This window comes from Trachemys scripta, chromosome 4 (assembly GCF_013100865.1).
Source record: "Trachemys scripta elegans isolate TJP31775 chromosome 4, CAS_Tse_1.0, whole genome shotgun sequence".
NCBI classification, from domain to species: Eukaryota; Metazoa; Chordata; order Testudines; family Emydidae; genus Trachemys; species Trachemys scripta.
The window spans coordinates 11,069,590-11,141,678 of NC_048301.1; the positions used below are offsets into that span (position 1 = coordinate 11,069,590).

Below are 72,089 nucleotides of genomic sequence, written 5' to 3' on the forward strand. Positions count from 1 at the left end.
ATAGGCTATGGGATGCTTTGTGCTAAGACCTCGGTAGGGTTGATAAGAAGTCTCCCACATCATCCTCATGCTAAGTAGAAAAACTTTACAGACTGTTCTTAACATCCTCCATAAGCACATATTACACCAGATTTGGATACATTTCCTACTCCATATGACCCTGGCCATGAACCTTAATATGACAGGATGGCTTAGGGGAGAAGGTAGAAGAAATAATCATTGGCCTTGCAGCAAGGGACGGTGTCAAATATAATGGCTTTGACGGAGGACTCAGATTTTATTGAATTGACTTTGGAGCTCCAGGACTTTCCAAACAGGTAACAGACAAAATAGTAAGCCTGGAGAAGCTTTACAATCCAAGGCACTGAACCAGCAACTGTAGGATCAGGGTTTTAAACTCAACCAGAACACAGCACAAATATGGTGAGCAAATGTAGAGGAGGGTCTGGCAAAGACAGCAGTGAACACAAGTAGATAAACTGAAATTTAACAACGACAAATGTAAGGTGCTACACTTAGGGAAGAAAAACAAAATGCACAAATACAGAGTGGGGGGGAAACTGGCTTGGCAGCAGCACTGCTGAGAAGGATCTGGAAGCAGGGCCGGCTCCAGCATTTCTGCCGCCCCAAGCGCAAAAAAAAAAAAAAAAGCCGCGATCGGTGGTGGCAGTTCAGCGGCAGGTCCTTCGCTCCTAGAGGGAGTGAGGGACCTGCCGTCCCCGAATTGCCGCAGGTGCCGCCCCTCTCCCTTGACCGCCCCCGAATTGCCGCAGGTGCCGCCCCTCTCCCTTGGCCGCCCCAAGCAACTGCTTGTTAAGCTGGTGCCTGGAGCCGGCCCTGTCTGGAAGTTGTGGTGGATCACAACCGCAACGTGATTCAGCAATGCGATGCTGTTGCGAAACAAGCAAATGCAGTTTTGGGTTGCGTTAACAGAGGCGTAGCCTGCAAGTCACGGGAGGTGATAATACCGCTCTACTCGGCGCTGGTTAGGCCTCAGCTGGAGCGCTGTGTTCAATTTTGGTCAGAATGTCTAGAAAGGATGTGGAGAAACTGGAAAGGATCCAGAGGCAGCAACAAAAATGATCAAAGAGATGGAATGCAGCCATATGAGCAAAGGCTGAAGGAACTGGGTATGTTTAGTTTGAAAAAAAGGAGATTGAGGGGGGACATGACAGCAGTCTTCAAATACTTGAAAGGCTGCCGTAAAAAAGATGGAGAAAAGTTGTTCTCTTTTGCCATAGACAGCAGGACAAGAGGCAATGGGTTCAAACTACAGCACAGCAGATTTAGATTAAATCTCAGGAAAAACTTCCTAACTGGAAGAACAGTAGGACAATGGCACCGACGCCTCGGGAAGTTGTGGATTCTCCTTCACTGGATGTTTTCAAAAGGAGGCTGGAGCCATCTGTCTTGGATGGGTTAGACACAACAAATCCTACATTGTGACAGGGGGTTAGACTAGATGACCCTTGCGGTCCCTTCTAACCCTATGATTCTAGGGGAGAATGATTCTTGAGGGAATGTAACTGTCGTCCCTGGATGAAACTCACTCCGTGTGCGGAGTAACAGCACAAGGCTAATGTACCACTTAAATCCTACTTCACCCTATTTTGGGGGCTTAAGTGCTGATTCTTTGAACAGGAATGAATTTCACCCATAAAGCGCAGGTCAGAAGAATTGGGGATCTTTTGAAAATAATTGCATTTATCTGTCTAACATCATATTAAATTTGGTGGGCCAGATCCTCAGCTGCTGTAAACTGGCATTGCACCACTGAATCTGGTAAGAAAGAACAATGAGGAGCCCTTGTGCCTCCTTAGAGACTAACAAATTTATTTCGGCATAAGCTTTCATGGGCTAAAACCCACTTCATCAGATGCATGGAGTGGAAAATACAGTAGGCAGGTATAAATACACAGCCCATGAAAAGATGGGAGTTGCCTTACCAAGTGGGGGTCAGTGCTAATGAGCCAATTCAATTAAGGTGGAAGTGGGCTAGTCTCAACAGTTGACAAGAAGGCGTGAATACCAAAGGAGGGGAAAAAATCACTTTTGTAGTGCTAATGAGGCCAATGTAATCAAGATGGCACATTTCAAACAGCTGACAAGAAGGTGTGAGTATCAGCAGGGGGAAATTAGTTTTTGTAGTGGGTTTTAGCCCACGAAAGCTTATGCCCAAATAAATTTGTTAGTCTCTAAGGGTATGTCTACACTACCCGCCGGATCGGCGGGTAGTGATCGATCTATCAGGGATCGATTTATCGTGTGTAGTGTAGACGCGATAAATCGATCCCCAATCGCTCTCCCGTCGACTGCTGAACTCCAGCTCGGCGAGAGGCGGAAGCAAAGTCGACGGGGGAGCCTTGGCCGTCGATCCCGCGCCGCGAGGACGCAAAGTAAGTGATTCTAAGTCAATCTAAGATACGTCGACTTCAGCTATGCTATTCTTGTAGCTGAAATTGCATATCTTAGATCAATTCCCCCCCCCCCCCCCAGTGTAGATCAGGCCTAAGTTGCCACAAGGACTCCTCATTGTTTTTGCTGATACAGACTAACACGTCTACCACACTGAAACCTGGTAAGAAAGAGTGGCTGATTATACTGTGATAAATTCTTACTCATGTGAATTGTCCCACTGGCTTCAATGGAACTACTCACATGAGTAAAGCAAGCCGGGTTTGGCCTCTTGAGGATTATGGGGATTTTAGGTATCTATTTCCAATAATCTTGCTTTGTTCATTAGATCAGTGGCTCTCAACCTTTCCAGACAACTGTACCTCTATCAGGAGTCTGATTTATCTTGTGTATCCCCAAGTTTTGCCTCACTTAAAAACTACTTGTTTACATAAAAATACAAGTGTCACAGCACGCTTACAGAAAAATTGCTTACCTTCTTATTTTTACCATATCATTATAAAGTAAATCAATTGGAATATAAATATTGTATTTACATTTCAGTGTATAGTACTGTATATAGAGCAGTATAAACAAGTCACCATCTGTAGGAAATTTTAGTTTGTACTGACTTCGTTCGTGCTTTTTATATAGCCTATTGTAAAACCAGGCAAATATCTGGATGAGTTGATGTACCTGCTGGAAGACCATTGCATACGCCCAGGGGTACGTGTACCCCTGGTTGAGAATCACTAGATCTTATTTGTTGCAGCTGGAAATGGTCAGTTCTTTTGCCATCAAAGACCATGATCCTGCAACCTGATCTATGTGGGCACATGCTTAAGCCCATATGGAGTGCCACTGAAGTCAACGGGGCTCTGTCTGTGTAGATCAGACATCAGGATCGGGCTCTAAATTATTTAACTAAGGCATGCGGAAAACTAAGTTACACATGGCTACGGAAATCAGATGTAAAAATGTAAGGCCTGATTTTCAAAAATGTTGAGTTTTCAAAACTCCAACTGAGCCAATGAGAAATGTGACAGCTCAGCACCTCTGAAAATCAGGCCCATAATTGAGATACATGTAAAGAGCTGCACACAAGAAGTCATTTGTAGTACACAACAAGAAGACCATGAAGCAGATTTTATGAAGTTGCAAAATTATGGAAAATAAAATTTGCCTCTAGAGAAATGAGGTTAAGTGGGCATTCACCCATGAAAGCTTATGCTCCAATACATCTGTTAGTCTTAAAGGTGCCATAGGACTCTCTTGCTTTTTACAGATCCAGACTAACACAGCTACCCCTCTGAGGTTAACCTATTTCATGTTGTAAGGGGAGGTTTAAATTGGTTACGGAAATATCACAAAACATATATAACAAACTAGGCCCCAATCCCACAAACACTGATGCGTGCTCTTAGTTTTACACATACGAGTAGTCCCATTGAGGCTGCACACACATGTAAAGCTAAGCACATGCATAGCTGTTTGCAGGATTGGGACCCAAGATCAAAGACAACTTCTTGTGGGTGGGGTCAGAATGATGCTTGTTGAGACATTTCAACCACACTCGTTTGTTCAGTCTATCGGTTGCTTTTGGGTCAGGGACAACTTGCAGCATGTCAAAATAGTTCAGTCAGTCACATGTGTTATCTGAGCTGCAAAACTGATGCTTATTGAAACAAATTAAACTCAAAAATAATCTCGCTAGTTCTTTTAAAACAGTATTTTCAGTATCAGTACCACATAATGTTAAATGTCTTGTTTAAATAAGCAATGTTTATTTATATTGTTACAATTGTTCACTAGTAGGTGCTTTTATTGTATAAGGATACGGTTAACAATTAAGAATGGGCTGGCTAGTTAACTTTTGCTACTTAAATTCTTGCACCAGTCCAATGATGACAATATTGAAGCTTTGTTGAATGCGTCTATATGTAAGGTCATTAAATGGATGCTGACTATTACACAAGTACAGCAGTTGAGTGCTTTCTGTATTAACGTTATCACCTGATGGGCAAAAGAAAAGGTTTAACTAAAGCTTTGGACTAATTGAATAGCATTTCAGTATTTTCTTATGTAAAACTGGTTCTGGTCCATTGTTTTTGTTTATTTGCAATAATTGTGCTCATTCAACTTTGTAATGACACTGCCATGGGTGAAGAGAATTTGCTTTAAGTATTACTCTTCCCTTTCTGTCTCCTGCCTCTTCTAAACTGTGTCTTTCATGAGTAAATCTACAATAGATAAAAAGAACTAAGTACATAACCATTTTGGAGATGTGTTCTCAAGCTGTGTTTTAAATTACTTTACAAATTCCTGTTTACTTTCTTTTTGCCTTGGATATTTCCTAATATGCTGAGAGAAAAGTATGAAGGTGCTTTATTGTAACAGGAGAAATAAAAGGAATACCCTCCTGTTAAACACAGAACGCATTTCATAGCATTCAAACTGTACACAACCAGAAATATGTACTTTGCTTACCTACCACTAGAGGATGCTCTAGTGCCACATCCAGAATTTTTACCAATGCGTACAGCACGAGGACATATCTGGAAAGGTTTTCAGTTGTCTTTGTGCTTTTAATTTGAGTATTCTTTTTAGTAGAAATGGATTTATGTTCCAAAGTTCAAATCTAAACTTCCCTAAAATCCAGGGGGCTGGTTTGAGTTGTTCAGGAACACTGAGATGAGTTCAAGGGTATTCAGATGAAATATTTTGGTTCAGGAACATCATTTTGTGCCCAAACAAAATGCATTGGTAAAAACTGCATAGCTCATAGCATTGGTCAAAATGAAAATAGTCCTGCAGATCTTGCTCTGGTAAAACTCCTATTGACCTCAGCGGGTGTGATGTCTGAGAAAGAAGTGCAAGATCAGGCCCAAAGTCAAACATCATTGATCACCACATTTCAGTTTTCTGAATCAAAATGTAAACCCACTCTCCAAACTGCATGGGCTGACAGTGAAGATATGTTTGTAATCCTGGCCTTGAAAATGTAGTATTTATTCAGTAAGATAAAGGCTTCTACGAGCCTGCCCGCCAATGCTGGATCAACCTACGTTGTTACTGGTGCTCTAAAAGCTGTAGCTTTTGCATGACAAATATAACTTATAGGACAATTAAAGAACAGTTTGTCCTTACCATATCCTACAGTAGGGGTTCTCAGTTCTCAACCTTTTTCTTTCTGAGCCCCCCCCAACATACTATGAAACTCTACAGCCCCCCTGTGCCACAAGAACTGGTTTTCTGCATATAAAAGCCAGGACTAGTGTTATGGGGTAGCAAGCAGGGCAGTTGCCTGCGGCCTCATCCCACAGGGACCCCCATGAAGCTACATGGCTCAGGTTTCGGCTTCAGTCCCAGGTGGCAGGGCTCAGGGTCTGGGCTTCAATCCCATGCAGCAGGGCTTCGGCTTTCTGCCTTGGGCCCCAGTGAGTCTAATGCCAGCCCTGCTTGGCGGCCCCCCTGAAACCTGCTCATGGCGCCCCCTCCCCCCCCCCCCCAGAGGGCCTCAGACCCCTGGTTGAGAACTACTGTCCTACTGTATACTTAGGTATTGATGGTGTGGTAGTAATGTAATCACTCATGATTAACATTATCAGTTGATGCCTTTTCCAAATTAAATACAAAGAAACAAAAATACTGCAGTGAAAAACACTTCAGCAAAAGAGCCTCCCCTGCGGGGAAAGATAGCTCAGTGTTTTGAGCATTGGCCTACTAAACCCAGGGTTGTGAGTTCAATCCTCGAGGGGGCCATTTAGGGATCTGGGGCAAAAATCTGTCTGGGGATTGGTCCTGCCTTGAGCAGGGTGTTGGACTAGGTGACCTCCTGAGGTCCCTTCTAACCCTGATATTCTATGATACATAAGCAAACTGACCATTCACTTTGCTGCTAACATTACATTACAATGTGTGCAAGAACAATGATTGCTCTCATTACCAAAGTGACAATGGTTGGCTGAGGACTGCAACCTATTTTTTCTTTCTCCCCAATGAGCCTCATCCAGTAACACCTGAAACAGGCCAAGGAGTTCAATATGTTGACGCTCACTTGGTGACCAAGGAGCCAAAGAGTAGTAACACTTGTGGAGGGAAGGCAGCCATTTGGTCCCTTCATCTTACTCAGCCAGTGTATATATCCTGAAATACCAGTTCCTTCTAACAACCTAACTTCTGTTTGAATACGGTAGACTGGCAGCTCCTTTTGCTGTCTCTGCACAGAAATATCTCCTAAATTCCCTGAATACCTTTCTTCCTTTCAATTCATGTCCTCTTGTTTCTGAGCTGGTTATGCTCTAAAATGATCTTGCAGTATCCATCTTCTTTGTGCCCCTCAGAATTTGATATACAGTATTTCAATCATGTCAATCCTTAATCTCCTTTTTTAATGAATGCAAACCTAATTTTCCCAACGTCTCTACTTAGATATAATCCATAAGACTGTTTATCATCCTCGTTACCCTCTTCTATACCTTTTATATTTGTATTCAAAAGCCCTTCTTTAATCTGCCTCTATACTCCAGGTATGGCCTCACTAGTCTTTTGTACGATCCCATAATGATTTCTGCAGATGTGTTTTGTTCTTCTATCGATACCTCTCAGTATTCTATTTACTTTCCCTAACAACTACCACATAGTGAGCTGGTGTTTTTAATATTCTGTACACTGTAACCTGCAATCCTTTCCTTGATCAGCATTTTACAACGTATACCCATTCAGGGCATAAATCCTTATTATTTGTCTAGCACCTTAACTGTTCAGTGGGTAAGATGCTCAAAACAAAAACCACATAACAGAATCTTTGCTCTAAGGCCCTGATTGCCCACTTCCTAATAGTAGTGCAACATCATTGATTTTACTCCTGATTTACACAGGTGTATGTGTATGTCAGATGCGAGGAGCCTACCTTGTCTAAGGTGTTATGGGGTAGCAAGCAGGGCAGTTACCTGGACGTATAACAACCGGAGTAGCAGGGGGCAGTAAGACTGGTAAATTTCAAGGAGCAGGTGTTTCCAAAAGAGATTTGAAGGACAAAGTTATGGGGATACCCTTAGTGTATGTTATTTGGGAGTATGTTCCAATATTAAGAGGCATCATAAAAAGTTTGAAATCAGGCTGGGGAAAGAAGATAAAGATAGGAAAAAGAGACATTTGGGGACAAGCTTGGGAATGGAAGGGGATGTGGGAGGGAATCAAACTGTGGTGTAGGCAGAATCAGAGCTCTCGCATACTTTAGAAATTCAGGAGGAATTTGTAAGAGATGCAGAAAACCAAAGGACGTCACTGCAAAGACTCAAGAACACGTTGTGTTTGTACAGCACCTAGCACAATGGGGCCTTAATCCATTACTTGGAATCCTAGATGCCACCGCTGTACATATAACATTTATGATGTCGCTCAAACAGAAGGTACGGGCTTGATGCAGAGATTACAGGGCGAGGTTCCATGGACCATGCTATGTAGGAACTCAGACCACGTGAATGTAATGGTCCCTTTTGTCTTTCTTCTTCTTTAATCCCCATCTGTCAGCTCAATGACAAGGGGGCCAAATTTCCATTCTTCTTTTGGTTTCTATGGTCTAATGTTTGACCACGACTCCTGGGCATACACTTGGAGAACCTGTCATGTCCTTCATTTGCGTTGCCCCAGCTAGTTACCTTTACTAGATTTAGCATGTCAGCTGAGGCAAGGTGCCAGGGGTGAGGACACTACTGTGCACTTGCAGCTGCTTGAAGTCACGAGTGAGAGATGAGTGAGGCACCAGGACCAACTGCAAGCAAACCACCTCCATATGGGTGCAGCTGTCTACGATGCTGTTGAATTTACCCTATACACCCCCTCTTCTGCCATTAATAATAATGGTGGGGAAGGAGGGAGGGAGATGTGATCAGAGTGGTGAGAGAGGGTGATGCTCATGGCAGCTTTGTTCTGCTCCAACTGAAGATGGGAGAGGAGTAGCCCAGCAGGGAGGAGATTAGCCAGGCAGGAAAGGAGCGGACTTGAGCTAGGATTGTGCCAGCAGGACAGATAGGAACAGATGACGGACAGGAGCTGCCGTGGAGGGACAGGAGGCTCTAACAGCTGCAGGAATGGCGCTCCCGATGATCCTGTCGCTGGGTTGAGGGGAAGGCCTGTGGCATTGTCAGCTGGGCACACCCGGGTGTAAATCAGGGCTCGCTCAGCCTGCAGCCTGAGGGGCTGGCAAAGCAGCTGTGAGGAGCCGTCCACCAACCAGGTGCATGTGCCGGGGCAGGGCCAGATGTGCCACAGAGGAGGAGATGAGGTGAGGAGGTGACAGCTGAGCCCAGATACCTGACTGGACCAGACCAGTACCCGCAGCACCCCCACTAAATCCCTACCCTTTCCCCTGCCTAGTCCTGAGCTCACCTAGCCCCCCTCATTTCTTGTCCCCTGCCCAGTCGCTCTCCCCTCCCCCACTCTCTCCTTGTGCCCCTCCCCCAGTGTCTTTCCCCTCCCCCACACTCCTTGTGCCCCTCCCCCACTCCCTCCTTGTGCCCCTTCTCTCTCCTTACCCGCCTCCTTCCCTCCAGTCTACCTCCCCGCCCCATCTCCTCTCCCCTTTCCTCCCTGCTCCAGCCTCCTCTATGCTCCCCCCGCTCAGTGGTTTTTCCCGGCCCCCCCCGCTCAGTGGTTTTTCCCGCCCACAGTACGTCTCACCACCGCAGGGAGACAGCGGCCTCCCCTCCTTCCCGCCCCCTCCGAATGTACCAACACGGGGGGTGGGTGGGGGGAGAGCAGGCGGGGCCAGGGTCGGACCACGGCGCCACCCTTGTGGGGCCCACCCGCGCGGCCTGCGGCAGTGGTACCGCCCACCCCGCCCCGCGGCTCTCCCGGAAGGAGCGGCGGGCGGGCTGCCTGGAGCCCGCACATGGGTCCCCAGCCCGGCAGCCGCCCTGGGAGGCAGCGGGGCCCCCAGCGCCATGGAGCGGGTGGCTTCGCCGGGGCGCTGGGCGCTGCCGTGGCTGCCGCGTACGCGGCGACGCTGCCGCCGTCCGTGCCCGGGGGAGACTCGGGTAAAGTACCCAGGCCGCCCCCGCGACCCCGGCGCAGGGCCCCCCGCCCAGCCTGCAGCGTGCGGGCCCGGTAACCGCTTCGCCCTGCAGGGGAGACGGGGCCGGGGCCGGGACCCCCTCCCGCTGTGCGGGGGCTGCAGCGGGGCCAGTGACTCCCGCACCCCCGGGGACACGGGACCCGCCCCGCACAGTCGCACCCCAGCAGGGCATCCCCGTGGGCGTGTCGCTCTGCGACCCCCGTCTCGTCACTGCCCCAGCCCGGGCTCCCCCAGCCTGCAGTGCGCAGCCGGATACCCACCCCGGGGGGGGGCGGTGATACTGCAGCGGCTGTGCCCCCCCCCCCCGCCCCAGATCTCCATGGGGAGAGACTGAACTACACCCCACCCCCCATACACATACACCCCATCCCCGAAGGGAGTGACTGCCAAGCACAAACAGCCCCCCCAACCACCGGGGTGTGTGTGTGCTTTTGTGTACAACCTTCCCCCAGCTCTGTTTGGATTCTGGGAAGGGCAGGCCTAGGTTCACCCCTCAAGTGAGGGGAGGGGAGCGCAAGACCCAGAACACCATTAAGTACTGGGGGCAGCCAGTGCAAACACAGGAAGGGGACTGAAGTCAAAGGGTAAAAATCAGGGTTCTGGATGGAGACACCAAGCAGAAAACTCTAGATGGTACCTGGTGCATCCGAAGAAGTGAGGTTTTTACTCACGAAAGCTTATGCCCAAATAAATCTGTTAGTCTTTAAGGTGCCACCAGACTCCTTGTTGTTCTGGTGCCCTATGTGGTTCCTGTTTTCTAGAGGGATGTGTGCATAACTAGTTGGAAAACCGTTCCCAGAGAATAGTTATCAGTAATTCACAGTCAAGCTGGAAGGGCATAACCGTAAGGATCAGTTGTGGGTCTGGTTCTGTTCAGTATCTTCATTAATGATTTAAATAATGGCATACAGAGTTCACTTTTAAAGTTTGCAGACGATACCAAGCTTGGAGAGGTTGCAAGTGCCTTGGAGGATAGGATTAAAATTCAAAATGATCTGGACAAACTGGAGAAGTGGTCTGAAGTAAACAGGATGGAATTCAATAAGGAGAAATGCAAAATGCTCCACTTAGGAAGGAACAGTCACTTGCACACATACAAAATGGGAAATGACTGCCTAGGAAGGAGTACTGTGGAAAGAGATCTGGGGGGCATAGTGGATTGCAAGCTAAATATGAGTCAACACTGTTGTAAAAAAAGCAAACATCATTCTGGGATGTATTAACAGGAATATTGTAAGCAAGACATGAGAAGTAATTCTTCCGCTCTGATTAGGCCTTAACTGGAGTATTGTGCCCAGTTCTGGGTGCCACATTTCAGGAAAGATGTGGACAAATTGGAGGAAGTCCAGAGTAGGGCAATAAAAATGATGAAAGGTCTAGAAAACATGACCTATAAGAGAAGATTGAAAAAACTGGGTTTGTTTAGTCTGGAGAAGAGAAGACTGAGGGGGGACATAACAATTTTCAAGTACTTAAAAGGTTGTTACAGAGAGGAGGGAGAAAAAATATTGTTCTTAACCTCTGAGGATAGGACAAGAAGCAATGGGCCTAAATTACAGCTAGGGCAGTTTAGGTTGGACATTAGGAAAAACTTCCTGACTGTCAGAGTGGTTAAGCGCTGGAATAAATTGCCTAGGGCGGTTGTGGAATCTCCATCATTGGATGACCTCTTGAGGTCCCTTCCGGTCCTATGATTCTATGGATTGCCACTGAGGATCTAGCTACCAAATCAGAAGGGCCTGCCCCTCTTCAGGGGGGAAGGGCCAAAAGAGAACAGAGGGATTAGCTGATTTTGGGGGACAAGAAATGAGAAAACAGGCAGGGGGTGTGAGTCAGAGGTTCAAAGTCAGGGTTCTACAGAGGGACCCCAGACAGAGAACCCTGTACAGCACCCACTACCCTTTCCTCCTGGGAGAGACTTTGGGTGGGAATGAATGAGGAGAGTCTCACCCCAGCAGGTGAGAATTGAGAAGAGTATATGCAGACTGTCTCCCAACAGGCCCAGGAGCCCTCCCATGCCTGTCCCCTACTCTCCCATAGCCAGACAGTAATGAGCGGTAACAAGTCTTACGAAGACTGCTGTCCAGCCACTGTGTAGCCAGGGCCGGGGGTGGTCGCTTCCTCTGTGCCCGGTTGCTGTGCTCTATTTCAGTGGAGGAGGGTCCTGAAACCTCTAGGGACCTCAGTTTACTCTCTGAGATTTATTTTGGAGTCACACCCCAAACCATGCTGATTTCATGTGGCGTCCAGTTTTGTGACATGTGTTGTGTCTGTGTCCTGCCTTTCAATAAGGGATTTAGAAAGCAGCCTTGGGGAGGACAATTTGTGTCCAAAATCAGCCAGTGTCACAAGCAATATGGGACTGCTTGGGCTCTTACTCTTTTGAGCATGTGTCTGGCTATATTCGACATGGCACTGTATTGACTAGACTGATTTGTCCTTCTAGTAGTATAACTAGGGGAAGATGGGAAACAAACTCTCTCTCCTGCTGCCAATAGGAAGGGAAAATGTCATCTTTCCTCCAGTTCCTTGGGGAACTTGCAAATTGTAAGGCTGGTCCTGCTTAAACTTCTGGTTACAGCTGCAGTTTGAGTTTGTGTGTGTCGGCTGGTATACTAATTACCTAAAGGTACTTACAGACTAAATTGCCCCCAAAAGAGCTGAGCAGTTTATTCAAGGCATTGCCTCTTAACCTCTGAATCCAAGATGTTTCTTGTCCCTGTTTAAACTGACGTTCCCCCTTATTGGAAATTGGGATTTAATTAGAGAAAGTAATTTTAGAATTGAAAACCAATTAGAATTCTATTTTAATTTTAATCTTAAATTATACTTTTTCTCTGTTTTTCCCCTAGACTTGTGGTCAATTGTCTTTGATTTCTTTAGTAGTGGGCTGATAGTTATGCAAAGTACAATATTTTCTGCTTAATATGTGGATGTTTTACATAGGCAGTATTGTAAGTTTAAGGTAATATATGCTTAGCATAACTGTGCATACATTAATACGAAGTTGAATGGTGTTTCAAGTGATAGGTACTTGATTAAAGGACAGTGGAAAACAGAATTGTTTCACTTCACAAAAATCTTCCTAATAAAGTGCACATTTGGGTCCCCAGATACATTGCATGCCTTGCAAGTAATCTGGCTGCAGGGCTGTAATTATTATTATACCAATACTTAGAGGCTCCAATGAGGGCTGGGTCCCTGTAGTGCTAAATGCTGTACAGTCACAGAGTAAAAGGTAGTTCCTTGCCCCAAAGAGTTTACAAACTATATTTAAGACAAGATGGAAGGAGTTCAGCAGACAATGGGAGGGTGAAGGGAGAGACAGAGTGGAGTAACAATGTCATTTCATTGGCTAGCTAAGGCACAACTTGATGACTTCTCATTCAATTTAACATTTATTTTAATTTTAAGCATCTTCCTTTGCCTGTTTCAATTTTTTAACCATATTATATGTTAATCTGGAATGAACAATATATTTACAATAATAACCTTTTCATCTTCTAAAATAATCCCTGCTGGGATACATACCTGTATTACCTTAGACAATGCCTGTGGGTTGTAGCTATAATGCAGGTTTACAGTTTGTGGAACAGTTCTGTGCTGTTTTGATTGTGATTTTGCTCAGTTTTTTGTATCCAGGATGAAAATAAATGTGATATATGTGCTCTCCATGTCTATTGAAGGGACGGCAAGAAGTAATCAGCTTAATCTGTAGCAAGGAAGATTTAGGTTAGACATTAGGAAAATCTTTCTAACTATAGGGATAGTTAAGTAGTGGAATAGGTTATCTAGGGAGGTTGTGGAATCTCTGTCACTGGAATCAGACGAACATCCGTCCGGGATGGGCTAGGTTAATTAGTCCTGCCTCAGTACAGGGGGATAGACACTTTTATGATTCTACAATACTGCTTCCTGATTAGACCATAAATTAAAATGAGTTTAGTTCTTTGGGCGTTGATTACATCTGAGTATATCAAAAACAGCAGCAGCAAAACCCAAGAAACAACAAGGCACGTGCTGTTCATCCCTCAGACCTGTTTGCTTGTATGTTGTATTCATTTTATCCACCCCATGTCTTTTTATGTTGGTGATATTTCAACAGGCATTATCCTCATGACAGGCGTTATCTTTTTGTTCTGTGTTTGTACAGCGCCTAGTACGATGGGGAGTTGGTCTGTGATTGGGATCTGTAGGTACTACCACAATTCTGCTAATAATAACCTAGCATATTACGAGTGCTACTGTGCTATGGCAAATATCAGAGGTGTAGCCATGTTAGTCTGGATCTGTAAAAAGCGACTGTGGCACCTTATAGACTAACAGACGTATTGGAGCATAAGCTTTTGTGGATGAATACTCACTTCGTCAGATGGCATGTAGTGGAAATTTCCAGAGGCAGGTGCTATGTTGTGTCACAACACCACTGCTCAGTTTAGCATGATTGGCTGACTCTGATCACAAGAGACCCCGAACTTTAATAAGAAGAGTGTTGCCACCAAGATAGCCGCACGGAAATGCCTGCTTTCAGTTCAGAGGATTGCCTTTGATACACTGCAAGAGAGATTCTTTAAAGGCGGTCTATAATAGATTCCACTTGAGGTGGTGAGTAAGACAAAGACATAAGTGACAGTCTTTGCATGTGTTGTGGGGCTTAAGGAGCAGTGCTCCTGTAGCATGTCCCTCTGGTAGTCTGCCTGATCGTGTCTCTTCTTCCCTTGTTCTTTCCATTTCATTCGGAGTCAGCTACTAGTTACACCATCTGTGGCTTTTGGGGCTTGGCAGCTGGACCTTGCTGAGGCCTAGGACATTTCCAACCCCGCTCTTCCTGGACTTCTACACGGGCTTTCACTTAAAATATTTGAATAGGTGCATCTAGGGTTCCAGCATTTCCACACCACATCCCACTGGGAGGATCAGTTTTTTTCCTTCCAAAACAGTGGCTGATAGCGGTAAACTACAGCGTGTTGAATCAATAAATGCAGTACTACAGTCGTGATAAGCACTTCTGCTTAAGGACCAGGTCAGTTCCCTTCCCCCACCCCTGGACAAACAAGTCCTTTGTAAATTTTGTCCCTGAGCATCTGGGCTCTAAGACCCTGATGCTACAAGCACTTAACTTTAGTCATGAGAGTAGTTCCATTGACGTCAATGGGACTACTCATTTAAGTAAAGTTGCACAAGTGCTTAAGTATTTGCAGGATTGGGGTCTAAAATCATACTTAGTTTTGAAAGACAGCCCAATATTTTCAAAACACTATATTTTTAAAAAATTGTCCTTGAAGTGTTGTAATCGTAAAATGTAAATGCCAAGAATGATGCAGATATTTTCAGTGGCAGCTTTCTCAAAGTGTTTTGCCATTGCTGGTATAATAATAAAAAAAGAGAGAATAAAATTTACAACTAATTCAAAAAATTCGGCAGACATTAAACCAGCTTAAAATGGATCAGATAAACTCAAGTTGAAAAGAACGTTTCTCTCTGTTTCAGACAGCAGCACCCTATATTCTGAGCCTCAAGGCACACAGTGTTATCCTCTCTTATTAGAGTCAAGCTCATGTTCATGTCCTGATTTTATATCAGTGTCACATATACCCTGTTATGTAATAATAATACTTAGTGTTTTATAAACACTAATTAATGCCCACAGCATGATTGTGAGGTAGGTAATTATTATCCACATTTTACAGATGGCCAGGGAAACGGAGGAAGAGAGATTAAGTGGCTGATGATTTACTCAAGGTCATAGAATTAGGCAGGATCAGAGGCCAGTTTAGAATCCAGTTGTTCCTGGCTCCTTGTCCTGTGTGCAGACCTACAAATCACATACCCCTAGTGGTTTGTCAAGATTGCAGCAGCACTTCCTTTGTCTCTTTTGTATTGTTTCATTTTTCAAATGAAGGTTGGTGCATGAAGTGTTTTAGAGGTTTTGGTATTTGTTCCGATTAACACTTTGTTAAAAGCTGTGTCGTAATGCTTAACAATTGACAATGCTATACATCCTGTAACTTTTCACACAGCTTTTCTTGGCAGTTTACATACATATTATCTTGATGTTGTTCTTGTCCGCAGTATGGATCAATACCATAGTAATATGTATCAGCATAATAGTGCATAATCTATCTTGTCAATAATAGGCATTTTAAACAGATACATTACCCAATATCCTAGAAAGATTTAATTGAGTCCCTAGCCATCTCTTAGCCCTGGTCTACACTGGGGGGGGCGGGAGGGAATCGATCTAAGTTACGCAGCTTCAGCTACATAAATAACGTAGCTGAAGTCGACGTACTTAGATAGACTTACCGTGGTGTCTTCTCTGCGGTGAGTCGACTGCTGCCGCTCCCCCGTCGACTCCACCTATGCTTCTTGCGCCGATGGAGTACTGGAGTCGACAGGAGAGCACTCAGCGGTCGATTTATTGTGTCTAGACTAGATGCGATAAATCAATCCCTGCTGGATCGATAGCTGCCCGCCGATCCGGCAGGTAGTGTAGACATACCCTCAGATACAGTTCATGATACTGTTTCAGACGCTGCCCTATTCTTGGCTCAGTCCTATGGGCTGTGGCTTTGGCTACAGGTTAGTGCAAAAATTGGCAACATCCAACTCCGTTGAGCCTGGTTTTACCTGCTGTTAATCCAACAAGTTGAAGTCTGGATAATTCAGCTTCCTTAGCAACTGTGCAGGTATGTAGTTATCACAGCGCTTTTAAAGTGGCAGGAAGCCTAATTCAGGGGTTCCTTTATTAGTGTGACCTTTAGCCACATTCACAGTGGTTGCTAATTTTGATCCTCATGACTCTGCTTTCCAGGACGCAGTGTGCTGCAGGTGTCATACATTTCTGTTTGCAAAGGAAAACAAGGAGCACCGTAGACGATGGTCATAGTCAAAATTGGGGAATCACTTGGAACAAATTACAGAGGTTTGCTTTGCTAACGTGCCTCAGGCTGTGGTTACGATAGCTTATGGCCAATGCTGTCTAAACTCTCTGCACTGTGCTTTCCAGAACGTCTTAGTCTTGTTGCTGAGTGTGCACCTAGGAGGATTTTCTGCCTGGTGAGATCTCTCGTAACTTTTATGGAACAATAAAACCACTGGTGCAGAACCTATATTTATGGGTTCACACTTAAGTACAAGGGGTGAAATCCTGTTGCCACTGAAGTCAATGGCAAAACTCCCATTAGTTCAGGATTCCACTCTAGTCTCTAAACCCAGTCCCAGCTCTATCTAATTCTCTGCAGAAGAAAAGAGACGACCCTGGCTTAGCAAGTTGCAGCTAGGTGTGCACCTTATTGAGTATGCTCTGAGTAGCAAGAACGCTCAGTTCCTCTGCGTTGCTCATTTTCATGCAGAACCAAGCCCTGCCGGCTTCCCTGGATTTATAATACCTCAGAAATGCCGTAGCCATTATGGATTAAATTAAATTTGGGGATGAGTAAATTCCAAATCCAAATTGTGTTTTTGTAGATCGTCTGTTACATGGAACCTTTCCTAAAATAGAGTAGTAATAAAAATAGCACTTAATAGCACTACAAAACCCAGGGCTGAGAGGTTTTTATGCTAGCAGGGGCTGCCTCGGGGGGGTTTCTCAAATGCTCAGCTCTAGATGAGATCCCTGATTTGACATCAGTGACTAACAGGAAGTATAACTTGACTACCACCTCTTTTCCTAATTGTGCACTGTAACTGGATGGTTTTTAAAAACTTCTTGTATAATTCTTATCTTTGTTATAGAATTATTTGAAAATGAAAAAAAAATACTGTTGTAATATACACATAGCCATTTATACGGCAAGGAGCAATGCAGTTCATACTATCTCTGTATCATGTATCGTTTGGCCATACAGACTGCACCTTAAAATACTGCACAAGCACCTTAAAATGTGTATAATAATGGTAATAATAATGACCAGTGTATTCAGTACATCAGAGAGACTGCAGCTCTCCATTTAAGAAAGGCACTAGAAATTCAAGGCAAGGATCACATCACTGATTTATTTCAGAGTAGCAGCCGTGTTAGTCTGTAGCCGCAAAAAGAACAGGAGTACTTGTGGCACCTTAGAGACTAACAAATTTATTTGAGCATAAGCTTTCGTGGGCTACAGCCCACTTCACTGATTTAGAATGTCAGGTAGCAAACTATCCAAGGTGACTTAGATCCTTGATGTTCCATTTAGTGATAGAATATCAGCATTAACTTTGAATTTCGTGACTACTTGTGTTGTTGCCTTCGTGTTGTTTAAATGTATTTGTGTGTTGAATATATTTAATATATATGACTACATAATGTTTGTAAAATGCTTTAATGATATAAATCACTGTAGAAATGCTAAGTATTATTACGCTAACACAATTCTTTCTTGGCTTTTTTATTTTTTTTTAAATCATAGGCAATACAAACGAAATATAAAATCTAAACTATATTCTATAATGAAGATGTCGGCTGAGTCTAATATCTCCTAGCAGGAACAAGGGTCACTTTTTAAATAAATAATGCTGCAGATTCAAATTGCACCATGTTATAGCTGGTCTCCTAAATAAACTGACCCAAGCATACATGCACAATGATTTTTTTTTTTGCCCTATTTAAAAATATAAAACTGTATTTTTTCATGAGAAATAACCAGGTTGCTAAGAAACAATGCAGTATAAACTATACAATCTGTAATGCTATTTTCCTTGAAAGTTATTGAAACAAGTAGTCTCCGTTTAATTTTTTTTTTTAAATAATGTCTGTAACGTGAACGTATCAGGCCATTCTTTAATGCAGCCTACCTATACCTTCACTTATCTGTCCATAAGAGTCTTGCAAAAAACATACAAAAGATATTTTGTGCAACGACATCAGAGGGAGAAAATATTCTTAGAAAATTTCATGCTGTTAAATCTCTACAGATTTGCAGTTTTATCCAGTCAAATTAATGCAAAACCCCAATGCAAGCATTTGGATTTTGAAAACTTTGGAGGAGTGTCATTTCCTAATAGTAATTATTGGTTTTACATTATTTTTTCACAGGGGAGCTGATCACAGCCGCATATGAGCTTGGAGTAAGTATTAGTTTTATTGTTTAATCAATGCTCTCATTAACAGTTTTAGGAATTAAGGAAGTTTAATTAAGCATGGAGTAAAGTAGATTAATTTATTTTCAAACCACAGTTTTTACTAATTTATAAGTACAGCACGCGACAATTTACTTCAAGTTTTAAATCCAATTAAACTAAATTATAAAGCAAAGGCTTTACTGTATATACAGTAGCTGGCTTATTATCAACCCAAATTTTGTATAAGCTGGGGAGAATAAAATAAATCGGGTTAACAATTTTAATAAGTTTTATTATTTAATAAACTTTATTATGGTGCATGATCCCTTTAGGCAAGACCTTAGGACTGTCAGCATGGTGGTAATCCGATAGCAGTGTGGTCTTTCAACTTGCTAACCAATAAAATAGTTCAGAATTTGCTTTTTTAAAAACAGCCTTTTGAATGACCCTAATATACTGTGACCCCATACAACAAGCAGTTTAAGAAATCATAATGAAATGTGTCACCTCTTTTCTAAGTGAGTCATTATTATGGGTGATTTGTGTAGCCAAATCTACTAAAGAAAATATTTGCTAAGTTAAAATTGGCACAAAAAGATTGTTACAGAGACGCTTCTGTTCAAAGACCCTAGTTATTGATGATAGACCATAGTGTATAATACCAGGCTAATAAAGAAGATACTTCTCAGTTAGAATGTCCTTGCAATTTTTACTTCAGCTGTATGGAAACTTTGTGAACCTATTACTGGTTTGTCCATAGGTTGCCCATCCTCCTGGCTACCCTTTGTTCACTCTGCTGGCCAAACTGGCAATTGGTCTGTTCCCTTTTGGTTCCATTGCCTACCGAGTAAATCTTCTCTGTGGCTTATTGGGAGCAGCTGCAGCATCTTTGCTATATTACACAGTTTTCAGGTAAAGTAGTTGCTAGTGTTTATCTTTTTTTCTCCCAGCTCTCTTCCACATCTCAGAAAGTGGGTTAGATTAACCAGCAATACCTCCGGGCCTTTTTAACCATGATTTTCTCCCTTAAGTTTTGAACTGTAATAGATTCATCTGATTAAACTAGCAATAGTTTAATCTAAATTTGGCCTGGGTCCCTTCAGAAAAGTTCCTTTAAAAAAACCCCAGCACTCTTCTTAAAAAGGATTGACAAGTTTTTCAGTCTCATTATTACAAATCACCGATCAGGTTAATGAACTAATGAAGTTTGTCATTATATAAAGATGCAGATGGTCTGTTTAAATTAGCAAGATGAGCTTCACCTATTGGTAAACTGTAAATTTAATTTAATTGCTTATGTTAGAGGTTATGGGCAGATACCTGTCTGTGGTACCTGATTTGTCTTCATACCTGTGCTGCATTCTAGTTACATCACTGTAATGGATATTCATTCTAATTCAGAATACTTGCAAGAAGGATGATGTGAACAGCAAAGATCAATATTGGCTGCTGCATCTATTATGGTGGTTTGCTGCTTTCTCCCACTGTATGTGTTGCAGTCTGCAAGAGAATCAGAACCTTCTAACCTCTCCATTTTCTCTAGACCTCTAACCTTGTAACAAGAAGACAACTGGAATTGCACGTGGTTTTGGATTTTGTTAACCCTGGTTGTCTTTGATGTGATAGTTCCCTATACTCTTAACCTTAGCCTGACCCATATCGGAGAGGATTATGGCAAAAGATATAAACAATTTCTAATTCTCTTTTACAGAGAAAAATAGGGCATACTTCATGACTTGAAAATGTCACCAAATCATATCAGAATTTTTAATACGTTCTTTGAGTGGAAGCACAAAATGTAACTTAAAATATATATAAGGAAATTAACAATGGACTTGAGCCTGTGGGAGCTGGAATACCCTGAACTCTGACAAACTTCAGTAGGTGTTGAGAGCTCTCAGCTCCACACAGGAATGGCCCCTGTCATTCGACAAGCTCGCTTTTATTAAAGAGAAATTGATATATTAACATAAGATTCGTACCTTAAAACCAAACATGGTCCTTCATACAAGATTTCATACTGTACCCCAGGTGCACATTTATAGATTGAAATACCTTTAGCTATATTATGTGCTAGATAGTTCTCTATAATAGCGTATAAATAAAATTTAGCTCCATCATTTTTATCCTTAAATAATAATAAATCTAGTTAATGTCTCTAATTAAAAGACTCTCCGTTTGTAACAGTATATTTAGAGTGTAAACTTCCAGGGCAGGAAGTATTGTCATTTCTTTTATGTACAGCACCATGCACAGTGTCAGGGCACAAAACATCATAACGCTTGAATTAATTAGCAAGAAGAACACTTTCTTTCATGCTCTAAATCTTTCTGATTGATCATTATTATAGTTCCTATTATTACGCTGTCATTAAGGATCTTCCCTGGTTCTTAGTTTATAACTAAGACATCTGTTATGTGCTGAAACTTGGCCTCTGAAGCCTTGTAATTTGCCCCCCGCCCTCCCCCTAATAACTTAAAAAAAGTTTTCTTACAGGAAAGCAATATTAAAATGGCAGACTAGCTTCGGGTGCTTTTTTATTCTTAAAGAAAAACCAGGGATTCTAAAATTAATTTTGTTAGTTCAGTCATATTTAAAGCTTATTTTAAAAAGAGCAACAAGAATCTCTTGAAATGGCCAAGTCAACAATCAGCCATAATCTTTTCTGTCTCTGAAGTAACATTTCATAATTCTTAATAATATGTTATCTTTGTTAACATCATGGAAACTCAGCAGTGCCAACTGATAAAGTGCATTTTGAGGCATTGTGTGTCAAATATATTTCAAAAGTATGGTTTGGTGGTGTTTTATTAAATCAGTTCTTAGTGCTTAAGACATTTATTTAACAAAAAAGCTGTTGCTGGCTGGCTCTGTTACACATTTATACATTTTTCTGAAAATGTACTGGCACAATCTACTTTACTGGCTTTAAAATTTTATGGGATGTTGCATTTTTTTAACCAGGTTTCTAGATACCTTGAGCTCTCTAAAACAGTGTATCAAATCCTTCTACATCTTTGTGCCTTAATTATAATTTAGCTGATTGTTAAATGGCTTCTGAAAACCTGTCAGGGTCAAGAGAAAAACAGCCAAGTGCACATGCTTGCTGTAGGTATGCTGCAGATGTTAATATGAAAATATGTAGATGTTAAGAATACAAATAATTGATGAAGTATGTATCCTTTGGGAACAACGCAGTTCAAGTGGCAAATCTCTCTCCTCAAACAATAGGCACCCTTCAGAAAGGAGCAAGCCATCTCTATGGAAATAGGACTAACAGTGCCCTATTGATTGAGTGGAAGAAGACATTATACAATGTCAGTTGGGTTGTTACAATTTCATTTGTCGTGTGACCTGAACTTAACCTCTAAAAACCTTTCTTCTGTGAACGTAAAACCACCAGCAGGGCACGTTTGCTTATACATCCACTACAGTGAAGCATTGTTTTTTTAATTTTTGTTGTGTTTTATTATTTTCCAGCATGTGTGTACTGGAAATGTATTCCTTTAGGAGGGTTATTCCTTTGTCAGGCATTTGTTTGAGATATTTCACGAGTTTATTCATTCACAGGTCAGAACAATTTATTTTCATGTTTAATGAGAGGCTTTTGAGTCTCTGAATAGTGGCATTCTTTCTTATTTAAGAGGACATTACAGTACATACGGGATTAGTGTTGAATGGTGTTCAGTACATTTATTCTTTAAACAGATTTATACTTCGACCAGGTAATTGTTCACATGGTGTTCTCGCTACTTACTGCTGGGATAGATATAAAGAACTCCTGTTTCTTTTTTACCACAGATTTTGTTTCTTAAAACAAAGGCCACTTGAAATGTGTTGATGTAAAAAGCTGTTTTCAGTAAGCAAGACTTTTACTGAATGAGCGGTTTACTCTTTAGAGCTACAATTACAAAATATCGTTTTTTCTCTTTATGTTTCTTAACATACTGCTTTTAAGGTCCATAAAGTGGCATTTAGAAAGAATTCTTTAGTTAGACTGTTGATAATAGAAGTCAATAATTCATTAATTTTTGCTTTGTGATACTGAGAAACTATATTATAATTTCAGTCTGTAGAAAGTATGAATGATTCCTTTCAGTTAATATTTATTCATTTTACAAAAGAATCTTTTGTGTTTGCATAATATGATTTCCAAAGTGTAATTTTTTTTTGCATAGAAGATGCATTCTCTATTGCAGAGAAGTTCAGTATTATGCATTTAATTGCTTTAAGTATATATTTTCTATGTATTCATTTCATAGTTGGGTATTTTAATTACCTATATTGAGTAGCATATTTAGTGTGTAGTAGTCTTTAGAGAAGCAGTTGTACTTCCAGTCACAGGGCTAGAGTAAAAGTCACTGTTTCAAAAGTGTCTCTTTTAAGTTTTGCAGCTTCATTCTCAAGTTATGTTGCACTATGTGAAGTTCATTTAATATATGTCAAATGTTAGAATAATGTAAAATTTTTCCAAAACAATTCATGCTGTAAGAAACTGTGACCATCAATAAAAATCTGAGACAAAGCCCCCTCCCTAAACAAGGAACACTTTATTAGGAAATCATCTTTGTATTGTGTAGATGGAGCCTAATATATTAAATGTTCTGAGGTTTATTGCACCATATTTTATGTTCTGGAGTTGTGGTCTGCAGTTGGAGAAGAAGTCTTGCAAATCTTGTGAGTTCGAAAATTAGCAAGGTTTGTGATCTTTGTTGTGCTCTCTAAAGTGCACTCGTGGTTAGTAGCAGGAGGCAGAAGCAAAAAACGGTGTGAAAGTTATCTTGCAGTTTTGTTATCAGAATATGTTGCTTCTTTAAAACAAAAGCAGAGCCATAAAGCCATCAACTGTTGGGGAACCCCTCCCTCCGCCCCCTGGGTGCTTCATGTATCAGTTTGCTCTGGCAGGAATAGTCACTGGGGAGCTTTCGATGGAGTTGAAAGGAGACCTAAGTGTAAGAGAGAAGTGTTCCCTTATTGCACGTCAAAGTTAACCCAAAAGCATAGAAACTAAGCAGCCATATACAGTAGAGAGATAAAGGTTCATTTAATACATTGACCCTACAGTGCACTGAGCTGATGAAATTATATTTTAGAGCATTTTACACATTTACATTTTGATTATGTTCATTTTCAGACAAATTGACTTATCAAAGTTTCCATTACCGGTAGTATAGCGATCCGGGGGCAACTTCAAATATTCCACAGCTATAATGCGGAAATTTAGTTTATTAATCTGGAGTAAGTGAGGAGTACTTTACTGCAATCAGAGAGCCTATTTTTTTTTTCAATTGTTACACCCTTGACCACTGACGTATTCAGCAAAGAACAGAAAATTAAAATACAGTACCTTAGAGAATGAGGAATTTTCTGACTAAGGTATATTTGGATTTTCCAGATTAGAGATTATTTTAGATTATTGCTATTATAGCATAATATGAAAATCTTCACCATTTCAAAAGCAGCTATGCATAAGTAACAAGTAGTTACCAAGTTTTAATAGGGATAGAAGAATGGAAAGTACTCAAGTATTAATTTCCTTTTAGAAGACTATCTGCCATGACCCCTGGCTAATTGATCATATATTTTTTTCCTCATACTTGATATAAAATTGCATTGAGTTCAGGCTGTTTAAGGACATTAACAGATCTGTTCATTTGCATTTTGTTATAAAGTAGGCACATTAGGCTCAAATAGCTGTGCTTCATTCTGAAGAAAAAAGCAGGGCAAAACTCTTTTTTTTTTTTTAAAGACTGAAGAGTCTTTTCTGACAGCTAGTCAGAGTTAGAATTAGTTCAAGGAAATGTTAATAATGCACTGCCTAGCTTAATCCCTTTGATATCACCAGGTATCCTCCTGTTCATGGGTTAATTGCTTTAAAAGCGAAGGCAATATTCTGAGCGGTGGGCCGCTTCACCTTTTCACAGCTGTTACCATTGAGTGACAACTAAATCCCATGTGTAAGATGAGGAAGAGCTCAATCTCCAATTGGGAGAAAATTTATGTAAACCGCAATCCCTTCAGAATGTGCGGAAGTCATAGACTTTCTTGATTTACTCTGCTTTTCCCAGAAAGCTCTATTGTTCACTTTCCTAAGTCCCATCAACCCTTTGTAGCAGAATATCACAGCGGCAGCAGATAGCTTGAAATATATAAATGCTATCATAGCTCTGATTAATAGCAGTGCTTATGAGTCAAGTCTGATAACAGTGCAGCTCTCCACTCAATTTCAGATACTGCTAATGGAATCTGTCTTCTCCAATTGTAATATGAGAAGGCCTAATTTGCCATGGAGCTTGGAGCTGTCACCAGTAGGGGATTGTGGGGTCAGATGGGAGCTGCCAGGTTTTTGCCCTGCAGCTTGTATCTCTCACTTTGAATAGAGCAGCCCCCTGCCTGCCAGTTAGCTGATAGGCCGCCGTGGGGTTTATGCCACTTCATACAATAGGAAAGGGCTACATAGGCTGACTTTATAATTGTGAAGCGAGCTCATATTTCCACAGCTACTGTGCTGCATAATTTCTAATAAGTGGTTTTAACAAATGTCAGATTATGAAAAGTTTCTTCAATTACAAAAACTTATAAAACATTTAAATTGCTAAATCTGTTTCCTACCGCGTTTCTGCCACTGGAACTAGACACCACTTATTATGGTTGCCGTGATAAATGTACATTTTCTAAAGGTTTTTTAAAAATTTATTAATCAAATAATAGGTCATAACTAATATGCCCGTGCTGTTTACAAAGACATAAAGAAAGCAATCCCCCTCTGAATTTTAGCGACTTGAAATACTGTTCTTATAACTTGTATAATAGAAAGCTATTAACGCGAAATATTTTTCTTTATGAAGTTCAGCGTATGTGCAGAGTATTGTACTGTTTTGGTTAATGCTGCTCATTAAGTTGCTTCAATATAGTTTGTGTCAAGCCATTGATTTTAAGCATTCATCTGTCTTATTTCTTTGAAAGTTTATAACTGTAATAAACAGGGTATTTTTGGTATTAATAATTATATACTTCAAAGACTTTTTGTGAATTAAATTCCTTGGGATGTGAAAAGTTTAGTGCAAACTAGTCCTTACCTATAGGCCTGATCTGCAACCATTTACTACTGATTACAAATATCTGCGAGATCGGGCCCCTCAGGCCACAATCTGTAATCAGATCCATGCAAACAGATCATTCTGCCCATGCAGAGTCCCAGTGACAATGCAATTGCAGGATCAGGGCCTATGGTAGTAGCGGTTTGTCTCATCCTCGCTCTATGAATAGTACATCAAAGCCCATTGACATAACTAAAACTAATTCTCTGTTAAGATTTGCATAATAAAGGCTTGTCTTCCATGGTATGTAGACATACCTGCGTTTAAAAACATTCATTGCAGGCTGAAAGTTCTTCTTGTTGAATATTCATGTTGCAGTAGCAGCTAGAAGATACTTCCCACCTATCTAGGTCATGGGCATTCTACCATAACCACCCTGTCCGTCAAATATTGTTAGATAGGCATGTGGGTTTGGTTGAGAGATTCCATTATGGAAAAGTTTGCAAACCCCTGATCTAGATATTTATATTGCCCCATCGCTTCAGCGCACAAGTGCCTTTACCATAATATCTGACCCCCATTGTATAAACACCTCCAAACACCTGCTCTCTGCCCGATTCTAAGAAATTGGAATAAAATGCTCTCGTCCCAGGGTGTCTTGTCTTTTTTATTACAAATGTTGAGGTTGTTCTGGACATTTTTAAGTGGGAGTAGGACCAAACATTGAGTTTATCCAACTGTTTTCCATTATAGCAACTCAAAGCTATTAGCTGTGTATTTTACAACATTTTGCAGGGAGTAGCCCATTAGGCAAGCCAATCAGATTGTTGAGGAGAAGACAGGTTAACTGGCCTTAAGCACCAGTTAGTTACATGGGCACAAGGAGGTTGGGCATGCTGTGCGTAAGACTCTTCTCTTATCGCTCTTCATGTCATAAGCTATTGTCTCAAGTAGGGGCAATGCCTTTTGGGCATATGCTGTCCGTCGGGGTTTGTGTGTCTGCTTTTAAAATAGCTGTACTTTCCCTTTTGATGGCCAATAATGGAAATAACCTGAGCTGAGTGTTGTTTTAGGAACTAAATTTCCCTTGATTGGTGCCCGGAAGGTGAAATCCTGACCCTGCTGACAAAACTCTCATTCACTGGGGCCAGGATTCCACCTGGAGTTCCTGTTGCTGTCAGTGGGTGTCTCTTGTGCATATTGAGGATATTAATCTGCCCCTTAGGTCCTACATTATGATTTACCCTCTGAGGCAGTGGCTGAAGTTAATGTGTCACAGGTTGAAAACCACCATCACAGTATTTTTATTGGCAGTGTCAGCAGAGGCTAAGGTTTGAATATGTGTTGGGATTAAGCTACCTGTTCATCTCTAGAGACGAGACATGTTAGGGCAATGCTGAGAAACTTACAATGCCACCACCCTTATTTTTATCCGTTCTAAATTGAGGAGTTCATTGTCCAGTCCCATCTATCTATCACCGTTACACTAGTTCTACCTTCAACAAAAATAACAAAAATTGTTGGGGGGTCTGCGGTTCTTGATTGAATACAAAGAAGTCCTTTCCACCCCTCTGATGACCAGCAGCCTTACAAAATAAAGAATTAGAGGATATGCGGAGGGCAGTGAGGAAACTCTGTAAGAGTTGGTTCATCTGTTTTGCGATGTTAACCTTTGCTGCTAGCAGTGTGCTCTGCCAGCATGAAGTGGTTCTTCCTTTAACCTTGCTGAATCAAGCATTGCATCAGGAAAGGGGGAAGGAATTCAGTACCATAGAGTCTCCTTTGGTGATCCTCTGTATTGTTGACCTGGCTAAAAATTGTTCTGTTGGTTGGACAAGTTTAAGGGCATTTAATGTAGGCAATCAAGAAAACAAAACAAAAACTAAAAACAACCACCACCACTGGCACAACACCCCCACAATTTGCATAGAATAACTAATAACAAATTGTGATGACAGATCACTCACACTAAATTTTAATTTCTGATTTCTCTAATTTATGGTAATTTTGTTTTTTTTTCAATGCTAAGTTATGCTATGGAAAACTTTTCATTTTAAAATCTCTAACTATAGTTAAAGTGACTACAAAAGTATCATTGTGCTTCTCTTTCATTTGTGCAATTTATATATCAAAAGATGTTTTTTTCTGAGTGTCAGCCCTGCAGATTCAACCTCAGATCTGAAACTCAAGCTGTGTTCTTTCTGCTTTTACTTCTTCCTGAGCAATAGATTCTGCAGTCAGAACTTAAGTGGCAATTCAACTGAAGATACTTGAGGAAGAATGCAGTCTAATTTAGTATTCCCTATAGTATCTGTTTTGGCTATTCAGTGCTAAGAGCTGTAGAAACTTGCTTTTTTCAGAAAGTAAGTGTGATTAGAAGATGCACGTAGCAGACACTCGAAAAGAGGAGCTGGTTTGGTATAATTACTATTATCGCTATAAGGAAAGAATTTCTAAACTGGTATTTCACTTTCTTTTGCTTTTAAAGTACTTATATTTTATTATTGAAATACATAACGTAGTTAAAATAAGCGTGAGCACTTTTGAGTTGCTTCCACTTTTACTAATCATTGGGAAAAGATTATAAACTTTTTTTAAAAGAAGCACTGAAGAGAAAGGTGGTGATTCAAAGAATGATGGTCCAAATATTTTAATTGAGGAGAGAAGCTCATTGTCTGTTGTTAATATATCCAGGCCTTCAGCTTGCATCTGTTAGAATTAGGGAACCTACATATGATACAGTCATCTGGACCTGTTGGGTCATTAGCGACCAATGTCAGACAGGAAGATGCTGCAGTTATGTGGTGGCAAAAGTTTTGGCTTTGAAGCCTTTAGGTTCCACTTTGCCTCTCTCCTTATTTCCCCAGCCCTTCTCTGCTCTATGGAGGTGTGTTGCAGGTGCGTGCCCTTGTTCCTTTATGGTTGAAAGGAAAAACGAAAGAGGTAAATAGGAGAGAAAAGGCTAATAAATCCAGGGAGGTAAGCAAGGAACATTTCTTATAGAGAGCCACTTTAAACGCACATCTCCTGGGTCTGTCTGTCCTGTCTGTGCTACTTTGCATTAATTAGTCATAGAGTTTAAGGCCAGAAGGAACCATCAGGTCATCTAGTTTGGCCTGCTGTATATCACAGGCCACTAAACACCACCCAGCCACCCTTGTACCCAGCCCAACAACCAGAATTAAACCAAGTGTTAGAGCCCTCAGGAGACTAAACTGTTGTGCGCCACAAGGGGAGAACAGGAGGGATCGATGGCAAGGAATTTGTCGAGTGTGATGCTCTAAACTTCTACCTCCAGCAGTCTTGCTCTCCCAAGTCTGTCTCTAGCTGATTGGCTGGGGAGCTGTTAGGTATTCATCCCTTTTGAAAATCAAGCCTTCATTGCCTCTATAAAATCCCTACGGGGTTTGCTTCGGTGTCATTTATTTCAAAGTATTGCTGATAAATTGGACACTAGTGCTTAGCGACTCAGATGGGAGTCCTTACCCTGGTCTTTGCCCTCATGTGTTTCTAGCCACGTATATACTGGGGCATGTTCTGAACTAAGAATCGTATCCATCTTAGAAGCTGCTAAGCATTTTAAGGCTTGTTTCAGCTTTTGGAAAAATCAAATCTATTCTAAATGAGGACTCATGAACTTTAGACTAGAAAGAAAAAGCTGTTTTTGTTTTTATTGCAGTAACAGCTAGGGACACCAATCAAGGGTCAAGGCCCTATTGTGCTAGGCGCTCTTCAGATAAGGGGAAAAAGGACAGTATTCTGCTCCACCCTTCACAATCTAGGATAAGCCTCTAACATTTGGGTTTAACAGCCACTGCCCAAGTCTTATTCCATAAACTAGAATAAGGTGTTAGATTTTTTTGTCTACCTGGAAATGGGGAGTTGTTTATCTAATGTAGGTTTTAACACAGCATTGAAGTTTCTTCCAAGGAAGGACCTATTGCTTAGAAAATTTGCCAGGTGTTTCTGCCCATTGTCCATGTGATGACATCCAGTGACTCAGGGTACGTCTACACTACCCACCGGATTGGTGGGTAGTGATCAATCGATCGGCGATCGATTTATCGCGTCTAGTGTAGACACGATAAATCAATCCCCAGTTGCTCTGCTGTCGACTTCTGCACTCCACTGCAGCGAGAAGCAGAAGCGGAGTCGACGGGCGAGCGGTGGCAGTCGACCCCGCGCCGTGAGGACGCAAGGTAAGTCGATCTAAGATACGTTGACTTCAACTACGCTATTCTCGTAGCTGAAGTTGCATATCTTAGGTTGATCCCCCCCTCCAGTGTAGACCAGGCCTTAGTTCTTCCAGACGGGCCTATCAGAATAGCAGGGTCAAAGTTCATAGAGCAAAGTTCAACTTTACATTCAACTCTACTGTAGGTTTTAACACAGCATTGAAGTTTCTCCCAAGGAAGGACCTATTGCTTATAAAATGAGAATAAATCGGTAAATAAATGTAATGGGAAATTTGTCTCAATCTTTGTTTTACATTCAGAAGTGTATAGCACGGGGTTACCTTATGGCTTGAATTCTCCGAAAACATTCCAGGGTGGTTTAGAAGGCTATTTCTTTGGAATCAGAAAGAAATGAGAATTTTAAAAAGATCCAGCTGAGAGTACGTAGAGTCACTGCTTAGCAATGTGGCTGGATCACGACCTCCTGCTCTTACAACTTTTTCAACCCCACTGGGTTGCGGGGAGGTTGGGTGAGGACTAGGCGCTCCCTTTGGTTTGTTTAATTTCTGTAATGTTCCCCCTTATCATTCCTCTTCCGCTCTGACTGCCACATCGCTTGAATATTTGGGGAGGAAAGCAAAATCAGTGAGTCCTCAGGGCCGAAACCTTTGCCAGGTGTTTCTGCCCATTGTCCATATGATGACATCCAGTGACTCAGTGCTTCCAGATGGGCCTATCAGAATTGCAGGGTCAAAGTTCATAGAGAAAAGTTCAGCTTTAGTTAGTACCATTTCTGTGTCTCTGTCAAATGATTCCTGCAATTGTATTATATTATTGGGGGTAGAATACCTTGATTATTAATTATCCTGAGTACTAAGAGAATTGCATTTTGTCTGTTAAGGATTTTAAATTGCTGTTCCACTGTAAAAAAGTAACTATGTAAAATGGCACCTTTCTGTTGTTGTTGTTATCATTTATTTAATTTTGTATTATAATAGCGTCTAGAGGCCCCAAATAGGTCCCCGTGGTGCTGGGTGCTTTACACACATAGCAACTGACTACTGCCGAGATCTCACTGTGGGCAGACCTTGTGCCCCTGTGTGGAACTCCATTGACATCAATAGAGCTCTGCAAGGGTCTACCCACATGGACCTCATTGGAGGACTGGGACCCAAATGTGCAAGACAGACAAAAGGTGTGAGAAAACTCCTTTTCTGCTGAACAGATCAGCTCTGTGCGTGTATCAGGTCATGTCTGCCGACTTCAGTGACAAAAAACAGTTTTTCTAGACTCTTTCTAGTGCATTATCAACAGCATCGTTTACAAAGCTACGCTGCTTTGCCGTCAGTTACACTTGTGCAAAACACTTGAAATCGCTGGAATTACACAGGTGTTACCTGGTGCATCGTCTGAAGAGAGTGCGTTACCTAGGTGTCCCTGAAAGCAGAATTTGGCCTGCAGAACCTGAACTTGCACAAGAAGGGAACCCATATTGAGTTTGCATGGATGGCAGTTAGAGACAGAGCACACCTGATACGGAAATAATTGTAAGACAATAAACACGGAAACCCATAGTGCCATGTTTGAGTTATTTTCAAAGTCGGAACCTCACCTTAAAATTGCTTTCACTACTTCGGTGATTTAGGTAAGGGTACAGTGGTTAATCTTGTAGGTGTGATGGCATTTGCCCTAAAATACATATATATCTTCCCTTGAGATTCAACTACTGTGCACAGGGGACTTCTCTACATATTCAAAATAGATATTTTCTTCCTAGTTTATAAGAGACAAGTAAAAAAGTAGTTACCACAGTGACTGGCCTGGGTACTGTTACCACAGTAGTACAGGCCTGGGTGTGTATATGAGAATTTTATACAAAGACCTAGATATCAGCATCAAATAAACAGTTCAGATAGCTTGTGCTGCACCTCCTGACTACGTGAGATAGACTCAGCCAATCAAAGAACCTGAACAAACACCGTATGCAATAAACTATACGGCCAGTTCCAACCAACTCAACTTGAAATCTACACTGAATTTTCTGTGGCCATGAGGACAATAAGTAAATGTATTCAAATTCATCTACCTATTTTCCAGTTAGTATGGATTCACCTTTCTTTTTCTTCAAGAACACCTTTGATCTGAGTGGGAGCGTATTTAGAAGTGTCTTGCACATAGGAAGTTCAGCAGCTACTACCACTGTTTCCCGTCACTAAAATGATTATAGTGATACCGACCTTCCTTTCCTGAAGTGCTTTGAGATCTAGATAAAAAGTGCTATATCAGAGCTGAGCGCTGGAATATTTTAAATCTGTAATTTTAAAAAAGGTCAATGTTAAGCGTCCATCTCCGTGGACGTTCACTGGGATTTGGGTGCCATAACTCTCTCAGGCCTCTGACAATCTCAGCCTAATGTGGTAAAAATGTTTCTGCACTGCAGAGTTGGTGAAATACAGTTCCAAAATGCTTATGTAAGAAGCATGCATTCACTCCAAGGAGACGTGATTGCTATGCCCGCATTTGTCAGTTGTGACTGGGTAACCTTGCACAATAGGGTCATGAATGGGTAAGTGGATTTAGCGAGCCATCAGGGTTATTTCAGGACGTTTGTGATTTCCATGCTACTATCAAGGTGGGATTTTAAAATCTTATTTCTGTGTTTTAGATCAATGATTCTCAACCAGGGATATGAGTTCCCAAGGGTACGTAGAGGTCTTCTGTGGGATACATCAACTCAACTGAATATTTGCCTAGTTTTACAACAGGCTACATAAAAAGCACTAGCGAAGTCAGTACAAACTAAAATTTCAGACAGACAATGTCTTGTTTATATTGCTCTCTATGTTACACACTGAAATGTAAGTGCAATATTTATATTCCCATTTATTTTATTATTATACACCTCTACCTCGATATAACGCGACCCGATATACCACGAATTCGGATATAATGCAGTAAAGCAGTGCTCTGGGGGGGCGGGGCTGCATGCTCTGGCAGATCAAAGCAAGTTCAATATAACGTGGTTTCACCTATAACGTGGTAAGATTTTTTGGCTCCCGAGGACAGCATTATATCAAGGTAGAGGTATATATGGTAAAAATGAGAAAGTCGGCAATTTTTCAGTAATAGTGTGTGGTGACACTTGTATTTTGATGTCTGATTTTGTAAGCAAGTAGTTTTTAAGTCAGGTGAAACTTGGGGGCACACAGGACAAACCAGACTCCTGAAAGGGGTACAGTAGTCTAGAAAGGTTCAGAGCCGCTGTTTTAGAATATCCCCTTTGAAGCTTGATGCCCAAATCTGTAGTGCTGAGATTGTAAGCATGGCCCATAGTGGGGCTCTCTGGTGCAGCTGCGATACGCACAATAAAAGTGTTACTAGTTGGCCCTTAAATGATTTTGAGTATTAAACACAAAAAGCCCTAAATTTGACACTTGCAATAAATATTTTGTATCCATTAGGCAGCATGTAAAATCTTCAGGAGTGCAAATACTGTCAGTGAAGTTTGATCTAATTGCGGGAGCCCAGCAAAATGCCAGCAGGGATTATGCAAGCTTCAACCAGTTGTGCCAGTGTATGTCAGTCCTGTGGTGTAAAACAACTGGCTGCCGTTCCTGTTCTCTGCCTCTCCCAGCAGCCATGCCAGTTTGCATGGTAATGTTATGATGGGGATATTGGGTCAGATCAAATTCCCATTCCCCTGCGAGCAAAGCAAGGATTTGAATTCAGTCTCCAAGGGGGAGGGAAAGGCTGGTGCATCGTCCCATTGAGCCAGCTCTCTCCCCTTCCCACCAAATGTTAACAGTTGTTCCAATTGCAGACATTTCAAGCCTGATCCATTGAAAGCAGTGGCAAAGATCCCATTGATTGCAACAGTTCAGGATCAAGGCCTTGTGGTACTATACCTGCAAATTGAAATTACGGTAGTGTCTGCTTTTATTTGCCTACCAATTTCAGGAATCAATTTACTAGACACGTTCATGAAAGTATCTTCTCTCGGGGCGGGGAGGAGGAATGCCCCCTTCAGGAGTACGTTTTATGATTAAATCTATTTTGGGACAAAATCTGGATTTTTTTCAAGTTTGTTTAACTGTGGAGTCCTGTGGTCTGGCAGAGAAGAGAAGGGGGCAATTGTTAAATGAAACAAACAGATCTGGACCTTTCTGTGTTTAGATTTTGGATTCCACGCTGAAGGAAGGAGCTGTGAGGGCCCTTGTTTATTTAAAACCCAATAAAAAAGTTACACAGTGAGTTAAAGCAACAGTAGTGCTTCTCTTTCTTGCCCCTCCAACCAATCAGCAGTGAGTAGATGATAATACCGAGCTCTTACAGCACTTTTTATCCATGGGTCTGAAAGCACTTTACAAAGGAGGTGACTATTGTTATTCCCATTTTACTGATGGGGAAACTGAGGCACGGGGTGGTGGTGGTGACGTGACTTGCCCAAGGTCACCCACCAAACCACTGGCACAGTCAAGTATAGAGCCCAGGTCTTCTGAGTCCCTGTGCAGTGCTCTAGTCATTAGATCACACTGTCTTCCATCTTTTATTGATCCAGTATGGCTTAAAGCTTCCACCCCAATTGCCTGGGGTTTGGGCTCCTTCAGACCAGGGGAGGGAGAGCATCTCAGAGGAAAGGAGCCTGTGTAGAGAATGTTCTGCCAACTGCTCCCTCTCTTTTATATGGGAGAGGGTGTGCCTAGGGTGTGCGCCCACACTCATCTCAATGTTACTATTTTTGAATACATATTTTGGAAGCAAACATTGCAACGATGCATTTCACAGTCATTAACAACTGAAACATTGAGGTTGAATAACCAATGACATGATTCAAGCCATGTCAGTATCAGAGGATACAGTAGATACTTAACAACTGTGTATAGTTGGTGAAATCTTTCTTTTATTAACTTATCAAATGTTCCAAGTCCCCATCTCAAGGGACATGCAGAGAGTTTAAAAAACAAACTATAAATGGGAGCGGTAGAGAGATGACTATCCCCCAAATAAACTAACAGCTGTCCTTTCTGACAGAATCCTGAGCAGCGAGATGAGCATTGCACCATGCTCTGAAAGGCAATACACTCCAGCTAAGTCACACCAGCTCGGAAAGTGAATTTCCCCTATATCTTAAGGACTGTTAGCTTGAGTGCCTCACCCGATGACATTTCATCATCACTGAGTCAGAGGCAAGGTCTCCCAGATAGCCATATTCTGAATCGTTTAGGATTTTATAGATCAAATTAAATAACGAACTGGCCCTGGAATGGAGTAGGAAGCCAGTGTAGTTGTTGAAGAACTGACGTAATACGTTTCTTGGGGCTAAATACCATCTAATGGGCCTTCTGCACCAGCTGTAGCATCCAAGTGGTCTTGGAATGTAGCTCCATGGGAAGTGCATGCAGTAATCCAGTCTGGAAGGCAGAAAGGCAGTGATTACTGTCGTGGGATCTGGGTTTGACAGAAAAGGTTGCAAACATCCAAATGCTGGGTGCTTCGTGCATTGCTTGTGTTTGCTTCCCCATCAGGATTCACACTTGTTCCCTCTCTTTCCTGGCCGTGCTCCCAGCTCCAAAGTACACTTTCCCTTCTTAGCGCCCTCTGTGTTCCATTTCCCACCCCCGCCCTACGAAACTAAAAGCTCCCCCATAGGAAAGCGTTAGAATGCCAACCGTCACGAATATCTATAATCCACTTTTTATCCAGTGTCTTGATGAATTTAAGACTGCACCGTTGCTCAGAAATCTGCCAGCTAAGAGTATCTGGTTGAAAGCATGACTCTTTGGCTTGGTGTGCCATGCTCCACTATGTCATCTCTCATCAAGGTTTCCAAACGGACTCGAATACTGGAAGTTACCCTCTATGCTTGAAAGAAATATTGTGTGTGGCAATGCTAGCCATTGGTCATTGAGGGAAGGGCATTCACTACCTTGCGTAGGGTACAGTATGGTTAATAACTGGCCTTCCTAATTGAAATCTTATGCAAGGAAATTATTAGAAGCGACATATTAACCATATAATGTTTTGGAAGGGTGTTGGATGGCAGCCATAATTTCTGCTGCTACAGTATGTTAAAAAAAGGACAATGAAGTAGGCGCTTTTTGTTGGAAAAGAAGATTTCATGTTATCTGTGTTTGCAGGCTTTCTGGCTCGTATGCTGGAGGAGTCCTTGCTGCGGGGGTGTTTTCCTTTTCTCGTCTAACATGGCAGTGGTCCATCTCAGCAGAGGTTTTTAGCTTAAACAATCTGTTTGTGGGGCTGCTTATGGTGCTTACTGTACATTTTGAGGAGGCAGCCACTGCGAAGGAGAGATCAAAGGTAACCTGTTTGGATCAAAGCGAATATCAGTTGTAAATGTATTTGTCGTGTGTGTGGCTTGTTTGCTTTTAATAATTTGGGTTGGTTTAAAAATTTAGGGCCAGATCTTCAAAAGCGCTAAGTGTTTATGGTTCTGAATGGGAGCTGCTGGGCGCTGAGCACTTCTGGAACTCTGGCCACGCCGAGCTCTTAAAAATACGGTCACTTATTAAGGGTCTAAGTTGGCATCATTGAGTGCTGTTCAGAAGGTGGGGTGGAAAATTATGATGAAAACAAAAACTGGCTTTCATTGTAATTTTCTGCAGAAAAGTGCAACTTTTTTTGTCAAAACACGGAAAAGTTTTTGGTTTTCAGGTTCTTATTTTTCAGTTAAAAGTCTGTATTTTGGATGGAAACCAGGCACTAGCCACAAAAATTCTTGTTTAGTTGAAAACCCAATTTTCTGTTGAAAGTCTGGATGGGAAATTTTGATCAGCCCTAGAGCTTTGAAAATCTCGCCCATAAATTTCGCATAAAATGGCACATTCCAACAATTTAAAAAAACTGATAGTGTTTCTCTCCACTCTCCCTAAGCGTGGGGACATCACATCTGTTCTTCTTTTATAAACTCTTTTTTTATGACCACAATAAATTCTCTGAATAATTTTTTTTTTTTATAAAAGTAGTGCAGAATTTTAGAAGTTCAGACTAATTCTGCACTGCTGTAATGGGTCTTCAAATCATACATGTTCTCTGGATGGCTACAGATGAGGGTTTTTTTATTTGGCATTAAACATCACAAAGAGTAATTGTTTTATTGGTTACTACCATTTTTGGATCACTGACTGCTAAATTCCTCAAAGATGTCATTTGAGATTTTCAGAGCCGCCGAACACGGTGGTTCTCAAACTTTCTTTTTCGCGGACCAGTTGACAATTGCTGAGGGTCTCGGCGGACCACTTAATGATCTTTCCAAATGTTTGTGCCATTAGCTAACTATTGTAAAGCGCTTTGGATAAAAGCACTATATAAAAAAACCTTTATAATAATTAACATTTTTTTGTTCTACAAATAAAAGCACACAACTCATATTTTAATATCAGTAGTCTTACCTTTCTAATGCAATGGATGTGCCCTCTCCCCCTCCACAGCAGCCCCCGAGCTGGGGCTGGGAAGGAGGGGGGTCTCTCCCCCGCCACAGCAGTTACAGAGCTGAGGCTGGGAAGGAGGGCCATCTCTCCCCAGCAGCTGCAGCCCTGAAGCTGGGGAAAGTCGCCTTTCTCTGGCCGCCATAACCCTGCACGTCCCAAATTCCCCCCAGCCCCCTCTTCAAACCCCATTGCTCCTTATTCCCTATTCCCCCCAAGGCCACCACCTCATCTTACATGTGTGTCCTCTCCAGGGTCCAGGCACCTAATTAGTGGAGCCACGCCTGCGCGACTCCACTAATTAGCTGGTTGGCCCTTCATTGTCTCGTGTGCAGCCGCCCAGGCGTGCACCTTAGGGGGAACTATCTGCGGACCACCTGAATGGAGCTTGTGGACCACTGGTGGTCCACAGACTGCAGGTTGAGAACCTCTGGCCTAACAGATTCAGATACCCAATTTCCAGTGGGAATTAGGGCCAAGATTTTCAAAAGTGACTAATGGCTTTGGTTGCTTCAACTTTTGGGGTATCCTACTATGTACACCTGAAAGGGGGTTAGTATTTAGAAGGCAGGTGCTCAGCACTTTCTGGGAATCAGGCCCACCTATTTGACCCCTCAGGCTCATCACACAAAATCACTAGTGACTTCTGAAAAACATGGTCTGGGTGTCCAAACCCGTTGAGCAGGTTTGAAAATCTCAGCTGTATTAGTATTTCAGTGATGCAAAAAAAAAAAAAAATCCTTTGCTAATGGTGAAATCATCTTCAAAATAAAATGTCAGACTATTGTTAGAAACTCGAATCCGTGCTGATATTATTTCATCACTCGGTGAAAGCAAACATTCGCATTGCGCATCTCTGCCATTGTAACGGACTATCGAAGAAAGCAGTGCTACGGTTACATTTTCAATGTTAGAAGTGCCTGAGCAGCAAGAGAGGACAGGGTCTGACCTGTCAGAGGAGTGTGGAAGGGCAGAGGATGTCGGGCAGATCCTCAGCTGGTAAACTGTTCCAGCTCCATTAACTTCAGTGAATCTCTGACGGCTTTCACCACATGAGGATCTATCCCATTGAATAGAAGTAGGCTGATGGCAAGCATATATTGCAGACAAAACGTAAGACGAAAAAGACCAAAGAAGATAAGTAGACAATGAATTCAAATAACAGGAGTGTTTGTGGTTCATGTAGCAAAGATGAAAGGTGGTGAACCAATGCTCATAGGAGGCTGCTGCTGAAACAGTCAAGAGTTTTGCCATTGATTTCAATGGGGCAGGTTTGGGGGCATGTAGAACATGTGATGTTCTGGCATGGGAGAAAGTCTTCTACCAGTAGGAGCTTGGGATGGCCATGTAACCAAGTAGTGAAGTCGTGAGCAACCCCACTAAAATCTTGGGTCTAAGCTGTAGGTGTTGGATGTGCTATTTTTTTAATAGAAAAACTAGTTTAGAAATGTCTTAATGGATTTTATTGGTACTGTCTTGGATTCCCTTAGCCAACGAAGCAAAGGTGCTTAAGTTTAAACTCTGATGCCAGCTGTGCGCACCTGAGAGAGCGAGGAAAAATCATCACCCATAAATCTTTAAAACCACTGAAACGACGAGCTAAAGTAGTTTCTCCGTCTATAGTAAAATCATGATTTTAGAGTCTGATTGCTGGGGAATATTCAGTGCTACAAGCAATCTCCCTTTTCCAGCAGTGTAAAGTTCCCTTTCTAGCCCTCATGGGTTGTGAGATATTGGACCCCACACCTGTCACTAGTGCAGGACTGAATATTATTTATGCTGAGCCTCAGACCAATGTAATTTTAGGGGAACTGCACGTTTGGGGGAAAGAAGGCAGGTTGTTAGAAGCTGCTGAGAGATTGGGGATGGTAGAAGCACTCCCAGTAGACAGCGGGTAGGTAAGGTGATCAAAGGTCCATGATACATGCAGTTAACCACATGGATAGGTAGCTTATCACTCTGGCTCAGCAATGTATCATATAGATACTACCCTCATGTACATGGTATGACATAAATACCACCACTACATATCTGTGTATACTGTCTACCTATGTAGATTACAATATATAACCATTTTAAAAAACTTGTGTCTGAAATAGTTCTTAAATAGATTTCCAGTAAAATATGTGGCATACCTCTAACTAGACATACGTGATATTTTCTTTGTAAATATTTATTGAAAGTTACACACAAGGTAGATGCCTTTCCATTGTAAGAATAACCCAGACAGCATTGATGCAGTTTCACTGTGTGTATATTTTGCAGATTTTTCAGAATAATTGTAAGTACTTTCTTCCTTTCAGATATCGAAAGTTGGCGCCTTTTGCTGTGGGCTTAGTTTGTGCAATCAGCACACCATAGTGCTTTATGTGTTGTGCATTGTACTATGGGTTCTGTTCCAACTTTTCAAAGGGAAGGTAGGTAACTCATCTATTGCTGAGTTGAATATGAAAGTGTGTCATTTTTCTAGGGCAGATTGTAATTCTTATGTTTGAACACTTACTGCTTTCCCTTCTGACACTGCTTTTATATTGAAGTATATGTGTATGGATGGCAACAGTTAATGATATGCATAAGCTAGTCAACCATAATCCACTGGCAACATAAAGTCACAATCAATCAGGCTGGCATCACAGCCAAGCATTATGACTTTGAAGGATTTTGAAGCTGTCAGTCACACGAGCATTCTCAGAGCTGTCCATTTCCATTGTAAACCCTTTGGGACAGGGACCCTGTCTTCTGACCATCTATAAAGTAGCTTGAGCATTGTTAGTACTGTGATGAGGATACGGATGGAAGTTCTGAGTGTGTGGAAGTATGAGCATATTCAGTGTTTAAAATGACCTTCCGCAAACAGAAGAGTAGATCAAATTGATGGTGACTGTAGTCCCTTAAGGAGATCGGAGAAGCGTGGGAGCAGTCTGGACCTCACGACTCAGAGCTCCTGGTGGCTGATGGTGGCATGGAAATCCTTTTAACCCACAGGACTAGTCTCCACGTCCTGATTTTCTCCTGGTAGTGAATAGAGGCCACATCTCAATATTGCACAACCTCTCTGCAGCTTTTGACACTGTCAACCACCTACGGCATGGTTGGAATAAACAGCACAGTAGTAAAATTGATCCAGTCATTCCTCTCCAAAAGGACTCAACTTCAACACCTGTCTAAAACTTGTTGGAGAGGGGGATGAGATGCCATAGGCTCTGCTGTCAGCAATACACCAGTAACGCCATACTGCAGATCTCATTTTCCACAAATGCAACCAGCACCATCCCAAGGATGTTCCAAGGCCTGCAAAAGATCAGCTTTCAAATGAAAAGCACCTGGTTCAAACTCAACCGGGACAAGACCAAAGTGATGCTGGTCTTAAAAACTAGTTGAAACACTGTCCTCTCCTTCTGTCAAAGTCCCGTTTGCCAAAGTTGTATAAAATCTCACTATTCTGTTAGACTCATGGTTAAGTATAGCTAATCAGGTAACATCAACGGTGTTTTCCCACCTCCGGCTTGCTAGGAAACTTTGCACATTCCTCCTAGGTGAGGATTGAGACAGAGATCAAACATTTCTTACTTCCAAACTGGATTGCTGTAAACTATTGCCTCTGTCTGGATATGGATGGAATGCAGATGTTTCAGTTTACACAAAATGTGGTGACCCACTTCAATAATAACAATAATAATCCCTAGCTCTTACATAGCGCTTTTCATCAGTAGATCTCAAAGCGCAATAAGAGGCAGATGTTGTTAGCACATCACTGCTGTGGCTTCAGTCCTTCCACTGGCTTCCAGTTTGCTTCTATTGCCAGTTGAAGATCTTGATCCTGACCTTTAAAGCTGTCAACAGGTCAGATCCTGGGTGCATCAGTATCTGTGACCCAATAAAACAGCTGCTCTTCTTTGGGACAAGGCAGCGTACTGGGCCCAGGATGAAATGCATTAGACCTGGGGATAAGATGTTCTGGCTCGTGGGATTCTTCCTCTAGAGGAATGAGCTTCCAAAGGAAACGATGCAGAATCTGACTATATTCAGCACATTTTGTGAAGCCCTTTTTGCCAAAATGTTTCCGCCATAACTGGCATGATGATGATTTAATTATATAATCCCTAAGCAAAGCCTTTTTTTAACCAGAGATGGGTGAAGAATAGACAGCTCCATGAATTCCAGTAGGGAGCTTGCCATACAGATTCAACGTACCTCAGAAATGCTTTAGATACCCTGGTGTTCCGTGCTACAGAAAACCCTATAACCCTATAATAGACAAGTTATTTGATTTAGTAAAATGTCTTCCGAGATTGCTCTATCTCAGTCTTAAGGAACTTTAGCCATCAACTTTTAAACTCCTTTTCAGTCTGTGGGAAGTTGTTTTAAACATTGTCTCTCCCAAAGAAACTCAAATAGGAAAGGAAATATTTTTGTTTGACTAAAATGTAATGAATGACCCCCCAAAAAGCAGCGTGAAATATTCAAGAGTGGGATTTTCAGAAGTGCTTAAAGGAATTAGGAGCAGCAGTCCTTTTGAAAGTCTTGCATGTCTAACTCCCTTAGGCATTTTCAAAATCCCACCCCTGAAATTGAGCAATCCAGTTTAGCCAGTGTGATCATGATAAAGTAAATGGCAGAACCGACTCCTGATGATGGCGGTGATGTAAGCAGTTACATGGGAACAGCTTTTTTTTTTTTTTTTTTTTGCCAGATGGAATACCAGCCAACTCTTAATCACTGGAAAGTGGGTTATCTCAGCCTTGCAGGGCTTCAGCCATCTATGCATGTCATGACATGATTTAAATGTAAAAGATGCAATGCATATGATACTCATGAGTCCTAGCTAATATTATTTGCTTCACTTAAATTTCACCCTGCCATGCAAAGGAGATCAGTTTGATGCAGTTTCCTAGTAATCCACAAAATCGTAAGGTTTAACATAGCATTTTGTAGGGACTTACTATAAATTGAGAGATCAACTCTGTGTAAATATATTTGATGTTTTGCTTTATCTGTTCTTGAAGTTCCAGTGTGATTAAACTAAAATAAACATTGTTGTGCAATATGACACATTTTGGTGCAGGAATTGTCCTTTGGCCATTTGCTGAAGTTGGGCTTATGCTTGTTGGCTGGTTTGCTGCCTTATCTCTATCTGCCTGCCTCGTCCTACCTAAATCAAGCACGTTGGACCTGGGGAGACCAGACGACTTTTCAAGGATTTTTGACCCACTTTCTCAGGGAAGAATATGGGACATTCAGTCTGGTAAGTAAGGTCATTTTCTAAAAGAGAAAAGTCGTCTTGAAGTTATGCAGCAATAAAGCTTTTGCATTCATTTAGGTCAGTGTCCTGCAGGAGAAGTGATGTGAAATGTTAACCTTTAGCACTTTATTCTTGGGATAACTAAGGTGGCTTGGAGAGTGGAAAAATAATTTAATCCACCTTGATGCTCTTCGGGGTACAGTTATTTATTGGAAAATGTACAAGTACGTTCAGATGCAGTCTTGTTACCAGTGTGTATTGGCATGAAGAACAAACAATAGTTAAGAAAGGTTGAAAAGTAAATTTTAAATTACCCTGTCTTAAGTCAAGTTACGCAGCTTCAGTTGTGTTGGTTTTTTAATTGTAAAACTTGGGGGGAAATCTCAACTGTTTAAAAAGTGTCTTAAGCAGTTTTCATTGTTTGATTTTTTTTTAATAAAAAGAATGTACTTCTAATGTATTTCTTAGTATAAATGTTACAGAAAATGAAAGGAGTTTTTTGGTTCTTGACCTCTTCCCCCAATCTGAAGCATTTTGACTGGGCCCCTCTTCCTGCAAATATGGGAGTTAGTTCATACTTATCCATGGAGCTTTGGGGCTTGGCCAGGCCCCTTCCATCCTTGCATCAGGTTCCCTGCCTCTGTCAGCAAGAGGAGAGCGGTTGGTTATTATCCCTGCATTCATGCCTCCTCCAAAGAAGTCATTAGAGAAGAGTGGGAAACTAAAGTCTCATTTGGCAAACCCCACAGGGTCCCAGAACCCAAAGATTCTGTGTAGAAAAGTCCAATGTGCACAGTAGCTGTATCACAGCTTTTTGGTGCAAGCTCCATCCTTGCTATAAAGAATACCACTACAACCTTACCCAAGGACAGCATAGTTGCAGCGTTTCTGGCAAAGGCTGTAATGCTTGCCGAAGGTAGTTTATTCACCAAAGATCCTGCAGGTAGGAAGATAGAGGCTACCTTCAGAAAGGACTTGGAGGCTTCTTCAGCTTTCCCTCAGATCCACTCTGTCAACAACCATCTTCTGAAAATCAGGCCCCTTTAAGCCATCGCAAGTTGGACACCCAGGAATTGAGCGCTAGTCAACTTACTCCATGGCCTGCTCCTACACCACAGGTTACCTGCCTCTGGCAGCTTAGCCTAGCCAAGGTAGAATCCTCACCCAAGGTGATACATACTCTGGAAGCCTCCTTCAGGCCTTCCACCACGTCATAGATGGCAAGAGACTGAACAAGATTCTCTTATTTATGTCAAGTTAGGAATATCAGCCTGGCGAAAACAGTGTTCCAGCTCTTCTGGGTTTCTTGCGTTTCTAACCATACGGTCTCCCACAGTATTCTTGCCGCCAAGTTAAAGAAGTATGGGCTGGATGAATGGACTGTAAGGTGGATAGAAAGCTGGCTAGATCGTCGGGCTCAATGGGTAGTGATCAATGGCTCCATGTTTAGTTGGCAGCTGGTTTCAAGCGGAGTGCCCCAAGGGTCTGTCCTGGGGCCGGTTTTGTTTAATATCTTTATTAATGATCTGGAGGGTGGTGTGGACTGCACTCTCAGCAAGTTTGCTGATGACACTAAACTGGGAGGCGTGGTAGATACACTGGAGGGTAGGGATCGGATACAGAGGGACCTAGACAAATTAGAGGATTGGGCCAAAAAAAACCTGATGAGGTTCAACAAGGACAAGTGCAGAGTCCAGCACTTAGGACGAAAGAATCCTATGCACTGCTACAGACTAGGGACCGAATGGCTAGGTAGCAGTTCTGCAGAAAAGGACCTAGGGGTCACAGTGGATGAGAAGCTGGATATGAGTCAACAGTGTGCTCTTGTTGCCAAGAAGGCTAACGGCATTTTGGGCTGTATAAGTAGGGGCATTGCCAGCAGATCGAGGAACGCGATCGTTCCCCTTTATTCGACATTGGTGAGGCCTCATCTGGAGTACTGTGTCCAGTTTTGGGCCCCACACTACAAGAAGGATGTGGAAAAATTGGAAAGAGTCCAGCGGAGGGCAACGAAAATGATTAGGGGTCTGGAGCACATGACTTATGAGGAGAGGCTGAGGGAACTGGGATTGTTTAGACTCCAGAAGAGAAGAATGAGGGGGGATTTGATAGCTGCTTTCAACTACCTGAAGGGGGGTTCCAAAGAGGATGGAGCTCGGCTGTTCTCAGTGGTGGCAGATGACAGAACAAGGAGCAATGGTCTCAAGTTGCAGTGGGGGGGGGTCTAGGTTGGATATTAGGAAAAACTATTTCACTAGGAGGGTGGTGAAGCACTGGAATGGGTTACCTAGGGAAGTGGTGGAATCTCCTTCCTTGGAGGTTTTTAAGGCCCGGCTTGACAAAGCCCTGGCTGGCATGATTTAATTGGAATTGGTCCTGCTTTGAGCAGGGGGTTGGACTAGATGACCTCCTGAGGTCCCTTCCAACCCTGATATTCTATGATTCTCTGATGGCCTAGATTTGAACTTAAGACCCTCCCACATCTCAGCTCTGCACAATATCAAAACCGCAGGCGCAGCCAAGTGTCCGGTAGTCACCTGCTAGTTCAAGGCTACTGAAGGCATAACGTGTATCTAGCCAAAAAGTCAGACCTGTTTTCCTGACCTGGGACCAGACCACAGTGTTATGAGTTCTTGATAACACTCCTTTTAAGCTGATAGCATCCTTTTTCCTGTGTTTTCTCTCCGTAAAGACGTGCTCCCTCGTCATAATCATGTTGGTAAAGAGTCCCTAGAACCTCTGCTCTTGGAAAGCATGATCCTTGCTTGGTTCCATGATTCCACAAAGGGTCATGTCATTCTTTGTGCTCCAGTGTAATTTTTTTTACCAAGATAAACTCTTTCTTCCATAGCTCACAGGAACGCTTTCTTCCTTCATTTATCCCAAAGTCTGAACACTCAAAAGAAAAAGTGTGGTAGATGGAAAAAGGAGCTGCTACCATTTATCTAACTAGAACTAGCCACTTTAGGAGAACGTCATCTTCATTCATTTTTTCCCATCCCAATGTATGGGTCTGAAAACATGTAAATCCTTCATAGTTAGGTGGATCACATGCTGAATCAATACATATTCAGCTGCATATAAATTAGTTCTAGAAAGAGATTTAACCCATTCAGCACATTTCCACTGCATCATCCGGAGCAGGAAGGCCATCATCCCCCACAGAGGAAACTTACAAAGCTACCATGTGCTCATCCACTAACACCTTTTATATAGCACTAGAGCAGTGGTTCTCAAACTTTTTTTTTTTCCCGCGGACCACTTGAAAGTTGCTGAGAGTCTCGGCGAACCACTTAATGATCTTTCTAAATGTTGTTTGTACCATTAGCTAACCATTGTAAAGCGCTTTGGATAAAAGCGCTGTATAAAAAACCCCGTAATAATAATTAACATTTTTTGTTCTACAAATAAAAGCGCACAACTCATATTTTAATATCAGTAGTTTTACCTTTCTAATGCGATGGATGTGCCCTCTCTCATCCACCACAGCAGCCCCCGAGCTGGGGCTGGGAAGGAGGAGGGTCTCTCCCCGGCAGCCGCAGCCCTGGAGCTGGGGAAAATCGCCTCTTTGGCCACCGCAGCCCTACACATCCCAAATTCCCCTCACCCCCTCTTCTCACCCCACTGCCCCCTCCCACCTACTCCCTATTCCCCCCAAGGCCACTACTTCACCTTACATGTGTATCTTCTCCAGGGTCCAGGCACCTAATTAGTGGAGCCACGCCTGCGCGACTCCACAAATTAGGTGGGTAGCCCCTTCATTCTCTTTTGTCTGGCTGCCCAGGCGCGCACCTTAGAGGGAACTGTCCGCGGACCACAGTTTGAGAACCTCTGCTGTAGTGGCTTGACCTCCAGTCTTCAGCAGCAGCATCCGTCAGCAGGAAGCCGTTCCACACACAGATGCCAAAATAAATACTGCTAATTGTAGGGAAGGGGAGAATCTTCTTCCTGTCCTACTTACTTCTTCTTCCGTTAGCTTTTCCTTACTGCTCACGCCATCCTGAATGTCTCATATTAGGTGGATGGGGATTGGGGTCTAGAATGGAACGTCTGTTAGGTGGTGGTTTCCTTTTTGGGATTGTTCTCTCTCCCAGTGTACGGTAGGCGAGGTAAGTTCTGTTGCTACGTCTGCAGTAGCCTCTTCTCAGGTCCATGTATGTAGTTAATACAACTGAATAAAGTGCTATTGTGAAGAGTTTACTTTGCTGCTAAGACTTCTGGGTTTCTATGCAGCTTTGTACAGGGTGGCAGGAGAGCAGAAGGGGTATGGCCAAGCCCTCAGGACACGTGGACAAACACGAGCTGCTGCCAGTATTCAGGAAGAGAGGTGCAGCCCAAATATCTCAAATTGGGGGAGGTGTAAGTCCCAGAAAATAAATAATTTAGTAGTAAATTTCCCATTTGGGCTGATATTTTTACTGTCTGTGAATGGCTTCTATGTGTTTTAAGACATGGGACAACACCCACGTATGACACAGATTGTCAGGACAGTCATAAAGTGGACCTAGGATGCACTTGCATGTTGTCAGTTAAGATTCTGCTAAGATGTATAATATGTTTTTGAAAGGGTGGAAGAAATGGTAATTTTGTAGTATTTGAAATGAAAAAAGTTCTCATTGCATGCATGAAATACAGTACAATTGATAACTGGATGTCAAAAGGAATGTAACCTGCTGGACGATTATATCACAGCAAAGCTTCCACTAGAGCTTTGTCTTCAAAAACGTAAGTTCATCGCTATTTTTTGTATTATGGTCATGCCCAGAGGCTCCTGTTGGGGTCCCATTGTACTAAGCACTCGCACCTATACAATGAAAACACAGGCCGCGCCCCAAACAGTGCCCAGTCTAAGCATATGTTTTTTCTAACTTTTGTGTCTAGGCCAAATCAGAGGAAGGACCCAGTCTGAGAGACATGTTGCTGTGAGTAAAAGCTTTAACGCACCCCAAAGTTGTGGGGTCATCCCTGTTCCCTCAATATTCTTTGTAATAATCATTCCTTTCCTGTAGTTCTGAGTTTATGGACTTCATAGCTTGGGTGGGGGATGTCTAGAAAGTATGTGGCCATGTTGGCATGTGTGTCTAGGCCCAACTTTGCCCCTGGGATGAATGCACATGACTCCTGTTGACGTTAATTCTCTATTAAATAAAAATACCAAAGGAAGTGGGTGGATGCTGGGACACTGGGGTTTTTCGCTGCTGCCTAGCAGACGTGGTACGTGCTGTATAAGTCAGAAAGTGCTGTTCTGGAGCAGGAAGGGCTAAATTCCGTTTGCTTCACGCAATCCAAGTATGTAGGCTGGGTGCTGGAACGCCCTGCAAAGGGAGTAATTTTACCACCAGCCTCTGCAGTGGCGAGGGAGCTATTTCTCTGGCAGCTACTTCAACTTTAGGGCTTCGGTGACCTGTGGTTGCTGCACCCACCCATCCCAGGTAAGAAGAGCTCATCACTACAATGTGCAAAGCAAGATTCCGCCACTCACCAGCCGCTGTCATCAAGAGCAGGGCAGCTAGCTAAGAACTAGAGCAGGCTTAGCCCAGACTAGCTTTGGTGTCAGCCAGCCATAAGTAACCGAGCTTTGTTCTGATTCGCCTTCCTCTGTAGTGAGGAGATTGTGGTGCAAGAGGTTAAACGCACTCTAATGCACTTTTGAGAAGCACCCAGACCAATGGATGGGCACTGTGCTGTATAATTAAAATAAGGGCAGGAAAAGACAGTGTTTCTCCTTTTCTCTCCGCCCCCCGATGGTTGGATGTGTCATCTGAAATGATGTTCATTCCACTTTTTGAAATACAAAACATCTTGGTTGCAATTTCATATAGCTATATCACAACGCAACAGGAATAAATGACACTGTGCTTACGTCGTACTTTCATTGACATTTTGTGCAAACTGTGACTTGGGGGGATGAAATGAACATTGATTTCTCCATAGTTCTCAGGTAACACACATGAAAACGGAACTTTCCTTTACTGTCCCAGCCCTTGTGATGGTGGCGTGGTTACGTACAGCAGTGCAGTAAGTCAGAGTGAATATGCTCTCTTTTGTCTTTGGTTATCAGCTGAATGATAGTTTTAAGTAACGTTTTTCTGCACTGTGCCAATACGGAGCATTTTTAATCACAGCGCCCACTTTCAGGGAACCTGCTGTTGGTGTCTCTTAATTAGACAAACTTTACTTGTTTCTGATTCTTCTACATTAAACTTAGGCTTGGTCTACACTACCCGCCCCAATTCGAACTAAGGTACGCAACTTCAGCTACGTGAATAACGTAGCTGAAGTCGAAGTACCTTAGTTCGAACTTACCTTGGTCCACACGCGGCAGGCAGGCTCCCCCGTCGACTCCGCGGTACTCCTCTCGCCGAGCTGGAGTACCGCAGTCGACGGCAAGCACTTCCGGGTTCGACTTATCGCGTCCAGACTAGACGCGATAAGTCGAACCCAGAACTTCGATTTCCAGCCGTCGAACTAGCTGGTAAGTGTAGCCAAGGCCTTAGTGTTTAATGTGTAGCTCTGGAATCCTTCCATTGGTGGTGCACTTTTAAAAGAGAACTTTGATCTTTAGTAATAAAAGAGAATTGTAGAATCGTAGGACTGGAAGGGACCTCGAGAGGTCATCTAGACCAGTCCCCTGCACTCATGGCAAGATGGAGTTTATCTAGAGGCCAATTCATTGTCTTAAATATATATATATATTATTGTTTTTTCAAGATAAATATTACTTTTCTGTTCTCCTTTTAATCATTTTCAGAGGAACGTTATATTGTTTCTTTTAGGGCTAAGCAGGAGAAGTCATCAGTGATATGGCTATTTACTGGAATGCTCTGCATTTATTCGTTATTCTTTGCTTGGAGGGCAAATTTGGATATTACAAAACCACTCTTTATGGGTGTGGTAAGTTTTGTGTTATATTAATTTTACAAAGAGGCACTTATTCTGTTCAGTGGGCTACCCTTATCTATCCTTACTTCATCAGAGGGTGCAGGTCTAGACGGTGCCACATAAAACTCAGTCAGAAATACAGTGCTTTCGCTGAGCACACTGTGAGCTCTGCCACGTACAAATAAATAATGACAAGCCTGTCAGCTGGGTCCATCCTTGTTGTGTTTTGTGCCGTAGGTGGAGCGATTTTGGATGCAGAGCAACGCAGTGGTTGCTGTTCTAGCGGGACTAGGCCTGGCCTCTCTTGTCTCTATCGGAAATACAGTGCTTGAGAACAACCGTGTGCTGCAGTGCGTGGAGTGGCTTTCCGCTGCTGCTCTTGTTACTAATCAAATATATGCCAATTACAGGTAACAAATACCCCAGAAATACTTCTTGACGAGACCTCATGGCCCTGTTACACTGTTAATCTCGGATTCGTTGTGGCCCTAACCATACTTCTCAATTCTCAAATGCTTATAAAACTTTAAAAGGCCAATTCTTGGCAGTGGGGTGGATGGTTTGGGGTGATTCCTTGGATGGACTCAGAAAGCGTACAAAGGCAGTAAAAGTCTGGGGCCTGTTTTCTTTGTTGGCTTTGGGGAAGGAAGGTCACAGGTTCAAAGCCCACATCCAGAGATGGGTTTGGAGACAGTGCTGTCCAGGGCCTTTCTGGCAGCGTCTTGAAGACCTTTTGACGTGCAAGTGCTGTTTTGCCTCCCACTCATCCTAGAGAAGCACCATTCTGTCCTGCAGGCCCTCCCCCCCCAGCACCCAAGACCCTGGAGCCATCACCCAAAGTGGCCTCAGATTATTTCCATAATCAGGTCTTGTGGATGCCATCTTTCTGATCCATGCAAGGGAGTGCACTCCAACCCTGTTGGTATCACCCTTTCCATCCTTCTACACTGCCCCCACTGTCCTATGCTTTGATCTCCCTTTATGGCAGGAAAACAAATCCCTGCTTTTAGTGTTCCAGCCTGACTGCTAGAGCTGTCTGGAATATAATCTACTCCATTGTCTGCCCTTACTCCTTCTCTGGGATCAGAGGTGCCACTCTGGACAGAGAGCTAGGGCCTCCTGGAGCATCAGAAGAAAAACATGGAGGTGAACTACACTGTTTTCAAACAAACAAAGCAATACATTTGCATTTTATTTCAGTAAGAGGGGGGTTACACATTTCAATTGGCCCGAACAGCCATTTAAACCTTCCGCTGCTCTACTCCAGCTTTCCACATGCCTTGCCTACCTCTCTGGGTACTTTGGGGGAGTTAAGGTCTCACTAGGGTCCTGTTCCATGGCCAAACCAAAGATTCTCCAGCTTGGGTATGAACTAATTTCGGGTGGCTGCATGCTGAAGGAGAAAGGTTGCAAGAACCAGCAGCAGTGAAGTGTGGGAGGTGTAGTATTCATGAGTTCCTTCCCCACAGGCAGCTTCTTAACGTACAACTGGCCTCCGAGGCATGTCGGCCTGGGCTCTAAAGTCATTCACCAGCCTATCCCAGAGCTTGTGACTGTGTGGGGTCTATGCAGTTTGGAAAACCACAGACATTTTGAGTTGGAGCTGCCTGTTAATGTTTGTTTGTTTTAAAATGATCCACCTTCTCAGCTGGTATAAATCTGCCCCTCTCCGTCTGACTTTATATTCCCATGCTGAGATTCTCAATACAATGAGTATTTTTTTAAAGCTAGAAAAATGCTTTTTAATTGACACTATCAGACATTTCATTGTACGGGCACTTGCAGCTAAAACTAATAAATGCTTGTCTGGGTTATATGGCCCAATAAAAATGGGAGGTTACCATGTATTCATTTACAGTTATTTTAATGGCTCATATTTCTGCCACCTGCCTGCCATGTGACCTGGGCAAGTCGCTTCAACTTTTGTGTCTCATTTTCCCCATCTGTAAAATGGGGATTGTGATCGTCATAAAAGGCTTTGTGGTCTGTGGGTGAAAAATACTATTGACTAGCTAGATGGGTATTATTTTTATTTCTGACTGCCTATCGAATAAAATTGTTTAAAGCCCCATCAATGTCTATTCTAAGATGTTTATATTTTGATGTCTTCTGTTAAGCATTTGTGACCAAAGCCGCAATTACGTTGTCGATAAATTTGCAAGGAACCTTCTGGCCTCCATGCCACCTGATGCAATAATCTTGCTCAGAGGAGACCTAACAGGGAATTCTCTTCGTTACCTTCATTATTGTGAGGAAATGAGGCCCGATGTCACCTTAGTGGATCAAGAGGTAGGTAAATACGTAGGAGGCAATCCAAAACTTTGCTATAGAAAACAAACGCAGGTTCAGCTTTTCACTTTTTCCTTATGTTTCATTTTTCTGATTTATAACGTTGTTTTATAAATAGTCTCCTTTAGTTCAGGGTCTAATTGAAGTTTCCAAGCTCTGAGACCTGAAGCGACTGGGCTTGACTCAGAAGACGTGTTCAAACCATGGAGGCCCATTTTCTCTATTGCAAGGCTGTGCCTACAGCACTCCTCCAGAGTGGCACGAAGTTTCGCTTGAACTTTGTCGCTAGTGTGTTTGGCTTTGAATGGAACATGTATGCCAACAAGATGGCAGTGGGTGTGAGGGAGAAGTGAAGAAGAATATGGCAAATCTGTAAATGTAAAAGAAAAGTGTTTTTTCACCTGTCAATGCCGAGATACCCGTATCAATGTGTTTATGCAATGGCCCATGATGTTTCCACATGGTTAGCCATGTTCCTTTAATTTAATTAAAAAGATACATTTTCTCAAGGTAACAAGCTGTCCAGTGTGAGGTCTGCCCTTGGGACTAGCTGCACGTAACTAAAACACAGTTCTGGGCTTGCACAGTTTGTAGAGGAATGATAGAAAGTAGTCTGGATCCATAACCACGAGTCACTTGAGTTTGGGGCTATTCTGGTGAGGCAGGTGAAATGTTCAATGAGATGTTCTCAAACGCAGATCCTTGAAAGCAGCCATGGCAATTCGCCGTCTCACAGAGGGGTTCTGTGGAGCGCTGCCATCATGGGAAGCTTCATCGTTTATTGCAAAAGATTGCTTCCTCCTTTCCCCAACCCTTGTGCCCAATCTGTCTCCCCTGGTGTGAGATCATACCTCTTGCCGCACGTCAGTTTTGCCATTCCTTCCCCCTCTCCCCCCACTTCTTCCACGTACCGGTTTCCTGGGAGGAGAGCTCTCAGCAGGACATCATCATACCCCTTCCTTGAAGAAGAGGAAGAGCTCAGTCAATGGTGCCTCAGAGGCAGATGCAGTGACGGGACACTGATCAGTGCTTCTCCCTCCTGTGCTCTCTTGTCGGTAACATGAACAACAGGAGTTGGAGGGGGAATCGGCTGCCCAAGTAATTGATAACTGAAAATGTTCAGATGTCACTTACAGCCAATATTTGTGCTGTTTGGGATGTTACTGGACCTGAAGCCTCTTGTGACTGCCCAGTGAAGAGAGAGACTCCCGTGGGTGCAGAAGGGCACCTGGAAAATGTTAAAAGGGGGAGCAAGTCTGAGATCTGTCCCCACAAGGCATTGCAAGAAGGTAGCAGGTCCTTGGCCCCCACCCCAAGCAAGATGCTGACCGCAGTATGCCAGTGATGGGGTTTGTCATTTTGTACAATGTTGCGGCTCTTTTCCTGCACTCTGTGTCATTTGCAATCTTGTGGGTGAGATTTTTCCAGGCTCCTAGTTGTACAGTTTTTATACAACTGCCTTGACGAGTCCTTTTATGTTTATATCTGTAGTGTGTTTGCTGGGTTTATTTCATCCCCCTTGTAGCCCTAGAAGCACGAAAGAATTATTTAACATGGAAAAGGAGATCACTTATTTCACTTTGTCGCAAATGAGCACTGAAGCCTTGAAAGTGTAAAATTATCTATATTGCAAGGTTTTTTGATTTGCCTGCAAAACCAAAACATGCTGCCTAATGTTTAACCAAAATTTAGCCTCTTTGCACATCTCTAGTCAGTGGATACATTTACACACGCAGAGAGGTTTTTCTACACTCTCTTGAGCCTTTTTTTTTTTTTTAATCTGTGCAAACTTACATTTTTGGTGTGCGTGCGGGTGGGGAATTTAGTCTTAAAGTTTAGATCATTTTAATCTTTTTTTTTTTTTAATCTTTTGTGGTAGATGATGACTTACGAGTGGTATTTACCAAAGATGGCTAAGCATTTGCCAGGCATCTCTTTTCCTGGGAGGCGGTGGAATCCTGTAGAAGGAATATTACCCGACGGAACGCTCACGTTTAATCTCCATCATTTTCTCAAAGTAAATAAACAGTAAGCATTTCTTTCCTAAAACCTTTAAGCTTTTTTCCTAAAATTGTTTACCTAGCAGCAACTATTACATTCCAAAAGACCAATTGTCTACACCGACTTCCCCACTGATTTAATTGAATATCTAGGCTGAAATAACACTGTCCAGCTATAAACTTTATTGTTCAGGAGGAAAAATAAAAGGTGATTAACAAAAACTGCTTTTAAGATCTTGGCACAATTCAGTTAAAAAAAGCAAAGCTCCTACATACTTGAAATCACCACAGGTGTAGAGAACACTTGTCGTTTCCCCTTCATGACACTGCGGCCATCTTAGTAGTATAGAATGAATGTACTCCAGGAATAAACATTGTACAAAAATAGCCTGGTAAGAGCAAAGAAAGGATTAAACACTCACATGAATAAGAATAGCATCCGCATTTTGACTAGCCAGGAGAAACATGGCAAGGGCTTCAAGGCATAAGATGATTGCCAGGTGTGGTCAGGAAGAAATGTTTCCATTCCATGGTGTGGTGGTTCCCAGTTGGCCATGTGCACTGGAGGGGTCTCCTTACTTCTGAAGCATCCAGTGTTGGCCATTCCAGAAGTGCAATATTGGATTGAACATCAGACTAATCCATAGAAATTCCCCTTCTACAGTTAAATGGCCTTGACAGGCATGTAACAGCAGTAGTTTCGATATTCAAAGCCCAGCAAGTCAAATGCTGTGCATATTACAACGCTATGCCAATAACCGTGAGCACCTAATGAATAAAGATTGTGACACACATAAGGGTGACCATTGTATAAGGATGGGCAATATAGTGCTGAGTGTGCAACTGCCAGGTCTCCTAGCTGCAGTTCTCGAGGACCAAGCTGTGTGGTCTGGACACAGGACTGGGACTGGGAACTCCTGAGTTCTGATTCCAGTCCTGACAAAGGCTACATCTGCAGTTCTGAGCAAGTCAGTTAACGCTGTTTCCTAACACCAACGTTCTAATAGTGTTGTTCTGCATTAATTGATAGGGATAGAAAACCTTGCCTATGATATTGGTCTGGTAATTTCCCCTTTTTTTTAATATAAGTAAGTATTTTAACAGTTGATCTCTGGAAAAAAACTGTTTCTGTGTGTGTGTGTGTGTGTGTGTGTGTGTGTGTGTGTCTGCGTCTGTGTGTTGTCAGACTTTGATACACTCCTTTCAACCTAACTGGTTCAGCTGTTGAGCTCACAGACTGCAAGATGACTTCGTTTGCTATCTGGTGCCCAGTGGTAGGGGTGCTAGGAATACCTTAATAGATTCAATGGACTGGAAGGAGGGGAGGTGGCTTATGCAGCACTGGCAGGTACGCCCACATGCAGCTGCATGGGGAGAAGGCGGAGTCATTGCCTACGCTTTGGCATAGAAAGGGTTACATTCACTCTGCCCTGGACAGCCCCTTCTTTGAGTGCACCCTCTGTTGCCGCAACCTCAGCAGACAGTGTGTGAGTTGAGCTCCCTTCTGCCCCGCATCAGTGCTTCTAGGGGGGATGGGCCATGTTGTTCCTGTAGACTCCTCCCTCCTTCGTGAGCCCCCCAGCAACACCTGAGGAGGAGACAGACCAAGCTATTGCTCCACTGAGTGGAAGTCCTGCAGGTACTGCAGCCTGTCTCTCTATGTGCTAGTGTACACCTGGCTGGCCCCCGCCTGGAAACTGAATAAGGAGCCCCCTCCACCAACACAAGCCAGGGGAACAGGGCTCCCCCACCTCCTCACTCTCACACACCTGTTAGTCGAGTCCTGCCCATTTCAAGACTGTCAGGGAGAGCCATCTCCCCGCACCTGATCATCCAGCCCACCACCGGCAGGGCCCATTCTCCCTCCTAACCACCCTGGAGATCAGCAGATGACTTGTTTGTCACCGCTGCTGCCAACAGGAGCCTCAGGACAAAACCATCTGCTGCCGGCGTCAGGGCTGCTGCGGATGGAACAGGCGCCAGGCAGGGGAGTCATTATCTGCTGGGATGTTGCAACAATCCCCACTTCTTGTCAGTCCCAAGTAGCACATACTCACTGGACACTGGTTTCAGATCTTCTCCCAGTTCATTGCCTGCGCATTATCCCAGATGCCGTGCTTTGTACTTGTCGACACTCGGGAGGAACTGTTTTCCACTGTAGTGGCGAGTGACGCCGTGAAAACTAGAACGCTGGAAGCGTTTACAAATAACGGAGTCTCTCTCTGTGTTTTGACAGTAAGGAAGCATTTGCGTGCATAGGACTTAACGAAGGGGACTCAACTTGGAGAAAAAGCTATTCACTTTGGCCATGGGGTTCCTGTGACAAATTGGTTTCTTCAGGAACTGTTTTTAACCCAGGAGAGTGGTTACATCTTACAAGGAGTCTCTATAACTGGACTGAAGACTATGGAAGGTATGAAGCGCGGCTGTTTCAAATCTTATTTGTCTTTCTTGGTCTTGTAAATCATGAGGGACTCTGCGCTGTGTCTTCCTGTTAATTAGTCTTCTGCTACCAGCATAAACAGTGGGGGAGTTGTGTGCTGCAGTGTTAATTCACTTAGCAGTTCACCTTCAGAGAGCTAGGCTCAAACACTGATGAGGTTACAAGTGAAAATTGGCTTAGAGGTATCATCAGTGTCTTCCTCCACCATGGTGAGTGTGGCACCACTTTCCAGGATTAATCGTGTCTGTATGAGGGGCTTGGGAATGGGCTAGTGAGGATCTTTAGGGCTGGTGAGGTACTTCATAACTATAGATTTGTTGGCACGTTAAGTTGAAATTGAGGGGCAGCCACACAACTCGGTAGGGTCTTATAAAGCCTTTTCCGGTTATAGTCAGTGCTGTGATCCCTTGTCTTCAAGAGCACAAAGGCCCCTAGCCAATGGAGCACTTAAGCGCATGTCCTTAAATACATCTCTATTCAGTGGACTACTTAAGCACATGTTTAAATCCCAGGGAAGTCAATGGCATTTAAGCATATGCTTAAATGCTATGCTGAATTACAACTTCTGTTCCCCAACTTAAAAACAAAGTAGTCGGGTGTTTTAAAGTGTAAGATTATAATCTCAGTAGTGCCTGCTTGAAAGAAAGATGCTATTTATATTACAGTGTTAAAACTATGAGACATAGTCCAGTTTGGTGACTCACTGGGCTCAGATCTTCTTTTCCCTGTTCACAGGGGCCAAGAGTATTAAGGACATGACTTATCTAACTCCCAAAGCATCACAAACAGCTATAAAGGGTGCTTATATCAGGCTACCCAGCCTGAAGATAGTCAGGGTGCTGTGAGACGTATAAAAGGAGCAGCAAGAGATTATATCTAGAGAGAAAAATAAGGTTTATCCAGGAGCAGGTTCATTCTGAATTCCTTGCTGCTGTGCCCTAGACTTCATGGCCACGTTCCTTCTGCTTAGGTGATTTATAACCTGAGAAGTTGGCGGGGAAGGGGTTTTGTCGTAGAGTGCAAGATGATCGTGCAGTGGGTGATATGCATGGAGTCCAATGGAGGGGGGGAGGGATAGCTCAGTGGTTTGAGCATTGGCCTGCTAAACCCAGGGTTGTGAGTTCAATCCTTGAGGGGGTCATTTAGGGATTTGGGGCAAAATCAGTATTTGGTCCTGCTAGTGAAGGCAGGGGGCTGGACTTGATGACCTTTCAAGGTCCCTTCCAGTTCTAGGAGATAGGATATCTCCATTTAAAAAAAAAATGCAGTGCTGTAGGCAGCATGGTTGAATTTTACTTGAATTGTTTTTTAGGTTTGATCCATCTTCATGGGAAGCTGTAGCAAATGAAGAGATGTGGCAAGCCAGGTGAGGGTCTCTTCACTTCCCGGCAACCCACGGCTAATGATTTCAGTTTGTTGCCATGGAACGCATGTCAAAGTGGGTGCTGTAATAGCGGGTGTTGCTTTGCCGCAAAGTGAAATATTTCCCCCTCAGAAAAAAATAAATGTCTGGAGGAAGACTTGCCTAACAGGAAAATTCCCTGCATCCTATGGATTGTACATCAGCTTGATGAAATGGTTAGAATGGAGTGAATTCTGTTGACTAGGTCCTGCAGAAATGTGGATTTTGCTGTAAATGTCTCGATGAAGGAGAGGATAGTTTGGTGATAGAGTGAGAAAATAGATTTGTGTCAAATGTAATCCACAGTAAACTTTCAAGTGGAGAAGAGATGGGCTTTCCTATACCATTATAAGGGGCTTTTGGGGATGCATCTTCCATGAGACAATATTGAAGGTTTTGCCTGTTCATATGAAGTGACCTAGTTGTATTTAAAAAATGATTATAATTGTCGTGATAGAGTTTATTTCTGTTTTCTAGGATGAAAACAGCCTTCTTTATCTTTGACCTTGCAGAAACTGCTAGCGTGTCTGCAGATATAAAATCCCAACTTTATACCTTTGCATACAGTGTAGGTAACTTTTTGTCACCTTTTTTCCTGTTGTTGTTGAGCTGTCTCTAGTGCTCTGATACTAGGCAAGGTCCAGGGCACGTACAGGTAAGTCGCATCTTAGGCGCATTTAACATGCGCGAATTCAGCTTTGCGCGGCCGGCAAAAACGGGGGGGAAAAAAAGAAAAACAATATAAAAACCGCATCTGTAGTGTGGGCGATTCTGCCCGCCATTGAACTCAATGAGTGTTTCACTATACGCGGTTTTCCCTTTACACGCTAACCGCGGAACGGAACCCCCACGTAAGATGAGACTTGCCTGTATACATAGCTAGATAGCATGAGTGCTGGATGTGTTCTTGTTCATCCAATCCAAGTCTATAGCAAATTAAAAGGATTGTTCAGGGATTTTATCCATTCCTGTTTCCCTCTTTAAAAGCCTGCCCCAAACAATTGCAGCAGCATCTTCTGGATGGTCATTCAGTTAGCAAATGAAGGTGATGCTAAAAACAACCTAGCTAGCACCTTGTTTTGTAGAATGATGTACTCCTAAACCATGCCAATTGAGCACTGCCACAGCGCTGAGCCAGCAAATTCCAAAATCTTCTTTCTGGAAATAAATTCACACCACTAAAAATATTAACTGTGACCTCATTAGTGGCTCATTGGTAGTACCTTACTGGTAAAGGTATTAAGTGATGCACAGTCGCAAAACTAATCATCTCCGTTGGTAGAGATGAGGAACATCTTAGCCCAACAGATGAACAGTTAATAGTTTTCTTTAAATTGTTCCCTACTGTGTAGCATTTTGAAGTTTGTTGTCCCCTCTTCAGGCGGATTCTTAAGCACTTGCCTAACTTTTGAGCATGTGAATGATCCCATTGAAGTCAATGGACTGCTTAAGTCCTGTTTAAGATGTCCCGACCTTCTGAACTATTGGGTAAATGTCTTTCCATGCGTTATAGTTGAATCTCTTTTCCATAGTATAACAACTCTCTCAGGGAAGTATATTATGTCATGGAATGGGGTCATATCATTCATTTGCAGCATTCTAAAAAAACTTTGCAGTGCTAGTAAGTGACATATTTTTGCCACCCAATGATATTCCAACTCATACTTCTCTGCATTACTACTAGATTGATTTCACAGACATGGCATTCTAGATTTTGGCTGTCAAAATAATATTTATCATGTGTGCTTTCTTAACTCTGTAAAATTCTGAAAAAGCCACTAAAGAGAGAAATGTGTGTGTGCTTTATATTTTATTTATTTTTTAGTCATACAAGGAAATCATCAATTCACATAAAAACCACCCAGTCAATTGGCATAAAAACTATGCGATAGCTTGCGAAAGGATGCTGCGTCTCCATAAGGTGGATGTGGACCCTGAAGTGTTGTTATCTGAAACTGTTAAACATTTCCTCCTCTATACGGAGAAAGCAGAGGATGATCCCCAACGAGCAGATATTTTGCAGGCTGTAAAACACCTGAAGAAAGAGCTGCAGGGGCTGAGAAAAATGAAAAAAAATCTGAAGCGGCTGGCGGTCTAGAACCCGTTTGTGGACCTGCTTTCTGAAGTGTTAAAATTCTGAAGTCGGGAGGTAAAATTGAATCCGTTATTAACAACATGAGAAGGTTTTTTAAATACGACAGAACTAATAGCGGAAGGAAATCAAGTGGTCTCCTGGATGGAAATGTAGCACTGTTCTTTCTTTTGCTGTCGCCAGATGAAGAGTTCTGGTAGCCAGCACGCATTTCACATTGATTTGTGTAGAAAAACATTTGTTACCAAATTAAGCATTGTGTTTAAAATAAATAAATAAATAAAAAAGTGAGGAAGTCCAAAATACCGTGTATGCAAATACGTCCATTGATTTTATTTGATATGTATAATTACTTCATAAATATATGAAATTCATTTCCTACAAAAAGTTCCTTCTGTTGTCGAGTTCCAGCTATGTAAAATATCTCTATTTTGTATATCTTTGTGTACAGTATTACACACTGCCATTAGAGAGAGAGAGAGAGGGTGTGTGGGTGTTTGGGATATAGGATCATTATTCATAGTAAGTGAACCCATGATTTAGTTACCCAAAGTTATCCAGAAAGAGTGCTGGTAAAACCTTTATACCTCACTACACTCTCACACATCCTGTAGATGTCACAGATGCTACAAAAAAATAGTTTTAGGAATGTTTTAGAGCATTTTAGCTGAACTATTTTTTGTCTTTCCTGTAGAGCCAAGTGAGTTGGTTACCATGAATCTAACTGTGTCAGGCTCAAGGGACCAATAGAATTGTCTAAAATTGACTTAAAATAGCTGCCCTATATTTTATTTTGTTACTGATTTTGATTCCTTTTTCTTTGGTCCTTTAAGGGCTAAAACTGAGTGCTGGGCTTCCACTGACAAGGTAGGAATTTTACCTTCCCAGTGATTATAAAGTTCCTGTTTCTAGCCCTCAGGCCCTTGAGATATTTTTAGATTTAGAGAAGCTGTGGTTGGCCCACGACGGAATCTTGGTGGAGGTAATTTTGGGGGGAGAAAGAGGAAACATTTATGTGGCAGGTTGATTTTTTTTTTCAATAACCACTGATCAAAGCCACCTTGGGGTTTGGAACCTTAGAATAAGTGGAGATTGTGAGCAGAGTGCAGGAGAAATGGTCAAAGGTGCACCATAGGTTTATCACATGGCTCTGCAATTTATTATATGGATTTCCCCCCATATATATATTGTGTATATATTCTATATGTAATATATCTGTCTGTGCATGTGTGATTCTGGACTGTTATTACACTTACCAGCCCTGATATTTCTCAGATATTCTTCATGTGTAGGTCTGTTTTTTTAAATGTAACCACTTCATTTCCTTCCATAGAGGCTTAAGTGGACACTGGGTACTTACAGATCACACTTCTATCTGAAAATTCTTACCCTCCGGTTGTTTCGTTACTATATTAGAGAAAAATATTTTCCTCTCTTTCTTTCCATTTTGGTTACCATGTACATTTGGCAGCACGTTTTGAATAGTCGGTGGCTCAATGTTTATGGTGGGCGATTTGCAAACACTGAGAAGAATGGGAACATGTGGTTATAAAACCACAAAAATGGCCAGGGTGACTCAGAGCTTGTCTGCACGAAAACTTAGTTGTGAGCAAGTTGAGGTGCTAAATGCACTAAGCGCATGCGCCGAGTATCCATGTGGACCCTGCTGCTGCGCACTAAACATTTCCTTTGATCTGTGTTCCCTTTGGTCCGCTTTGATCTATCTCACTTTGACATGGGAGGAGGGAGCTTTTAGCATATGGCAGACAGTGGGTGCGTGACGTGGGGTTGATTTACACCTCAGCTTGCCACGCGCTAAGGCTTCATGTAGACAAGTCCTCAGGTGTGTTTTAACTCATTGTTTTGCAGCTGACTAGATTTCAGGTTGATAGTACCCTTCCATTTTGTCAATTACTGTATAAGTAAAGCATTCATATAAAACTACAGTATATCATACGTCCCTACATACCAGCCTTTTCAAATGAGCATTCTTCTCCCTTCTCTTGATCAGTCCTTCAGCACAACGGATGACATTAGGAACCCTGGTTTTTTGACTGCTTTTGTTCCCTATATTAATCACAATCCATTCAGGCAAATATAGTTAGGCAATTTCTGTCTTGATTACATGCCCCTTCTTAGCTGCAGCGTCCTGAAATAATTTGAAATCTTTGTGGATTTTAATGCTTACTTGGGAAAGAGCAGAGCCACACAAAGGCCTGGTCCACACTAACCCCCCACTTCGGACTAAGGTACGCAAATTCAGCTACGTTAATAATGTAGCTGAATTCGAAGCACCTTAGTTCGAACTTACTGCGGGTCCAGACGCGGCAGGGAGGCTCCCCCGTCGATGCCGCATACTCCTCTCGCCGAGCTGGAGTACTGGCGTCGACGGCGAGCACTTCCGGGATCGATTTATCGCGTCTAGACCAGACGCGATAAATCGATCCCAGAACATCGATTGCCCGGAGGTAAGTGTAGACGTACCCAAAGACAATTCAGCTGTGATCTGATTAAAATAATATGTCGTCTCTGTTTTAGTAGGTAGCAACACAAACCAGAGAAGAATTCTCCCACAGAAAAATACATTCCCTGGCTGGAAAATTATTGGAAATGTGAAGCTAGCAAACAGCTATTTTAAGGGGTCGGGAGGAAATTTCCCTGGATTATCTATTCCCCAATATACATGTTGTAGGTAGATAAAGATAGATAGTGTGTGTATCTAGAGCTGAAAAATATCACTGTCGTCAGACTGTGAAGGTAAAACTTTGGAAGCTAGAGAAGTTTCAAGATTCCGTTCAGTGAAACCATTTGGATTAGGTCTGCTGGTACTTTTACCCAAAGCAATTGTTCTGAGAATGTTTCAAAGCCTACATGCTAAACGGCAATGCTCAGAGATGCTGGCAGAAGTTTAATTTTTATCGGCTCCTCTTAGGTGGCACCCTTAAGTTTATCAAACAAGTAAAGCTGATATAGTCTTCGTTAGTCTCAGTTGCACGAATCGGTTGCCAAGTAAACAGGATTTTGCATTCTCCTAATTACTTTCATATGTGTGTTTTACCTCTATTTGTTCTCTTGCAGAACTGGTCCTAATAATTAGCCAGACTCCTGCTGCCTAAATGTAAAAAAGGAGACTTCTGAGGGTTTCTCTTATAAATTCATTTCTGTTACAAGCATCTTTTATACATATTACTAAAGGGAGCGCACTAAGAAATGCAAATAATAGTTCTTTATTTTATTATGACAGTTAATTAATAGCAACCTGTTTTAATGAATAAAGTCACTCAGAGTCCTTCAGCACTTCCTAAGTAGAGGCCAGAATCTGTAGGGATTCTTTTCCCCCCAATTGTATAGCTCCTAGACTCCAAGCACTATATAGGCCTCTGTATAGAAATGCTCACTAATGAAGAGGGAGGGCTAGAAGCTTGTCTGCATTCAAAGATCACTGGTGAGTCATTCAGCAAGAAAAGGCCCCTTACTAGGAATAGTCACAGTTCCGTGGCATTGTACTAGCAAAAGGGTCTGATCAAAGGTCTCCTGTGGAGCTTGCATGGTTCCTTTTCAGACTACGACCATAATTAAAACCACTAATTCTCTTTTAAAATGCTGCAGGATGCCATGTAGGCATCTGTCTGGAGTGTCCTTTGTGATGTCATAAGCTGTTAAGGACCAGTGCCGAGGGCTTTTGAGTGAAATGCCAGTCATGAAGGTGCTTCAAGACAAGGGTGCCTCTAAAGGCTTGACAGGGCCTTGACTACACAATTCGAGCTGAATTTGCCCCTTGTCAGCTGCCAGTAAATAAATCTCAAAGGGGGAAAAGCTGAAGTTTCATTACCTGATCCGTGGGGCTTTGTTGGTTTTGGCATCACACAGGGGAAGCTCTTGCCCCTCCATTCTCTGGATTTGAAGATGTCCATTGGAGCCTGCAGAGTCTGGGTAGGGTTCAGAGCGGAACCTTTTGAAGAGTGTCAATAGTTGTAACAGTTCAGCTGTTAGGAAGACAAATAAATGGAGGAGCTCATTAATCCCCTTTTGGCTCTCGGTGCCTTTTGCCCTTTTATCACAGCCTTATTAGGCTCCTGCTCATCTTGAACCAGAAAAAATGAATTGAAGTTGTTGAGTCCTAATTGGCAAAGACTTTTAATCATGGGCCAAGAAATTTCACTGACTTGAAAGTAACTTCTCCACAGGGAGGAACAAAAAAATGCTTGGTTTACCTTAAAACAAAACCAAACCTGTTGGGGTTCAGTGCAGTGTAAAATGTTAAGCAAGCAATTGGTAAATGGGCACGTCCGTGCTTACACCGCATATGTTCACTGCTTATAAAATAATCCTGGCGCCAGAATCCGAACAGGAGGATATTCTTTCCTGAAATTCAGTTGGATTTTGCATGTCTGCATCACTATTAAATACACGTGTATGCGATAGAAACACCTACCCTCTCAAAACAGCACACTTCCCTGGAAGCTATTCTCCACAGACCAGGGAATGATGTTTTATAGCAGGGGTCGGCAACCTTTCAGAAGTAGGATGCCGAGTCTTCATTTATTCACTCCAATTTAAGGTTTCGCGTGCCAGTAATACATTTTAACATTTTTAGAAGGTCTCTTTCTATAAGTCTATAATATATAACTGAACTGTTGTTGTATGTAAAGTAAATAAGGTTTTTAAAATGTTTAAGAAGCTTCATTTAAAGTTAAAATGCAGAGCCCCCCGGACCGGTGGCCAGGACCCGGGCAGTGTGAGTGCCACTGAAAATCAGCTTGTGTGCCATAGGTTGCCTATCCCTGTTTTATAGGGTGGAAAAGTTGATATCAATCATTTGCAATTATTTATACAGTACATGAAGTGTAATGATATTGTATAGTTCCCATCTGCTTTGTGATGATTTTGATCTTGGGATATTGCACCATATCTAACAACTGTGATATCTCATTAAACCAGTGGCTCTTCACTTTTCCAGATTACTGTACCCCTTTCAGGAGTCTGGTTTGTCTTGCATACCCCCTAGTTTTACCTCATTTAAAAACTACTTGCTTACAAAATCAGACATAAAAATACAAAAGTGTCACCGCACACTATTACTGAAAAACTGCTGACTTTCTCATTTTTACCATATAATTATAAAATAAATCAATTGGAATACAAATATTGCACTTACATTTCAGTGTATAGTATACAGAGCAATATAAACAAGTCACTGTCTATATGAAATTTTAGTTTTGCTGATTTCACTAGTGCTTTTTATGTAGCCTGTTGTGAAACTAGGCAAATATCTAGAGGAGTTGATGCACCCCCAGAAGATCTCTGCATTAGGGTGACCAGACAGCAAATGTGAAAAATCAGGACGGGAGTGGGGGGTAATAGGAGCCTATTAAGAAAAAGACCCCAAAATTGGGACTGTCCCTATAAAATCGGGACATCTGGTCACCCTACTCTGCGTACCCCTAGGGATACGCATGCCCCTGGTTGAGAACCACTGCACTAAACACATAAAAAGAGTTTGAATCAACCAATCCATAACTGTAGGCACTTAGGTGTTTTACTGTAAACCAAAATTTTGTTTAAACAGAGATTGTGTTAAATATAGAATTAATTTGTGTTTTCTCCTCCCTCCGCAAGTTAAACAAAAAATAACTGTTTCCATGTCTCAGAATGCTTTTATGCTTATACTAAAAATGTCATGGTCCAGCACAGCCTGAAAAACATCAGGCTCACGCATTATGACACAAAACCCTTTCTCTGATTTTCACTACTTAACTTGTGTGTTTTGGAAATTTACCAGACTAGGCTTCAGCCTTAAGGATGGTATTTACAAGCTTAGATCTGAACAAAAAAGTCCCAATGAGTTGCTGGCTTGCTTTAAGTCATCTGGTTAACTGCAGCACCCACTAAGAGAGGCCGGGGGAGGATTGTCCGTATTGCTCATCCTTGACACTTGTCACAAATGCAAAACAGCTCAACTCACAGCAAACAGCAAAACTCACAAATGAATGAGTCATGTTTCCAGGGAATTCTGGGAACATTTAAAGGACAAGATCTTGGCACATCATTACATGAGCAAACATGCAGCTAAAGCTTCTGCAGTGATCATGATATCAAATGAAGACATCATTGTCAGTACCCTCTAAAAGTCTGTTTAATTTGGATCTGCATGGCAAGTCTAATTCGAGCAGCAATCATAGAGCGATGTTCCTACCTGGAAGTAGTCCGAGGTGTATATAAGCTATGAGTTTTCCACAAGAAATGTGTCTTTGCAATTCTGTAGTAAGATTTTTTTAATTTCTAATCCCTTTACAATAAACCAGCGTACAATCTTTGGGCAAGATTTATTGATGTAAAAGAATTACTAAATGCTATTTTCAAAATAGTGACTATTTGCAAGTTCCAGACTCCACCCCTGTGAATGCAGATCTGGAAAGTTTACTGCTCTCAAAACTTCATATTAATGGCAAGTCAGTGGCATTACAGACTTTTTAACATCGGTGTCCAATCTGGTTGGTGTCCTTAGATGTCATAAATAATTTAAAACAAAAATTAATGTGAATTGCAAGACCTAATTTTCTGCAATCATGAACCATTTGGTTGAAGTTGAGTTACTAAGATTCAAAGAGAATGGAAAACAATACACAAATCCGAACAGCCTCACAGTATGGTCTCTCTTTCTAAAGCCTTTGAAGGCTCTTAAATATGCCACAAGATATTTAGGGGTGAATCGCGAGAATGCTGCAGATCAAATGTATGAACAACCTGCTAAACTTGGAGAACCTTGAAAACAAATAAATAAATAAATAGAGAGGTAACCCCTCCTTCTCTCCCCCCCCCCCACACCTGTAACCTTATTTGGTACATTTTGTATTTTTTGTATTACTGTTTTTTTTAATTTGGACTTTGATTCAGGAGCTCATGCGGCACATCCCTTAATGTAAAAGCCCTTTACAATTGATGTCTGAGGAAAAGGTAGCCCCTTTATTGTTCATAGCTACTCCTGAAAGGATGTCTTAGTGTGTCTTGACTTTTTTGTTACATGCAAAAACTTGACCTTTCAGTAAAAACTTGTTTAAAAATGAGAGAGACCAAAGATGAAGAGAAGGATCTGCCTCAGTTTACATCAGCTGAGGTTGTGGTTCAAATGTGGTCTATTGGTTTTTAATGCCAAAGAATCTTGTTTCCCTAATATAACACAGGGCTTATCTTGAAGTTTTGCTTGTTGTATTGCTTCCAAATTGTCTGATATATAGATATGAATATGTTGATCATCAGTGAATCTGCGATTCATGACTCCTCTTCATCTAATGTTTCACCCACATACGTTTTTGCATGGGGAGGAATAAGATGGTTGGTGGCATTGAAGAACATAAAGGTCATCCCAGATATTATGGTGTAGGCTTGTGATGTCATTGCATTTTAAAATGCAGGAGAAATAAGGTAATTCATAAAACATTTTTATATGGAATTATTTCTTGCCAGCATGCAGAAAAACACTTTGCAGACAGATTTAAAGATGCGGTTCAGAAGCAGAGAAAATGTATTTTAAAAGCCATACATTCATAAACTGATTCTTGGAAACCGATCAGTTGCATTACTATGATTAGTCAATTCCACACTTAAACTCTTTTGAAGAATTCCGTTTGGTTTTGGTAGGAAAAGCCCATTTTTACAGTTGAGACAGTTTGAAACACCAGTAATTCTGGTTTTAAATAAAGAGATTGTTTCAGAAAATACATGCATGCATCTCTCCCTTTTGTGAGAGACTTTAGAATGCAGACTCTACTAGTAGAACAGCACATTACAGTGGTATGTTGGGATGATCTGACTTGTTCGGGGTTTTGTTTTTTCCTAAGATTTGCTTTGAAACTTTTCATTATGCATTTACATGTTCTTTTCTTCAGTTGTCATATTACTTCTCTCTCTGCGTATTTCCCATGTAGACTTCCTATTATGTAAAAATCAACTGGTTAAAGTTTAGCCTCAGTTGTTGTTCTGTTTTTCTGCCAGGAAAACTACAGTACAAAACCTACTGTGCCAATCTGACAAATTTGTATAGTAAATCTGAGTCTGTGACCATGTGTGGCTTTAGAATATTTTCCTTAAAAAACACTAAAGTCGTATCCAATGTCTAGCAAGATTACTACATCAGGGCAGGTAATAGCCATAGTAAAGTAGAACTTAATTAAAATTCTTTTTTACTCCACTCATAATATGCTGTCTATGCATTAAAAGGTACTATGACTTTACCAAACTCCTAGCATTACTGGTATAGATATTCACCTATCTGTTCTACTAGAATAGAAAACAAACTGCTTAGTACTACTCATATTTACTATCTAAACACTGTGTATTGTGTACATGGTTCTTTTGTCCCCCTCTGTTATGCCTGATGTTGTCACCATAGTAATGAACCTTTCTTTTGTAAGATTCTGATAATCTAACCTTGTTTGGTCCTCTGGTTCCTGTCCTCTACAACATGCAAGGGAGTGAGCTACTATAATGCTCCAATCCTGGAAATGCTGATGCTCACAATTAACCTTACTCAAATGAGTAAGTTCTATTGACTTCGGGGAACTACTCACATGAGTAAAGTTAAACACTTGCATAAGTGCTTCCACATCAGGGCATTTGTCTTTGATAATGTATATAAAGGAAACATACTATTTAGAAACACCAGAACTCTGGGGATCTTACTGTATCCTTGAGGTTTTAATTTTTTTTGAAATTACAGTTACATTGTTTAGTTCATTTTAATTCTTCCTGCAGCCGCGGGTTATTGAGAGAGACTGCATTTGGGAAGAGTGGGTGACCCTTAAATACCATAATTCTTTCCAAAGATGGTTTGGGATTTTGCGGTTTCATTAGCATTTGCGGATAGAAATATATTTAAATTGGCATTATGCTAAGTGATTATTCTTACAGGATGTGAAATTAAATAAATTTTGCACAGCATGAAATTATTCCTGCCACGTACTGAGGTTGGTGGCAGATCTTTTGCTTTGGACAGTGAACAAGGCCGGATGGCAAAGAAACAAAACAGGGCGGGGGAAAAAAACTACCAAAGGTAAGTCCTTGTAGCAAAAATATTTTTGGCTGGATCAAATATTAAACCTGCTACTACAGATTTCACGCTTTGCATTCTGAAAGCAGATGCAGAGTGATGATGCCAAAAATTAATGGGAAATAATATGACTTGCCTTGTGTACTTTATCCAGCAGAGGGCACAACAGATAAGTACAGTATTGTGTGCATTTCTGACTTAGTGGAGTCAGATAAGACTTGTTTGTAATTGCTTCTGTAAAAATATGTAGCTGCATGCTTGTGTGCTTATTTACATTTTGGAATGTGATTCAGAATGTAGGGTTCAGATTTATAACTTTGTTTTGATCTATCAATGCATAGGAGACTTTCATTTGTTGCAAGCTTTATGTTTAGAAATCCACCATGTTAAATTGCTGGATTTAATTGTTAAAGTACAGTGAATTATTGCAATTTTTTTTTTGGTTATTTTTTAATATAAATTCAAACTTTCCAAGCCTTAGTAGGAAAAATCTCCCAGGGTCTTTTTTTTTTAAATATGAAAAGGTTAGGAGATGGGGAGAATGCAGATGGGGAGTATGTTCACATTTTATTCAGGAAAAGTATGCTGTATATATATTATATATATAAGTGTGTGTGTATGTAGAAAAGTATATGTATAAAATAACAAAATGCTCAATAAATATTGGAAAAAAGTAAATCTTTGCAGTTCCAAAATCAAATACTATGCTATAAAGAATGGCTAATCTATTATATTTGAATTGGAAAAAAAATGAGAAAATGCTCTAAAGAAAAAATTTTTTAAGGGTTTAAAAAACACAAGTTTGTAATAGTATTGAATGAAAACCGCAATAAACATGGAAAGAAAATGTTTAAATATTTGTCATTTTTAAATATAGTTCTTTATTATATTCGGCAAACAGTATTAACCGAAGATAAACGTAATCTTCTGAATAACTAAACTCTTCAACTGGTAGTTTTCACTAAGTAAATTATATAGTGCAGCATATGGTAAATATGTACTCCATAGTAAAATGTAATTTAGAGATCCTAGTTCTTAAAAACATTAACAATGACTTCCAGTGCCCCCTAACTATCTCACAAATGTAGAAGTGATCAGAAGGGGGAAAAGATATGAAAACAATGACATTCTCTAGCAAGCCAAATTAACACAAACAAAGTTCCTTTAGCAAAATCCCCACAAGCTTTGCAGTTACAAAAGGTAGAGTTCACCTTTGCGATTTTCTCAAAAAGACTCTGAAAAATACATACTCCCTACCAGTTCCTCTAGATGTAAAACAAGAGAATCTTTGGAGCAAATGAACATTCCATGTAATCAAGCTTAGCACTTAACTTGCATAGCAAAAATCTGTTTTCATGTTTTAGTCTCTCTTTTGTTTTCGATTTATTTCAATGCTTTCCAGTTATGGGGGTGTTTTGGGCAGGGGAGAGGGGTTGTAATTTTCCAATGTGTCTGAGGTAAATAAGACTTTTAAAGTATCTCTGCAGAGTGGTTTAAAAGCTGGAGAATCTGAGAGATTGTAAATCTGTGTTTTAAAAATAAAAAATCAAATGAGAGCAGGTTAGAGCTGCTAATACTGAGCTGATTAAGAGTAGTGGTTATATAAAGAGCAGTCAGAGTCCATATTGTAAGTATTATTGCATCCATGAGAAATACAGCTCTAAAGCTTTTAAGGGTTGGCGTGGCTTATTGGGTTGGTTTTTTTTTTTAGTGAATTAAGTGCTGATGAAAGGTGCTGGATTGCCAGCTTGGAGCACTCAGTTCCTCTCTTTAGCCCCAGAACCTGCCCATGCACCAGAACAATGCTTTCACATGTGTCTGAGCTGGGTCCGTATGGGTGCAGTTCTAGCCAGCAGGGTACTGGATTCAGCCTAAGGCAGGTGGGGAAAAGAGGGATTGGGTGTTCGCACCTGACCACAGACAAACTTTGAAAGAGGAGTCATGTGGCTACGCGGGTCCTGAGATAAAATGAACATAGGAGCCATGATACTAGCAAGTAGGAATCATGACTCTGCCGCTTTCATGCTTGGAGTTGGAAACCCTTCGTGCTGGGTGACACATGGGTCCATGCAGAAGGTGACTGCTGTGTGTTGACGAGTCTCATGATCGCTGTGGGATAGACGTGAGTTGTTTCTGTCTCATGTAGGTGGGCACGTGGTAAGGCTCAGCATTGATATGTGTGAAGCTGGATATGCAGCCTGCTGGGACAACACAGTCCTCTTCTGTCCGCAAACAGGTATCCACTGGGTCCTAGAAACCCCTTCTCCTCTTGTAGTGCTTGTAGGTCACTGTGATACACAGATGGCCCGGGACGCTAAAACGAACGAAAAGGAGGCCGCAGCACTTGTGGCAGTGGCTAGCTCTGACTCTGATTGACTACAACATTCTGGCTGCATGATCTGGATGCCATGGAAATTAAGGATATTCTTGTCCTCCCCTATAGTGTCTGTGAGCAGCAGGGCCGTGGTGGGCCTGCAGGGCCTTGCTAGTGTCTCCACCTGGAAAAAGAACCGAGTGGATCTTGCTTTGAAGAGCCCTTGGCCTACGTCACAAATAGGATCTCTCTTGCGGTTTGTCTGACATACTAGATGGAGTGTCAGAGAAAGAAGAGGAGCCACCAGGCTCCTTTGCTTTGGCTGAGTTTCATTCAACGCGTCAGGAGTTCCCAGAGGCATGTTCTGAATAAGCTTTTCCCTCAGCTGCCTGCAAGATGTCTTCCTCCCCTTTCTGGGGAATGCTTGAGGCCGTTATAAGTAGGCATTGTTCACGCTTCCCTTCATAAGAGCAAACTGTTTACCCTCCTAAAGCAAGTGGTGGTGAGACTCTTGTTTAGGAAAACTTCTCTTGTTAACCTTGCCGATTTCCCCATGTCTCAGCTCTCCCCTGTTTGTAGCATATTGGTGGGGAAGGTCTATCATTAGGCCTTGGCTCATTGTGGAGAATGCACTTATTTCTTGGGCTGCCAGTCTTCTCCTGATGATGAACAGCGTCCATATTATTAGGTCTTTCTGTGACATGTCATATTTGATTATGAAGCACTCACTCTTTACTCATCCACAGGACCTGTCAGGGAATGAATGGGCTGGGTTTACAATGGTGCCATTTATTCTTTTTGGGGAGGACTGAAAGAGCTGCATTGGGTAATTTCTCCCAACCCCCGTAAGATTCTCACATGCAGTTTAATGTGTATGTGAAGCCGCAGTAGGAGACTGAAAGTTGCTTTGGGTTTTAATTGCAGAGTATACTCAGATACCATGGTGATGAGTGTGGTGTCTATACCTAGATATGCTGATGATTCTCACCTCCGCCTGGATTCTAAGGTCACCTTGCCAGGCATGGAGGAAAAGTTATGGTTCTGAATGAAAACCAGATGGCATACATTCTGTAAGAGCAAGATGGGCAAGGAAACACTTCTGAATCGCTTGGGTCCTGGCTGTCTGAAAAGTTACTTCTGTTACTGCGCCTTGTGATCCCACCAGAAAGCTCTTTCTGCCCCCTCCCAAGTGAAGGAGGACA

At 42.0% G+C, this 72,089-nt stretch overlaps 1 protein-coding gene across 4 annotated transcripts; it reads left to right on the forward strand.

Moving 5' to 3' along the window:
* Positions 1-9,242: 9,242 nt before the first annotated feature.
* Positions 9,243-59,811, forward strand: TMEM260 (transmembrane protein 260). 4 transcript variants are annotated; one of them, XM_034768492.1, is made up of 16 exons: positions 9,243-9,434; positions 18,492-18,523; positions 19,278-19,429; positions 35,870-36,047; positions 39,478-39,591; positions 42,240-42,419; positions 47,298-47,338; positions 48,351-48,434; positions 49,193-49,310; positions 49,536-49,708; positions 51,416-51,587; positions 53,467-53,615; positions 55,824-56,000; positions 57,343-57,396; positions 57,910-58,000; positions 59,258-59,811. In XM_034768492.1, the coding sequence occupies exons 1-16, from the start codon at positions 9,290-9,292 to the stop codon at positions 59,528-59,530; spliced, it is 2,133 nt and encodes a 710-aa protein (XP_034624383.1). In that variant the 5' UTR covers positions 9,243-9,289; the 3' UTR covers positions 59,531-59,811. The 4 variants fall into 4 exon arrangements, with proteins under 4 accessions (XP_034624383.1, XP_034624385.1, XP_034624384.1 ...); XM_034768493.1 differs by lacking the exon at positions 9,243-9,434 and adding an exon at positions 16,325-16,397; XM_034768494.1 differs by lacking the exon at positions 57,910-58,000 and having other exon boundaries at positions 59,258-59,467.
* The last annotated feature ends 12,278 nt before the right edge of the window (positions 59,812-72,089 follow it).

Bases quoted from the DNA above. Each gene is read 5' to 3' on its own strand.
- TMEM260 (XM_034768492.1), top strand. From the start codon at position 9,290: ATGGGTCCCCAGCCCGGCAGCCGCCCTGGGAGGCAGCGGGGCCCCCAG. The intron at 36,048-39,477 runs GTAACCTGTTTG...TCTTCCTTTCAG, and splicing joins CTGCGAAGGAGAGATCAAAG to ATATCGAAAGTTGGCGCCTT. The intron at 51,588-53,466 runs GTAGGTAAATAC...CTTTTGTGGTAG, and splicing joins TCACCTTAGTGGATCAAGAG to ATGATGACTTACGAGTGGTA.